Raw genomic sequence first — 66,891 nt, 5'->3', positions numbered from 1 at the left:
TCCTTTTCTTCTCAAAGTCTCTATAACCTTAGTTAGCATCGGCTTGTTAAACGAAGTATACCAGACCAAAAACCTACCACAACTATTTTCATACATTTTCAAACAAAGAACATTCTCACTGGAAACATGTTCATGCAAATGCCACAAAACAGAGCCACGTCTAAATATTACCATGTTCATGCAAATGCAACGAAGCCCACACATATATATCAAATTTTATATCATGCAAATAACACTATATATTGAAGGAAATCAGATAGATCGATGGTGGAACCAGGACCTGGCCGTGACGGTGAAGTGCGAAGATGACCCACGAAACACGGTCCGACCCACTTAACGCAGACCCACCCACGAAATGCCAACCCACGTCGCTGACCAGAAATACTGGCCCACGAATCTGACCCGACGTGATGGCCCACGGATCTGACCCAAACTCAGCCCACCCAACGCACACCGGCCCGAGCAAAACCCACCCAACGCACACCGGCCTGAAGCTAACCCACCCAACCCAGATGCCCAACCCAGCGACACACGATCTGCACCCATGAAAAGGACTGAACAATCGACCGACTAAATGAGAGCTTCAGTTCTTCTCTTCGTTCTCCGTCGCACACCAGAAGCGGGAAAAGGTTTTAATGGTTTTCTCGAATTTTACTTCGTTTCTGTCCCTTTTTTTTTTTTTTCGTGGCTGACGTGGCCTGACGCCACGTCAGCCGACTGCACCACGCTTACATTTCCCGACTGAGTGTAGAAGAACTGTTATATGAATATGGAACTTATCAGGAAGGAAGTTGAGAATGAAAGGTAAGTTAAAAGTGTTAGAAATTTAATAAAAATTAATTTAATTTAATATGATATATTAAATTATAAAATTATTTTTATTATAAAATAAATTTAATATATTATATAAAATTATATTAATTTATAAATTTATTTTTATGTGATCATTTTATAATTACAACATTTCTCCATTATAATATCATCATGGGAGGCCCTTAATAGAATCTACTAATGATGTCTTTTATATGAAATAATAATAACAACAATAACAATAATTTTTAACCTTCAAAGTAACACGCATTTTGTAACTTAGACGAAATTATGGAAATGGTTTATAAAATATTAAGTTATTCGCGTTTCACATATTTCTTTAAAACAAAATTAAAATAAATTTACAATATACATGAAAAATTAAGATTTTCATTGTGGGTCGGGTCCTACTCTATTCAAACGGAATATAGAAACTTACATATTTTAAAATTATATATATATATCTAATAATTAATATTATTCATGTGAGTAATACTAATAGAGTCATAGACTGTACAAGTGTCGGTATTCTTTTTTAAAAAGAGCGAAGTTTAATATTAAAAAATTAATTTTTTATGTGAATCTCATAATTATTTCTTTAAAAAATAATACGCGACACTTGTACATTCTATAACTTTTAATATCATTTATGTATATATATATATATATCATATTCCCAATTTTATATTTATCTCTTCATTGCCACCAAGACCTTATCCCAAATGAAACATATGTACTTTGTGTCACCTTAGCTACTCATGACAATATCTTTCTTTAGCAAATATTTAGCAAATAGTCTACCCTCTTACGTATATTCTTTCCTTTATTGAATTCAAGCTTTTCGGCGCTCGATTTGTTTATATAATTTTAATTCTCTATATATAAAAGAATAATCTTTCTAGTTTTTCTTTTGTCTCCTCATGCAACTCTTGATAGAGTCCTACGTAAAGGTTTCTCTATCATATGGTTAAATCATCTTTTTTTCTCTTACCCCTTTAATTTTCTTTCAAATACTTAGGATTAGGGTCTAAAGTAGCATAGTTGCAGTATATTATAATTCAAGGAGTAACGACATCATAGGGTGTATAAATTACGTGTATTTAATTTGAATATAAATGAAATTTATTATTAAAAAATATATATTTTTGAAGTAAGTCTAAATTTATCAACTTTATTTAATGGAAGTGCAAGAGACTTGTAGAAGTTGTCGGTGAAACTTAGTTGCTGCAATTACCTTTTATCGAGGATAATTTGCAGCGATTAATAAGGCCAGTAAATGCACGTTCCGATGTGGGTGTAAATCGCGGCAGCTGTTGAAAGGAATGAAGCTGTATTTAGTGGCAATAATAAATTGTTGGAAAAATTTATTTGCGACGACTAGTGAGCACAATCTGAAGCTGTATTTGTGACTTGAAATTTTGGATGAGAAAAAAATCTTATTTTTAGGCTATTACAAATGAAGCCGAGATAGCCCTTTTCGATCTCAAGAAGAGTGACGACGTTGCGGCAAGCAAAAATAGATGAAAATATGTATTAGCAGCGCTGTATATGCTTTTTACGGCAAACTTCTATTGACGGGAATATATGTTTTTCTTGTAATGACTATACTGTAATTATACAAATCATTTCTCTAATTCGAAATTATTAGAGGAAATAGGTACCTATCCTACTACGTGTACACATTCCTTGCTCCAAATGAATTGTCATAAAGGGAAAAAGATAAATTTGGATGCATGATTTTCTTAAAAAAATTAAAATTTGATATAAATTAAAAATTTGGGGAATATTGGGTTTTATATAAATGGTTTGATTCATTTGAACCTAAAGCAATTATCGTTCTTATAAAAATATGAACAATATTAATCATATGAATTTATATTATGAGAAAATTATATATATATATATATATATATGTGGAGCATTATGGAGATTTACATCATGAAAAATACTAGTATGCTTCCTGGAGCATACTGCTCCACTTGATCGATAATTTTTATTTTTTTATTTACTTAATGATTAAAAAAGTGATTTTAAATATATTTATATATTTTTTTTACTTAATAATTAAGAAAGTAATTAAAAAAATGTGAAAAAAATTAAAAAAAAAAAAAAGCTGGACAGCGCACCTAGCGATATGCTCCAGACAGTATAATAGCCACACCCTTCTAATCAATAACCGAATTGATTGAAAGCTACAAGGCATGCAATGTGTCAACTATGGATGGCTATTGTAATTGTCTAACCTATCTAACTACCTTTTATTGTTGATGAAATAACATTTTTATTTATTTATTTTACAAATTAGGCACCTCAAATCCTTTTTTATCCCTATTTGAAGCAGTTCCTGATCTTTGGATTAATAATTAAGATTTGTTATGAAATCATTGAAAAGAGAGAACCATAACGTATTATAAAACTTTTAAAAAGAGAGAGAAAGAGATTAGAGTTCAGATAGGTTATGAAACTTATGAATTTCTTAAAGGATTCAACGATATATATAGGAGTATAAAGGGGATTATGCTTTTGACGACTAGCACTATGCATTTGATGGCTAGTTCACTATGCTAGTACTATGCACTATGCATTTGACGGTTAGCTTACTATGCTAGTACTATGCACTATACATTTGACGGCTACCTCAAGGTGGTCATACAATTTATTTTACAATAATGTTATTTTACAACACTTCCTATTTGGATGACCACATATAAAGAATATGCCTCGTTAAAACCTTGCCAAGGAAAAACCCTGTGGGAAAAAAACCAATGGCGAAAGAAAAAGAGTACAATATTCATGTGTACTGTAAAATGCTTTAAGATTGCCTCATTAAAACCTTGCAAAGGAAAACCAAGTAGAATAAAACCTTAGCGAAGGAAAAAGAGTACAATCAGCATAAGTCTTCAAGACATTACTCCCCCTGAAAAGTGCATAATAAAAAGGTCTTCAAATCTCCGCATTCCAATAAACTGCACAATCTTCTTAAATGTTGTAGTTGGTAATGCTTTTGTGAATAAATATGTCAGATTATCACTTGATCGTATCTGCTTGACTTTAATTTCACATTTCTCTTGAAATTCATGAGTATAAAAGAATTTAGGTGAAATATGTTTGGTTCTATCGCCTTTGATATATTCTCCTCTAATTTAGTAATACAAGCAGCATTATCTTCGTATAAAGTTGTTGGACTATCATTAATTACTGGAAGACCACATTTTTCCTGAATATGTTGGATCGTTGATCTTAGCCAAATGCATTCTCGACTTGCTTCATGAATTGCAATGATCTCTGAGTGATTTGAAGAGGTAGCAGATAGTATTTGTTTGACAGATCTCCATGATATAGCAGAATTTCCATAAGTAAATACATATCCAGTTTGAGATCTACTTCTGTGTGGATCTGAAAGATAACCTGTATCTGCATATCCAACTAATTGTGGACTTGAACCATGTTGATAAAATAATCACAACTGGATCTTTCTGCTCATCACTACTCTTCTGGAGTTGTACTCTTCTGGAGTTCTTGTAAATAACACAGTTAGTGGAGAATTCATCAACATTAAACTGTTAACCTCATTTTTTAATAAAAACGGTGGTCAGCCTTTTAAGATCAGACAAGCATCGCAGATTTTCAACTCCTCTGTAGGTGTCAGGCGTGCTGTCAGGCGCCGCAGCTGTCAGGCGCTGTAGAGCTATGAAGCTATATTTCATCTCTTTTCTCTTGTTTCAAGAGAGATGTTGTATCATAATTTTCTCTATAAAAGAGATATTCAGCTCATCTTCATTCGCATATCATCTTCTTCACTTTTTTGTAATCATACTGCATTTTTACTCTGTAATTTCTCTCTGCATTCTTATCCTATAATGGTTCAGCGATATTCTCATGGCCAATATATGAGGTACTCTGCACCTCGTTCATCAGCTGTTCCTGCTTCTACCACAGGTGCTATCATGCAATATAATGATCTGACTCATAGGTCAGATAATGAAGCTATCTATGAGCTTGTGAGTCTCGGTACCCGATACTCATCATCCATTGTCGCATTTTCTCAGTGACTGCAATCCAGAACTTGTGGAGTTGACAATCTCCACGAGAATATTGTTATACTTCAACGACTTCTTCTGGAGTCCAACATGAAGATAGAATTAATAAAGCAAGAGAATAAGAATTTAAAATCCTTACTTAAATATTCTTTTCGATTACACACCCCTTTAGATAGGGATGCCATGCAGATTCTTGAAGAACAAGAGCGTTTGAAGAATGAGGCAAAATGCCTCAAATTTCTGTAATTCTTGCTTCAAGATAATAAAATAATATTTCACAAATATATTTGTGTTTCTATCTTTTGATAGATGTTCTGTGTGCTCCCTTTTATTTCTTCTTTAATAATACACACTTCATATCAAACCCATAATATGAATCTGAAATACTAATTGTATTAAAAGATGGTATTTCATAACTAATAATATCATCCATCTTCCCCTTGAAGCCGCAAGGGTTTCAGATTTATATTTCAAATATGTGCAGTTTTCATGAGCTCTTCTAGAGCCTCAATGATATTTAAATCATATATATAAACTGCAATAATAGCTTGTTTCTATTTGTGTTTGGATTGTTTTAGATCATATAAGGATCTTTGAAATTTGATAGAATACATATTTCCAGATGTATTCATATTAGAAGTTTCAGACATTTTCTATCCTTCAGGGATTTTCATATATATATCATGATCCAATGATCCATATAAATATGTAGTTAATCATGCATATCCAAACTCTCGGTAACTTTCAAGCTAATAAAAATCTCAATATGATTTCAACCACTTTAAAATCATATCAATATTGTTTTTTCGAGAAACTAACTTGTGATTTCTATATCACATTTTCATATTAAAAATTTCAGACTTTATATATCATGTATATAAATATCTATTGATATTTAACAAAAATAACTTTTTTAGGTGTTTGGACTTCAAATCCATATTTATCACATTTTACTTAGTGATATCAATTCTGTAAGAATTGAGAAACTGACTCGTGATTTATATATCACATTTTATTTCCTTTCCATAAATACCCACTGACATTCAACAAGTATCACCTCTTTAGGTGTTTGGACTATAAGTCCCGATGCATCATATTTTACTAGTGAATCAATTCTGCAGGAATTGTTTCTTTCAAATTTGGCAAATATTTTACATCGTATTCTTCGACGATTCTTGATTCACTTTCATCATTACTTTTGATAATGTCAATTTCCATCTCATATGAAAATACGTTATCGACAACGATTTTATTTCTATACATAATTACTCCATTATTCATGACATGTAACGAGATCTCGTTATTTTCAGGTACCTGTCCCTCTTCAAGGGAAGACATTTTCATGAAAAACCTTTTCAGGAGATTTATATAGGAGAATTTTATACAAAAAATTTGGATGGACTTTATTACTTGTTTTGTGGATATGGCTTCTTCAGGAGCACCAAATTATTTGTGCCTTTCTCTTTTGAGATGTTCTATCTTTTGTATCAATAAGTCTCACATACTTTTAGACATATCTTTAGTCTGCTGAATTTCTTAATTATCCTACAGGGACTTCAATCCTTGCTGGGATTTTAGTAGTTAGAATATGAGACATTTTTATCTTATTGCATCCATAAACTAATTATCATCTGAACTTCTGGTTCACAAATGACAATCAAGATAACGTCAAATAATTTCATCTTATTTGCTTCAAACAAATTTTTCTTTCCACTTCTGATGGTAAGACTTTATAGTAAAAGAATATTCTGGTTCTTTTATAGACGTCCATATGAAAATCATTCGACTTATCGTAATTGATTTTGGATGATCAAGATAATCATGAAAAGATACATATATTTTGAATCATATCATCTTTTGATGCATCATAATATTTGATTAAATAATTGTATAATATCATCTCAAAGAGAAAGTTTATAACTTTTCTAATACGAGCTTCTGGCCCGAAATCATATCACGTCTAATCTCTTAGTTTCTTTAAATAAAACGCATCATTCTTTTCACTTCAGGGAATAGAATGATATAAATTTATTATCATTCATTTCAGGGAATAATGTAGATCTTAGTAAGACTTGACTAATGATTCTTATCAAAAACTCATTATTTTGCTCAGTCACTGAAAGACCAGATATAAATTTAGAATATATTATGAACGTTTGCATTTCATATTGCTATTTCAAGAGCATACTCGATATTGCTACTTCAGGAGCATATTCGAGACGTTCATTCAAATATATATTCTTTCAACAATTTCAATTATGCAACTTTAGGTGCATAAATCATAATGAGTTTTTGGTACAAGTATCAATCATTTAAACTATGAGATACTCAAAAGCTATTATTGATTTAGGGCGATCCTTAAGGGATGCTCCATTTTCGTTCTCAGATAAATCATATCATCAATAATTTATAACAAGTATAAAAGAATAAATAAAACTTGTATCTAAACTATGTAAATAAACATAGAATTTATCAAATAATAATAATGAATATAACCATAAATATTCACCTCAGCAATTGTAAATAATATATTAAAAACTTACTTGAAGTTGAAGATTACTAACTTCAAAATCATCAGAAATTTGAAGTAGAAGATCATTTAATCTTATTGTGATACCTTTCACAGTATTGTTTGAGCGTGAGAAATATATACTGTTTCAATAGGCCTTCGACGCACATCTTTTCTTTTATACCTGTGATCTCGGTCTTCAAATCTCGTCTCGCATAGCTGTTGACTTTAATCCTCCAACTTAACCAAATGCTTTACTCCTCCCACCTGCTTTCTATTCCTCGCAAGTTGTTTGAATAAAAAAAAAAAAACAAAACAAAAATAGTAAGGGTCCCATGTGTTTCTAAAAGTAAATCCATACAAAATGAAAAAGAAAGAAAAAAAACTTTGCTTTTTGATTTGAAAAACTCTAAATATTTTTTCTTCAGGATCACGTGAATATGTCTCCCATGGTGCCAAGCCCATCCTCGAGCTTTTATTATATTAGCCAAATCATTGGCCGCATTGACCAAGTCATGAAGTGGTTCTAGGCCTTCTATCTCAGCTAATCTCCCATGATTTCTTAAATCCACAAGCACCCCCCACGCTGATTCTGTCTTTCCCTTCTAGGAAAATCCAACGGATCTGAACATCGACAACGTAGCTTATAACCACGCTTGACTATTTTTCCTAGAAGCAAGCTTGAGTAATCCGAGTCTGAAGAATTCTCTTCATCTGCGTGCTGTCGGATCTGAAATCCGGAGCTGCTGCGGGTTCAAGACGGTGGCTATGCTTCTGCATTAGGCTGTTGACCTCTCCGGCTCGAACAACGACATCTTTTTTGCAGAGAGAGAGAGAGGAAAGAGAAGAGGGAGTAAGATAGAGACGAAGAGTAATCGTGCTGATAACGTGTTATAAAATCATTGAAAAGAAAGAGACATAACGTGTTATAAAACTTTCAAAAGGAGAGAGAAAGAGACAGAGTTCAGAGAGGTTATGAAACTTATGAATTTCTTAAAGGATTCAACGATATATATAGAAGTACAAAGGGGACTATGCTTTTGACGACTAGTACTATACATTTGACGGCTAGCTCATTATGCTAGTACTATGCACTATGCATTTGACGGCTAACTCAAAGTGGTCATACAATTTATTTTATAACAATATTATTTTACAACAAGATTTCATTTAATGTTTTATCAAGATTTGGAATATTACATTTTTAATTTGCCATAAAGAAATTAGTAATATGGCATAGATGGCTTATCCCCACCTTCTATCTATTATATTTATCATCCCTTAAATTCCACTCCATGTTTTTTAATGCTATTGACTTCTTCGGCTTTTCTCCATGTACTTTAATTGGTACAACCCCCCTTTTTCCGAATATAGAAATACGTGGAAGATGGGTCGTTATAAATGTACAAAGGGTCATGCTAGGCTACTGCCCGACGATGTCTGCGGGCGTGACAATTAGCATAATTTGATTTTGATTTTGATTTTTTTAATATATTTAAATATTTTTAAAAAATAAAAAAATATATCAATACATTAAAAATAATTTTTATAATTATTAAATAAAAAAATTAAATTGATGAGTAGTATAATAGAGCGACACACTATCAGTTTCCATGTATAACTTGTTTTTATTTTTTATTTTTTTCTTAATAAATATATAAAGATAATAAACAGAAAAATAAAAATAGTGTGATTCATTTGAAATATCAAAATTAAGCGAATAATTGTCAAATGGTTGTCCCTGCAGTTGGATCGTTGAATCCGAATATTGATGGGACCAAACATCCTTGGAATTACACGGATTTATGTGGTTGGATCTTTTCGAAAAGGGATATTTTTTTTTTCCCCTTGATAGAACAGATTTTACCAACTTTTAGGCATTAGCTCTTTGGGCAGTGTCGGGGAAATCGAGAGTGGGTCCAACACTGACCGCTGAGAAAATTATGAATAATATTATATATAATTATTTTATATAATTTTTATATATTTTATTGATATTATTAATTATATTAATTTTTTTAATATATAATTAATTATATCAGTAGAATATATAAAAGAATATCTAAAAGTGATTGTACATAAAATTTTTATAAAATTATTTTTTTAACTACTTTTTCATGTATTTTTTAATTTTCTTAAACATTTTTAAAAAAAGAAAAAAATTTACAATATCATTTAAAAATACTTACTCAATTATTAAATAAAAAAACTTCAAATGACACCAAACTTTTGTAAAGTCACCAGCATAACACCTAATAGAATTTTCTTACACAGGAATACTATGGACAATTTAATGGGATTTTTTTTCCTTCAACTATTCAAAGCTACAAGGCAATATGTCAACAATGAAGTGGGTGCTGCAATTTTCTAACTGAAGACAAATAGCAATGTGCTATGATTCTATATTGACTCTTGATATTTATTTAGTTATTTACAAAGGTACCTTAAAGCCTTTGTAAATAATTATATTGAATCTTGTGCAAGTGATATGCATATATGTATTTAGTGTGCAAATTTCATGCATTTCGTTTTAAAAAATGGGACACATCATAAAAAAAATTAATTTTTGCATATGTATTTTAGATTTACCTATTTTGTTAGCGTCCGGGATTTGCATATCATAAAATTGTACAAATCACTTTTCATGTATTTTTAATCTACCTTGTACAATGTTATTTTATGAATATATAGCATACAATTTGAACTCTTTGATCTTGGGACTACTAATTAAAATGTAATGTAATGTTTTTATCAAGATTTGATTTTTTATTTTTATTTTTGGTGATAAAGAAGATAATAGGGATAGTGGGTTGAAAAATCTCACCCTCTATTATCATCCTTATTGGATTAGGTATATAGCTAAAGTCAAAGTTGAGCTAATATGTTACTTTTTGATTTTTAGCTAATCATTCAAAATTTAAACTCCACATTTGTTTAGACATGGTACTCTCTACTATAATAAAATACTTATTTTTAATGCAATTTTTTATTTATTTAAATACTTTTTTATTTTTATTTTCATAATTTTCGACTATCATTTTCATAATTCAACAATCTATACATTTAACATATTTAGTTTTTTCTTCTTTTTTAACATATTAGCATATCTAGTCGAGCAACAAACTGTGTTACTTTCTACTTGCACACTCAGATTCGTTTGGATGGTAAAAGTATTTTATCTCTTCTCATTAATAAAACTTTTTCTAAATTCTCACACAAAATATAATAAACAATTTAACTTTTTCAAATTTTAAAATAATAATAATATTTCAATTAATTTTTAATTTTTATATAAAACTATTTCATCTCATTTTACCATTCAGACTGCACCTCCATGCTCTGTTCAGACTCATACAATTCAGCAACTGCCATCGGTCCATACTCATATAATAGCATGACTATAACAACATATAACAGCACATTCACAAGATTCCAGCTTATACAATCCCATGTACGCCGTCCCACCATCAACATATATGCAATCCCAAATTTCACCCAACACAATACATTGCTCAAGGTAGAGTAAAAATGGCAAGAGAGCTTCTTAAAGCCAATTTTCATTTCCTACAAGCATTTCATAATGCTAAACAAACATGTCTCCCATTATTTTTAGTACTATTGACTTCTTTGTCTTTTTCTCCCTACTTAGCAACAACGTGTTTTTCCAACAAAGAAATACGTGAAGAAACGTGGTAGACATTGGTACAAGAGATTAGGCCACAACACTTTGATCATGATCACTCTCCAAAAGATGTATGTGCACAATACACAAATGTAAAGCAATTTGTTTTTAAAAGTAAAGTGAGAGTCACGTTCATAATAGTTTCCTAGAATTACATTCGGGTCATTTGAACTATTTTGGCTCTTTCAGTTCTTAAATCTGGCAGATTTCTTTTAGGCTCAGTACCAAATTCTTGTTCTTTTGCCTTGCAAACCAAAACACACTGCTTTGTTTTTCCAGGAATGATAGATATCACAGATGGGGATAGGAAAGCTTTGGTGGGCAAAAGAAATTGAGAGGATACGAAGCAAAATCTGGACAAAATAGCATGCACGTGTCCAAGACAGTGAGGGAATACAGTATTGCCCTCGTTGGCGAGAATAACCATGCAAGAGCGGTGCTACTCTGCCTCTCAGAGTGCACCGCTCATTTTTTTACCGCATGTAGACTTTAATTTTTTTTAAATATTTTTAAAAAATAAAAAATTATCAAAATACTTAAAATTATTTTTTTAATTATTAAGTAAAAAATAATTATTTTTTTATCAGTAATCACTTTGAGAATCATGGAGAGAGGGCAGATAAGCATTTTCCAACCGTGCAAACCATGGAAGTAACATGTTCTTTCATACAGGGAAGAGAATATTAAAAAACTAATCTTGTTTGGTGTGTTTAGAGAGACGCTATTGCCAGTTCTCTATTCTTTCAAACAAAAAAAAAAAAAAAAAAATTATAAAAAAAGTTTCTGTGATAAAGTAGAGGGCCTAGAGGCTGTCCACTTCTGGGTGCCCATGCTTCAACCTAATGAAAGGTCAAGATAATGATGATATCTAATCTTAATTTATTCACTTTCTTTTATTTTAAGTCATTTCTATCCAATTATCAAGGATGCTATGGCACCTTAAAGTCATGATCACATCTCAAACGCAGATAGCGAGTTCCTGTGAGGACGTGCTCACTCTCCATCTTAAGGCAACGGGGAACTCTGTTTTGTCATAAAAAGAAAGAGAACCACTTCCGAGATAATTTCTGTGGCCATGGCTGCTCGCAGGCTCTCCGTGCTTCTGTCTCGCTCTCTGTCTGTTTCTGGGTCTGCTTCTCTGCTTTTGTCTCGAGGTGACGACTCATACCATGCTCTTCTTGATAGGGGTTTCTTCTCTTCTTTTTCACTGCTGATGAAGATGGAGATTATGTGTTTACTATGGTTTTTTTTTTTTTTTTTTTTCTCTGTCTCTCTCTCTGTTTCATTTGGTTTTACTTGCACGAGTGATACCATCTTTTCGTCTTCATGATTTGTGTTTGGAGTCAAGATTTTTGTTTATTCTTCAAAAAGTCTTGCTTTGAATTTTGACAGTTACAGCTTTACTGTATATACTCTATATACTGTGTCAGTGTGAAAATACAGGCATAAAAGAATAATATACAGATTTTGAATCAGATGCTCCTGTTTGCCCTTTTGAACTCCTTTTCATTTTTTAAGGGCTGAGAGAAACAGATTTACAACTGTGACCTGGCATAAATATCTGTTGTAGTTGGGGTGATGATGATGAAGGAAGATCCATGGAGGAGTAGACTCGAAAGGCCTGATGATGTTAGCGATGAGGTCCTTATTTGGAGGTTATTTAGAATCATTGAAGAAACCCAATTACCATTCAACTGGTAAAATGCGCCATCTAGAAGCAGGAAAAGATTTAAGGAAATATGCAGCTTCGTGCTGACTTGAAATAATTACATTCAACTTGCCCAAAAGAAGAAATAATCAGATTCCATAATTTTAGGCCAAACTGTGAAATGATCCTGTTCCATGCTATTTCTTTTTATTGCCTGTATTTTAGTTTCATTTCTTACGTCTCTTACGAAACGTAGATGATGAAGTTATTTTGTAAATATGATCTCCAGGAGCAACTTCTTGCCTTGGGAGAAGCATCAGCAGGTTTAGCACTGCTTCAGCCGCCGAGGAATTAATCACTCCCCCTGTTCAAATAACTTATACCCAGAATCTGATTAATGGGCAATTTGTTGATGCTGCATCAGGTAACATTTTCTCCATCAAATAAGACCAATAGATTTCTCTCCCCATGTCTCTCTCATGGAGCACCTTGACCAATTGATACCTTTCAATATTTCTGTTATTGATGATGTATATAATGGAGTTTACCGAACTTTCTGTTGGTCTCAGGAAAAAGCTTTCCAACATATGACCCTCGTACTGGGGAAGTGATTGCCCATGTTGCTGAAGGTGATGCTGAAGATATCAACCGTGCTGTAGCTGCTGCCCGGAAGGCATTTGATGAGGGACCGTGGCCAAAGATGACAGCTTATGTAAAAAGAATTTTCCTTCTCCTGCTTTGCTGTTTCTACTCAATTAGTGTGTGCACAATCGGAATACAGACGAATTCTATCAAATTTTGACACCTTTGCACACATATGTTGTTTTCAGGAAAGATCACGGATATTGTTGCGATTTGCTGATTTGGTTGAGAAAAACACTGAAGAGCTTGCAGCTCTAGAGACATGGAACAATGGGAAGCCTTATGAACAGGCTGCACAAGCTGAATTGCCAATGCTTGCTCGTCTATTTCGCTACTATGCTGGTGAGACTACTAAAGTTAATTGAATGCTATCTACTGTTTGTGGTGTAGCATGCATGGTGTTGTTCTAATGCTTTGCTGTACAAATTATTCAGGCTGGGCAGATAAAATCCATGGACTAACAGTTCCGGCTGATGGAGATTATCATGTGCAAACATTGCATGAACCAATTGGAGTTGCAGGACAAATCATTCCCTGGAACTTTCCTCTTCTCATGTTTGCTTGGAAAGTTGGGCCTGCTCTAGCATGCGGTAATACTATAGTCCTGAAGACAGCAGAGCAAACACCTTTGACTGCTCTCTATGCGGCAAATCTGTTCCATGAGGCATGTTGATTGAGATCAAATGCATTTCGTTTCATTGCATTTCCTTGGTAATAAGCGTGGTATTTATTATGCATCCGTTGTGACAGGCCGGTCTTCCTCCAGGCGTATTAAATATTGTTTCTGGCTTTGGTCCAACTGCTGGTGCAGCTCTTGCCAGCCATATGGATGTGGACAAGGTAAATTGGGAGCAACAGTGTTCTACATGTTATAACTCACAGCGAGATCAATTTATATCTGATGAATCAATTATATTGAGAGTAGACTCTCCTGTTCTTTGGAATCATTTTTTTATTCCTGCTGTCATCCATATTAGGGGTTTGGGTGTTGAGAAGTGTTGACGTATGTTGTGAACAGTAGTGAAAAAGGAGGTGAAAAGTAATAATAGAATATTGAATAGTAGTAAAAAGTAATAAATAGTAGTAAAAAGTAGGTGAAAAGTAATAATAAAGTAATGAATAGTAGTAGAGTATGTTGAGAAGTGTTGAGGTACTTTCAATACCCAAACATCTAATAAGCTAGCCTGCATGTCTTTTACTACTTGTCATGGTCTTAAATTCTGCTGATTTGGCAATACTAAGGACTTGTTTGGACACTAGAGTATCTTAGAATTTTGTGAATAGCAGTTAAATAGACTGTGACTAGTAGTGAAATGGTTCGAATTAAGATGTTTTATTGGATTTTGGGAAATGAGAGAGAAAAAGTTGAATAAAAATATTATAAAATTCAAAAGTTGTTTGAATATAAGTTTTTAATATTATTTTTGTTTTGAAATTTGAAAATATTGTATTAATTTTTGAGTTTTGTTTGGAAGTTTGGAAAATTTATATTACCTATAAAAAAAAAAAGTTTGGAAAAGTTGTATTGTTTTTTGTGTTTGGATAATGATTAGGTAACGATTAGATGAAAAAGTTGAAGATTAGAAATTGAAAAGCATTTTGTGTTTGAGTGATGTTTGGGAAGGAAATTATGATAAGTATTGAGAATTTCTCATCTTATCTCATCTCATTATCCAAACATGCCATAAACCATTAATCTTGCCTTGTACGTGTCCACCACTTGAAACCATTAACAATGCTTTTGCAGCTAGCTTTCACGGGATCAACTGATACTGGAAAAGTTGTACTTGAATTGGCTGCAAGAAGCAATCTTAAGCCTGTAACACTAGAGCTGGGAGGGAAGTCACCTTTCATAGTATGCGAGGATGCTGATATCGATAGGGCTGTGGAGATTGCACACTTTGCTCTTTTCTTTAATCAGGTCTGTTCAAGCAATTTTCCCAGAGTTGGATTTGTTGACTGTGAACATTTTAATTAATAGATAAATGCTATATTGTTTCCAGGGGCAATGTTGCTGTGCTGGTTCTCGTACATATGTACATGAACGAATCTATGATGAGTTCATTGAGAAATCAAAGGCACGTGCTACAAGACGTGTTGTAGGTGATCCCTTCAAGAAGGGTGTGGAACAAGGTCCTCAGGTACTGAGACATAAGGATCAACTCCAACAGATTCTGGTTTATCCATCTTAAACTGTCTTTGACAGTTTAAAGTAAGACTAGTAAATTTTTTAAGCACATTATTTATAGTTCAATTTGGTTTACAATATAAGTACAACAGAACTAGGGTGGAGAGGGGAGCATTTTTTAGGGTATCACTTAAAATTCCTGAAAACAAAAGTAACATAGAACTTATAGAATTAAATAAGACTAGTAAACTTCTTAAGCGCCTTATTTGTAGTTCAATATGCATGGTTTACAGTATAAGTACAACAGAGCTAGGGTGGAGAGGGGAGTAAATTTTAGAGTATCACTTTAACATTTTCCAGAAGTCACATAGAACTCAGAATTAAATATATCTCTGGCTTTCCAATGAGATGCCCGATTTTTTTTCCTACCAATTTTCTTTCAGCTTTTGAGATTTTGCACATGACAGAACTTGAAGGACTTATGAAACTGGTGGATTATGAATCCATGTGACTAACATTTTTGTAATTGGATTTAAGACCATGATCAATTTCATCTTGCTCGTAATGCCTAAAAAATATTTTCATGTGAAATATATTTTGTTGGCAAATTTTGATGACAAAACTTAGTTCATTTGAGTTGTAATTATGTTGAATTAAGTTTGGTTCAAAGTTGGATTAAAATTTTTAGAACAAGAGATTTCACTACACTCTTATGTGCCACACGGTCGAGTAAAGCTTGTATGGAGATCTCGCTAGACAACTTATGAGATGTTTGGTTGAGAAAAGGCTACATTTTGTTGTTCGCTAGACATGTATAGGCTGCATGGTCAAGCAAACATCCATGAGACAGTTTGCTAGATGCTCGTGAGATGTCCTAATTGAGCGAACTTACCTGGGTTTGGATTCTAAAAGGTTTTTGAGTCATGATTCACCTCCGATTGGAACCATATCAATATAAAGAGTTCTGACACAATTTTGGAGGGTGAGAGTATTTTTTCAGAAATTCATATTTGCTTTATGTGAGAGAGAGCACTTTGTGAGATATAGAGCCTTAAATCTAAAATATTTATCTTTTCTTTATACAAACTACCACCCTGTTATTGTTTGATCATTGTGTTCTTGGAGATTGCCGGTGAGTTTATGCTGGAGTTCTGGTGGTGCATACAAGTTCGTTTGTGTAGTGGTGCTGCAGAAAAAATTTAGAGTTCTGCATCTGCTGTGGGCAAAGATTGAGTGGGTCACTCGCTGGGATTAGTTTGGTCATTGAGTTTACAAAGGTCTTTTGAGAACTTAGAGTGATTTGTCATCTCTTTCTTCAATAAATAATGGTTTTATACGTGATGGTTGAGCACCTGGGGTGGTATTTCTTTTGATGAACTCTTCAAAAGTTTTCTTTTTATCTTTAAAGTTTTGGTGTTCTTTACTTTTCAGGTTTATTACTTTTGATCCTTGTTGATTTGTGGTTGCTTAGATATTTAGATCTGTTGATTATCAAAGTTATTATTTTGTTGTGTTTTGTTCAAACACCTATCAAGTAGCCCCACTAGGTGTGTATTTGGGACCTGTTCCACTGATTTTCAAACTCAAGTAATGCTGTTTCTGGATCTTGTGAAATTCACAGATTGATGCGGAGCAATTTGATAAAGTCCTTAGGTACATAAGATCTGGACTCCAAAGCAATGCCACTCTTGAATGTGGAGGTGACAGATTAGGCTCCAAAGGCTACTTTATTCAGCCCACTGTCTTCTCCAATGTTCAGGTACCAACAATTCGACTCCAGTAAGGACACTAACAATTATATGTGAAGTATTATACGGTGTAACATGAATTTGATATTTCCATCCTTCAGGATGATATGTTGATAGCAAAGGATGAGATCTTTGGCCCAGTTCAATCCATCTTGAAATTCAAGTGAGTTAAACCTTTTTTCGATTTAAGCACTTCCATTTTCCCGAAATTATTTTATCCTATTTTAATGGATGCTTTTGAAGAAAGATATGTCCAACTGCTAGTGCTACATAATTACATTTTGATCACCATACAAAAGAAGACCAAAAACCAGTCGGTTCATGGGCATAGCAACTGAAAAGAATAACTGTCTTTATTTGGGCTCGTACTTGAAAGTGTCCTCAATGTTTTGGGTTCTAAACCAGGGATATCGATGATGTAATACGAAGGGCAAATACAACGCGCTATGGTCTAGCTGCAGGAGTTTTTACAAGAAGCTTGGACACTGCTAACACCTTGACCCGAGCACTAAGAGCTGGTACGGTATGGGTTAATTGCTTTGATGTGTTTGATGCTGCAATTCCTTTTGGTGGGTACAAGATGAGTGGCATAGGCAGGGAGAAGGGAATCTACAGCCTTCACAACTACCTGCAAGTCAAGGCTGTTGTTACTCCTTTGAAGAAGGCAGCATGGTTGTAAGTAGTGTCTCTGTTCCACCATATTTCTGGTCTCACTTTTCGTGTTCTAAATAAGGACAGCATACAAGGTAGGCTTGTGGTTTAAGATGCAGAGAGTAATAGCTTCCTCAAGAAAGATTCTTGGTACTTAACTGCCCCAAGGTTACCTTTGCATCTTAGTCAAATCTTACTGATACCTTTGTAGTGCTGCATTACAGTTTGAGTAATGATGTATTTTATTCTGTACATGGTGTTGCACCTGTTTTCCGAATGAAATTTAAGAAAAGGTAAGAACCTTTACCACGGCGGCCATTGAATTGTGGCTATCAGCCATCTTCAAGGCAATTTAGCTCTCTAAAATGGATTCCATTTGTCACTTCTGTGCTGTTTTATTGTGTGGACTGCTTAACGAGGAAAAGACATGCCCGCTCTTTTTTAACCTTGCCGTTGGCATGGCTGCAAAAGCTAGAGTTAATGATACCAAATTTCCCTTGCTCGCCTAAAGATCTGCTCGAATGAGCTGGATAAGAGGGCCTGTTGCGCAAGATATAAGAAACGCCAAAGGCCTTTAGGATGAATGTCCACAATCGTAAGAACGAGAAGCATCTAACAAATACCTAAGACATTCAAATCAGAACTTCCAAACATTTGAAATTTTTATAAGAAACAAGGGGGAAAAGAGATTCATATCCATTGGCTCAAACTCTACGTCACTTCTCATTTTCTGATAGGCTATGGATAAAGTGAGAACCTCATCTCAATTTGCAACCACACAAAGACATGGTGAGAATCTTCTTTTGCTCATCATGTCTAAAAAGAAGAGAAATTGCAAAGCCCTTTCTGTTTTTTTCTTCCAAACGGTGATACCTTCATTACTAAAATAAGAGGTCATTACAAGCCAACAAGTAGAAAAGTAACGCAGAAGATACAAACATAAAAAAACAAGAACTGTTACAAAGAACAAAAGAAAAACTTAGGGTGGGTCTTTCCCACTATGGAACTCAAACATGCAGTCCAGGAGTTTGATGAGAGGTATATCTCCAAAGAAGTTGTTAGAAGATGCCCATTGTGTCTAGGTAGGCATGCACCTATTTTGAGTCCAGTGTAGTTTGACAACCTCCCATTTATCAAAACTGTTGAGCATTATTCTAACATCCCTTATCCTTCATTCTATAGTTTAATTTGAGACTTGTTGGGCATTATTAAGAGTTGAGATTACCACCTGTGAGTCTCCTTCAATGATAACATTCTTTCATTGTCTTCCTGTTGCCATAGTGAGACCAATAAATGCTGCAAGAGCTTCTCCACCATTTGTATTATAGATAGAAGAGAATTCAGTAATGCAACTCAAAATGTTACCTAAGTGATATCTACAAACAGCTGCAGCTATGCTACCATTCTTTCTCATAGCTACATCAAGGATTATGGAAATTTGTCCTACCACAGGAGGCTTCCGAATGAGGTTTACTTGAGAGAGTTTGGAGACCCAGGCAAACCTATGTTTTTGGTGGAGTTTCAGAGTCCTAGTTACAAAATAGTCTAAAGGAATTGGCCGCGATCCATGAGTTATTTGATTCCTATAAAACCATACAAAGTCCAAAGCTAGGATCACAAATAATTGAAAACTTTGAACTTCTTACGATTGAAGGTTTAGTTTAATAGCCGGTTCCAGAATAACCTTAATTTATTTAGTGATATCATTACTAGCTATAGCTTCAATGTTTAAGGGCCAAGAGGATTGCCCGTAGAGAATTCTTGAAAAGGAACAATTGAGAAAAAAATTGGAAGTTGTTTCCTCTGCTGATTGACAAATAGGGCAGAGGGCCTGATCATCACTAAAAGAAAAGACACTGTTTTAGTAAGGATCTTGTGGGGAGGATGTTGTTCAAAATTTTCCAGGTAACTGCGTTTGGGTACTGAGAGTACCTTAGGTACTCTCAACATTTCTCACTACTATTCTACTTTATTATTACTTTTCATCTACTTTTACTACTATTCATTACTTTTCACATACTTTTTTATTACTATTAATTACTTTATTATTACTTTTTACTACTATTTACAACTTTTCTCAACACTTCTCAACACCTAAACCCACCTGTGGTCTTGAACCTGAAGAGACCAAAACTTTTTCCAAGTATGAGGAGATAGCTCATTTGACTAGCTATGGGAGTAAGAGACAATAGCAACATAAGCTGATTTTGACAGAGAAATTACTAGGAGAGTGATGGAGTTATTTGAGATTGTCTTTCAAATTATAGAGGTTAGAAAGCATAAGAGGGATTTTGGAAATCTCTCTTACCATAGAGTCAGAGAAAAGGGCTTGAAGAAGAAGGATATTCCAACTCCTTGGTTCCTCTAAAGTAAGCTCAGAAACTTTTATATCAAGATCTTGAAAAATGTCAAGAGATAAGGGAATTGGGAGTATAGGGAGGATGGAGGAAATCAAAAAATCTTTCCACAAAAAGGTATTAATCACATTATTAATATAATGGCAGAAGCTGTTAGCAAGGAAATCCATTTGCTTAGCCAGATCTTTTCAAAACCTAGAATCATTCTTCTTGATAAGGACATTTAACCAAGAATGTGTTTTCAAATAGGTGCTAGAAAGAACCATTTTCAAGTGACTAGAATCATTTTGGAGAAGGGACCAACCTAACTTGCTTAAGAGTGCTTTGTTAAAATTCGAGGTAAGTTTCAATCCCAGCACTATCATGGATTTTGGCTTATAAATGGAATTTCAAGGTTTTGGAGTGAAGTTGTGTGTCTTTCTAGGGTCAAAGTCTCACCAAAATCTCATAATAGATTTTATCTATATTGCTTGCAATGTACGTAGGAATGAGAATGCTAGACATCATGTAAGCAGGAATGGAGCTAGCTACAGATCTTATCAAGGTTGTTCTACCAGATTGGGATAAAAGTTTGGCTTTCCAACTAGATAATTTCTCTTGAATTTTTTCTTTGACCTCTTCGAAGAATGATCTATTGCTTCCATATGGATTAGAGGGAGACCTAGGTACTTGAGATTTCTTGAATGAGAACCAAACCCTAGGATAGATCGAATGTCTCTGATGGAGGTGGGAGGATTTTTTGAACTGAAGTGAATAGAGGATTTGTTTTTGTTAATCCTTTGGCCCAACCAATCATAGTATTTTCCAAGGCACCTAATAAAAGAATGGGCAGTCCTAACAGAGGCCGAGCCAAATAAAATGAGGTCATCTGCAAATAGAAGATGGGTTATTAGAGGCTCCCCTGCCCATTTTGATTCCTCTTATTTTACCAAGACTTTCCTCCCTATTGATCAACCTTGAAAGAACCTCACTACCAATGATAAAGAGGAAATGAGAAAGATGGTCACCTTGCCTTAGTCCCCTATCGGGTAAGAGGTATCCACAAGCCTTTACATTTCTCAATACAGAGAAAGAGACCGAGGTGATACAAGATCTTATCCAACTAATCCATTTATCATGAAATTCTAAGCAACTAAGAACTTTAAGAAGAAACTCCCATTCCACAAAATCAAAGGCTTTCTCCATATTGATTTTTATGGCCATTAAACTTTTTCTTCTTCTGGCTTTTTTCATGAAATAAAATATTTCTTGGGCAACTATTATATTCTCTTGAATTACTTTACCAGGGATGAAGGAATATTGATTGGGCGAGATGAAGGTATTAATAACCTTTTTGAGTCTATTTGTGAGAATTTTTGTAATGATTTTGTAGCACATATTGGAAAGACTAATGAGCCTAAACTAATGAATAGTGTTAGAGGAGTCAATTTTTGGAATTAAGGCAATGTGTGTGTGATTTAGCTCTTGCAAGAAATGCCCATTTATAAAAAAAAAAAAATGCTTGATAACCCTATTAGGCCATCTTTTACTATTTCTCATAATTGCTTAGAGAAGAAGTCCATAAAATTGTAAGGGCCAGGGTATTTAGAAGAGGGAAGTTGCTTGATGGTCTTCAAGATTTCCTCATTAGTGGGGATCTTACAAAAATTTTCATTTTCCTCAGAAGATATTTTCTTGGAAAACAAATTCTTAAGGTCATGCGGAAAGATTGGATGAGTAGAACATTGTTTTGATAACATGGGGGTCATTAATCCATTAATTTTTAGAATTTTTAAAATGGGAAATGTTGTTTTTTCTCCTACGCATTGTGGAGGTCATATAGAAGAATTTCGTATTAAGATCAGTAGTAGTCAATCATTGGAGCCTTGATTTTTGCCTCCATAAAATTTCTTCCCTTTTCAACTACTCTGAAAGACAAAATTTCAAATGATCCTCTAGTTGAATGGAATAATTAGAGGAATCTCCAACTTGGGTTTGAGATAATTGGTGATTCAAATCTTTAATAAAAGTTTGTATATGGCCGAAATCGAATCTATTCCAGACTTTGGGAGCTTTTCTAACAACTTTAAGCTTTTAAGAGAGAATGAAAGATGGGGAGCTTGTAACTCTAGTTTCTCAACTGCTCTTAATGACTTGAAAGCAACTCGGATCCTGAACCTAAAATTCCTCAAATTCAAAAGAATGACAAGCTTTTTTTGAAGCTACTGTATCTAGGAGAGCATGATTAGAGGTAGGAATAGGCAAGTGCAAGATCTTTGTGTTTGAGAATAAACGGGTCTAGTTAGAGTTTTCTACTCCTCTATCTAACCTTTCACGAATATGACCAAAACCAATTCTGTTGTTAGTCCAAGTAAATTTGGAACCTTTATACCCTAAGTCTCCTAGACCATAGTGGTTCATGAAAAGCTTAAGACCAATTGGATTTGAGGGAGATGCAAAGGATCTACCATCAAGTTTTTTAGATTGGGTAATAACAAAGTTAAAGTCACCTAAACCTAAAATAGGACCAGGATAAGCTATAACTATTGAGTTAATAAGAGTCTAGAAACTCTGTTTTTTTATGCAATTGAGCAAGACAATCGACTAATAAAAGCAACCAGGGCATATACACAGGATTCGAATACACGAACAAAGCCATACTATTACTCTTAACATAAATAGGTTCTACATCAACTCCAAGACGTCACCTACATAAAAAACCTTCCCATTTCCTCGGGGGAGAGATATGCAAATACAAGTGAAAATTAAGCCTATTTACAACATTAGCAGTATTATTATTCGAAAGAAGAGTTTTTGAAAGGAAAATTAAATTAGGGTGGTAAGACCTAATTTATGCCCCTCAGACTATGCATTGCAGTTGGTCGAGTAATGCCTCTATAATTCCAGGCTAAAAGTCTCATATATGGGGTGGTGGCATGTTTGGGGGTGCCACCTTAGCCACTCTGATATTAGTCAAAGCATTTTGTGAAGAGGGATTTTCGTTACCATTCTTAAGATGCCGATCTCTACTGATGGTTCTCTTTTTCTGCTCCAGAGTCTCCTTTTTGATCACTTTTTGAATCCCATGTCCTTTCACCATCGCTATGAGCATCTTTCTCACATCCTCAATATCAGTCGGTTTGAAATGGGGGGTAGGATACAATAGGGTGCTAAACTGTTGCTCTCTTCTTTGGGGGAAACTCAGCTTCTGTGTGGATCAAGTTCCTCTTGTTATTTCTTAGTTGCATTTCTACTAAGTGTTTGGATTGAATGAGATTCCGGATTAGTTCCAAATGGCATGGGGAGGTTGTTAGTGGTTTCAAGGGGATATTTAAGTTAAATGGTTTCGAAGAAATTAAGTCTAGGGTTCTGAAATCACCTTCTTTACTTGAAGATTTCATATTTGGGTTCTAATCGGGAGGGGCGATTTCTTCAGCTTCTGCTTCTATGGGCTCCTTTGGGTCAACAGCTTTGTACAAAGGTGATAATGGATATGAGACTAGGCCGAGAGGCACTTTTGAATCAAGCTTTTGTGGTTCTTGCGAAACATGGGCCAAAGGGATATTGGTATTATGGTTGGAATAGGCTTGCTTTGTAAATTAGCCAAAAAGCCTGACCATCTCTATCATCAAACAGTGACTACCTCAACCCATTTCCCATTCATATTGACTCCAAGCAATGATATTTATAGGTCAAATTATTGTGATGAAGCCACTATCTATTTGTCATCAAATGGTTGGTCCATGTTAGAAAAGGCCTTCCATTTGGTACTCAAAGTCATCCTTTGTCACATTATTATTATTATTACAAAAATTTTATGTGCAGTTATTTTTGCATACTCTTTTAAATATTTTAGTAATATGATTGATTACATATTAAAAAATAATTAATACAGCTAATTATATCAGTGGTGTATGTAAAGAATACGCAAAAGTGATTATATATAACATTATTATTATTATTATGTGTGAGTGTGAATGAAAAAGTTAGAATAAAAATGAGTATTAGTGTAAATTTTTATAAAGTGTGGAAAGGGAGGACATGATTTGCGATAGGTTTGAATGAAAATAAAGTTTAACTCTTTCTAATGTGAAAAATTCTTCTTACAAGTAGGTTTGGCATCAAATCGCGCACCAATTCTAATATGTAAGCCATCTATTTAATGAAATGGTACAAATTGAAGATAAAAATAATTTTTATGAAATAAAAGACATTTTCTTCTCTCAATTTTATTTTTTTACTTTTTTTCAATAAAAAAATCGGTAGTAGGCAATTTAGTGCACCAAAATACTTTGTACATGGGCCGTATTGGGCCTACTATTCATTACATAAATTCGTGCTTTCAGAATGATTTTGGGGGACCGACTTGCCTTTAAACGAGTCAACGACATCCAGCGCCCAGTCGATTCAAATCCAACGGTGTAAAACGAAACTGCTTTCTCTCTCCCAAAACGACGCCGTCTCCCCGACTTAGTCCTGTTTAAATTCCTTGCTCTCTACGTTGGCTCTGGTGCTCTGCTCTCTCTCTGTCTCTCTCGATTCGAAATATTAGGGCTTTTCTCAGGTTTCTCCTTAACTCACTCGGAATTGCGGCAAATTTCTGATTTCTTTTTTGTTTTGTGTAAACCTGTATATGTGTAAACATTTATTTTTTATTTTTTATTTTTTGGGAAACTGGTTTTTGCCGCAGGCACTAGTGTGGGATTTTTGCAATGGCGACGGAGCCCAAGGCAGCAACTGAGGACGCGAAGATGGATTTGTTCGAGGACGATGATGAGTTCGAAGAGTTCGAGATCAATGAAGGTAAAATAACAAGCAAAAGAGTTTAATACCTTTTTTCCCACTAAAACGATCAGTGATCCTCGCGATCTAAATATCTGATGCTAGTTATCTTTTAATTCTGGATGTGTTCATATATGATGCTTATTAAAACCATTAATTCTGTTGGATGCTTGATGTTTTGGTCAAATAGGCATCAAGGGCGGAGAAGTGGATTGTTCTTTGATTTTTCTGCGGTCTGTTGAATTGATTTTTGGTTAGCAATTGATAGAAAGTATAAGATATAAAAGAAGCTGAGATAGAAAAGAGAGGAGGATAATGAGGGAGAGAGACTCTGAGGGAAACATACATCTTTACTATTCAGAATGGTAATTGAATAGAAAGCATATGTAAATGTAAATTTTCTGATTTTCAAAATGATCTGAACTTTTGCCTTACTTCATGTCTATGTAATTTCCCCGCCTCACCCACCCATGGGTAGCCCCCAAGTGGTAAGTTCAAACTTTTGTGTATGTGCCCTATGCCATAGGTTTGATTCCCTTGGGATCAAACTGCGATTTAAGTGGGAGGCCATGGCAGTGGGTTGTTGTGCTAGTCTCCCGGGAGATTTAGGTTCCATGGGCTAGTCCTAAGGGCTCTGCCATGGGAGTGGTTCCCCCATCATAAAAAACAAAATAGGGACATACGCTTTGTATTCAATCATAACTGAGAATAGTAAAGATGTAGTCCTTAAAGGTTCTTTTCCTCATTCTCCTTCTCTCTTCTCTATCTCAATTTATGTTGTATTTTATATTTTCAATCATGGTATCATAGTCCTTGGCTAACGCCAAACTATATTTTGTAGAATATTTCACTTTTTGTTCAGTCCTTCCACTACCTTTACCTCTTTCATCGCCATTCAACCATATGTTTTTTTTTTTTTTTTCTTTCTATCCTTTTTTTTTTTTTTTTTTTTTTTTTTTTTTTTTTTTTCAAATTGACGCTTTAGAGCATATCTATTAGCTATGGGCCTTTAACATTGGGTTCTTTGTTAGTCTAATTATTCTTTAAGGTCTGTTGTGACCATTGTTTGAAGCCCTCGACCATTTTGGTCTTTTGTTTTTGGTCCTATAGTTGAACAAGGCTATCTTTAGCCCATTGTTGGCTCAGTCAATCAGCTTAGTGTTAGCCCTTTGTTGGCCTTGGCCAATTATCAAAATATTATCGGTCACAACTCCATATTTAATGTTCCAGCTGCGGTCACTTCATCACCATCACCACGTTCTTCAACGATCAATCAACATATGTGAAAGCTACACTCAATTTTTAAAGTCAAGATTTCAAAATTCTTGACCTTGAGTTTGAGGGCGATGTTAGAGATAATATCATATTATCCTAATAAAGTGATTTTATTTTCATAATATCAACTTATGTGATTTGATTTTAGTAATTATCAAATCAAGGGATATGGTTTTCAGAATGATCAGAATATTTATCTTATTTGATCTCCATGTAATTTCGTTAGAAATAGGGACTTACATTTTGTATTCAATCACAATTGAGAGTAGGAAATATGTAGCCCTCAAAGTTTCTCTCCCTCATTGTCTTCTCTTATCTATTTCAATTTATGTTATATTTTATATTTTATATCATATCAAATCAAGTTCTTGATTTGATATTATCTCCAACATCCCCGCAAACTCTAGGTTTAGAACATTGAAATTTTGTACTTGAAATTTGAGTGTAGCCTTTGTATCTATTGATTAGTCACTGATGAGACGCTAAAAGTGGTGGCGGTGATGAAGTGACTGGCAGTTGAAATATCAAAAGTTGTGGCTGATAATGAATTGCTAATGGCCCAAAGTCAACAAATGACTAACAGTAGGCTGAAAGATTGAGCCAACAATGGGCTAAAGATGACCTTGATCAACTATAGGACTAAAAATAAAATGCCTAAAGTGGGTCTGGAGCTTCAAACAATGCTCAAAGCAGACTTTAAAGAACAAAAGGCTCAAAGCTAATAAAGATACTCTAAAGGTGTTGTTTTGTGACAAAATATGGTTGAACGAGGATGAAGATTTTATGAAAGAGATAAAACTAGCGGAATGATTGAATAAAAAATGAAATATTCCACAGGATTGAGCCTAATATTAGCTAATGGTGCTGATTCCATGATTGAAAATATAATAGAAAATGAGGGGAGAACGAGGAGGAGAAACTTTGAGGGCTATATCTTTACTAATATGAATTGTAATTGAATACAAAATGTAGGTCCTTATTTATAGGGAAATTCCGTGGAGATGAGATAAGTTAAATATTTTGATCTTTATGGAACTCAAGCCTCTTGATTTGATAATTATGAAAATCAAATCACTTGATTAGGATAATATCAAATCAAATTCTCTTTTTATTAGTAATATAAAATCAAATTCTTGATTTGATATTATCTCTAACAGCAATGAGATTACCATTTGTGACTGTGTAATGGGTTATTGTATTAATTAGTTGATAACTTATGAGGATGGATTAGGAGAGATATTGTTATCCTGACTAAGTTAATTACAACGGTGTTGTGTTTTGCTCCTCTGGAATTTCCATTGAATGCCAACATCTAGAGTCTTTGTAACACCCCTATCTTGTGTTGGAAATATGAATAACCCAATTAGATTAAGTAAATGTGGTCATGGGTGCTAATCCTAAATTAGCTACTTACTAGGTAAACTTAGGTATTATAGATTCTACAGAAGTTTCAAATTGACTAGGGGCTATGGCATAGGTGTGGATAACCTTATTCTATAATAATTACATCTGCTATCAAAACTAGGTTGTAAGGCCAGCCATGACATGATACTGGAACACTGCATGACATGAAAGTCAACCTTACATAATGCCCCCTGAGTTGTAAAAAAGTTGTAGGCGTATCATTACTATTAAAGGTAGTTATAGGTGCTAAGTCTTATATTGACTACATACTGGGTGAAAGTACTAGGGCTTATAAATGATTTTAGGGAAGCTTCGCAATCAACTGGTCTTAGTAACAATCCAATGGAAGCTCGAGAGAAATTTGGGCATTCACTCCAAAAGGACTAGTTAAGGATGCAATTTGATCCCCTTTGAATTATTATAAAGAGCAGTAAATCTTCTCTCCCATGTAATATGAGATCTCATTCACCACCTTTTTGTACTAAATTTGCGCATTACAACCTCCCCTTGAATCCGTGATGTCCTTGTCAGGAAATTCCATTTTAGGTGGCATGGGTCCAGTCCATTTTGATTGGACTGGTGCTGATACTATTTGTAACTATCCAAGGAAAGCTCAAGCCACATTTGGGCTTACACTCCAAAAGACTTTTTAAGGTTACAATTGGAGCCCCTTGGAATCATTATAAAGAGTGGGAATTTTGCCCTCAACTAATGTGGGATCCCATTTACTACCTTATACCAGTGTTGCTAAAAGCGCTAGGCATACTTAAGCACACAAGCCACCTAGAGCCTAGGCGCAAAGCAAGCGCGAGCTTGAGCAAACTAAAGCGCACATAATATAAAAATGATAAAATACAATAAAAATGGTTTTAGAACAGCAATATAATAATATATTTAGCATATTAACTCTTTTTTTTTAGAGTATGATGCAACATAACAAAAATTTATCAACTAATTATATAAAATTCAAACATAAAAGTTTATATAATTCTCTTGTGGCTTACAAATATACCATGATCTTTGATAGCCATAACCAAAATAAAGTGTATAGTTGAATTAAAAACTCAAAATACATCTAAAGGCAATGCCCAAAGCAACACAAAAAATGTTGGAGCATACTAAAATATACTTCAATACAATGAAATCCTAGAGTATATAATCTTCTGGTTCATTTTATAACGCATGTGTTATATATTTATTACTTTTGGTGCTTGGCTATAGAGTCACGTGTTCAAGGACTGAAAGAAACTATTTTTTTTCAATTATTAAAATGTGACAAAGCATGATTTTTGTGCTTAAAGCTCACCACTAAAATCACAAAAAGCGCACTTAAATTGTGTTTTTCGGAATGTGTGCTTAAAACACTTGGCACTTTGTGCTTAAGCTCGCTTTTGACAACATTGCCACATACTCAATAAAGTAACAAAGCAAGCTGTTACATTTGTGGGCTTGATCTCTTAGAGCTAAGATTCTACTCTATTTTTTTTTTTGAATGACGTGGAGCCTGTTGGGACTTGAGAGTTTAACAACATCTGTAAACTAGTACAGTTAGAATTGTGATTTCATTGTAATCTTTACATAATGTTCAGCCCACCACTAGATAAAAGAAAATAATATATTAGAATCTCATCTGTCAGTTTTTAAGTTATGAAGGAGAGGAAAATATGTCAATGTTCCGCTTGGATTCCCTGGAAGTTCCTACTTTTGTTCACAAATTTGTGTTCTGTTTAGTTCACTGCTGGAGTGATGCATATGCTACATGTCTCTTGACACCCACAAGAATAGGAGAGTGAGAGATCTTGGGTTGGTTTTTGTGGGTGACAAACAGAACTCACCACAACAGATGCATTTTTGGGTAACCTCGCAAACTTTGTGAGAAAGAGGATATGGGCATTTGACGGTCGGTACTTATTTCAGGGATAAGAGGGTACCAAACTACAATTTTAAGCAGTTTGATGATTTGCAAAACTTGGTGTACATAGGTGCAATAAGCGGCTGTCTTAATATAATTTAGATTATGGTTTTTGGTAGATACAGATGGATACACTCCTTTTCAAAATTTTGCTTGGATTGCTGACAAAGCACAAATAACAATGCTCGAAATGACTTTCATTATCTTATATGAACATCTTGGTAACATTTTTCTCTTCTCACGTGTTGTATGTTGTTACAAAGAACAGGACTGTAGCTGGGTTAAGAGGGCCCAAGACCACCCTAGATATAACATATGGTAGTGCCTTTTGGAGTTTCCTTGTTCTTCGTTGGTTCAGTTGATGGAGTGGTTTTTGTTGATAAAATTTAGGGACCTGAGATTATGATTATTGGTGAAAAGTGAAAAATCCGGGCTTTGTGACGAATTATCTGTTATATGCACCGGAGTAGCAGATTATTGCATCTGCCAATTCTGCCCCCTCGCCAGGGTCCAGCCCAGTCTCGCCCCTGATTGCTAGACTTTGACAATGCTCTAATTCTTTTGTTCTGCTACTTAAAATTTGCAAGAGTTGTGTTGACTTTACCATAGGCACCAGTTTTAGAGCCCACAAAACTTTTCCTAAAGACAGATCTTTAGATCTCGTACAATCATTGAATTTTGTGGTGCATATTTTGTTGTCAATATATTCATTCTGGATTTTCCTTGTCCTTGTATTCTATATGGATCATTGCGTTCATCGTCCTGTGTACCACCAGCAGATGATAATATTATTTTGATGAGTACAAGCAGATGAGAACTTGTCAGTTTGTGAAAATTAAAGAAAATTATTATTATTATTTTTTCCTTCTGCTGTGACACTTCTTTTCCGTTTTTTGATTTTTTTTTTCTCCGGTCATTACTATCATATAAAATTTTTTAGTGTGTTTAGTTGCCTACTTAACATAAAAATGTAATGATCTTCGGTAACCTAAAATAGGAGCAAAAGGTTTGCCTCCTGACTTACCTTTTCTTGGTTTTTTCTCTCCCAACTACCATGACACATAACAGAGTGGGAAGACAAGGAGGAAGGGAAAGACGTGACACAGCAGTGGGAAGATGATTGGGATGATGATGATGTCAATGATGACTTCTCTCTGCAGCTGAGGAGGGAACTGGAGAACAATACGGAGAAGAAGAACTAAGCTAAATAAATGTTTAGATTCATCATTTTCTTGTCTGAATTTTCCGCTCTGGCGCTTTCGCGTTTTTAAGAGCTCTACATGCTGTATGAAGTTTAATCAGTGACATGAAAACAAAGGGCCCTTTGCGGTGAACTTTTTTGTATGAGATCGGTTGCTTTGATATAAATAGGGATTTTAATTCTCCCAAGGTCCAAGCAATATCCATGCGAGTTGTAGAGCATGCAGAAACCGTGCAGAGTCTTAACCATAATTACAAGAATAGAGATTCTCTGCAATTATTTTATTAAATTGGATGATCTAATTCTGGAAAAAAAAAAAATTTAGAGTTTTACAATATTTTCTATTTTTAATATTCACGTTTAGGATTTAAAAGAAGAGTCTTTTTATATGCAAGCACGCTGCGGACGAAAATGCAGACTATTGGTGGCATGGTAAGTAAAAAAAAAAAAAAACAGTAAAAAGAGAGAAAACATGAGCTTCAGATGAGTCCGCTGTAGCCTCTGCGAGTTCTTCTCTTCCGGATAGACGACGCCTTGTATTAAAGTTCTATGGTTTTCCCTTCCGTCCGCTGTAATAGTAAGAGTTCTTCTCTCTCGTCCGTCCGCTGTAGCCACTGCGAGCACCTTTGCGAGCACGTCCTCCGCATTTTCATCATGGCCGTCGATCTTTCTGATGAGTTCGCCTACGCTGTCCGTTGGGCCGTCCACCACTACATCTGTCCAACAAAAACTAACTCATTTAATACTCATGGCCACAGCTAACTAACCACCAAACCAACCCAATATGTAGCCACCTCCACGGTTAGCTCCACACCTTGAGCATCCTCCATGCTGCCACCACCTTGTACTGTGAAGCCCCTGTTTTTCTCTAGTCTCTACACCAAAATAGAGCAATGCCAAAGGTCCTATCCTCCGCGCCAAAACTCCTCCCTGTTTCTCTCTTCCAAAACAGAGCAATGCCAACTCCTCCCTACAACCACCACCGACGCTAAATGGAAACCATCGTTTCTTTCCTAATAGCAGAAGCCAATCTGTCACTGTCGAACCAGCTCATGCTGCCATCGACAATGCCATAGCCTAGCCCCACCTCACGATCACTCGAAGCATCCCTCCGTGGCAGCAACTGGAACCGCGTTACTCCTCGTTCGAAGTCCACCACCACGCACAGAGGAAGCCGACCAGAAATCGTCGCGATCTCCTCTAGCTCGAAGTTTCTCAGTCACTTGCAAGAGAGGGGTGACTTTCGGAAAAGTATGAAATGAAGAAAGGAGAAAGAAAAAGTTAAGTGTTGAAACCATTCAGAAAACGAAGAGGAAAGAATTCCCACTTTGTACAAAACGCGGCGTTTTCATTTACAATGAAGAGGAAACAGACTAAGGGAAATATCCAACCAAAACGTCCTGTTTCATTAATACACGTCAGCAGCTGGTGCGTAAATTCGTTCGCATCATGCCTGCAATAAGCATTTTCCTTAAAAGAAAGACACTGCATAGGATAAAAGGAATGGTAATGATCGATGGACCATTATCGATGGTGACTAAATTGATTTTATCTGTGGTTTCCACCACATGCATTGGAATAAGTTTAGATGGGGAAGGGGGCTTTTGCAAGTGGTTTCGGTATATTCAAAGATATGGATTTTCTTTAAAACAATCTATTCATAATTTATTTTTTCATCATATCATAATGTGGTGTTAAATAATGTGAGACTATTTATCTGAAATAACATCGTAAAATGATAAGTAACATTATTCATTTTTTTATAAACAAGCTTCTATTTAAATCAACTAGACATCAATCTAGAATTTGTGCACTCACGAAATTGGTCAAAATCTTGTCGATAATCGGCACAGATAAAAAAAGAAAATCATCTAGAAATCAGAACTAGAACAGTAAAAAAGTTGGAAAAAATTGATAGGGACTCAAGTTTTGTCCAAGTTCTGTGATGATTGTTGCTTTTTGGAGACTATCAGCAACGTGTTTTGAAGTCTATGATGGCTTAAAGCGCGTTTCTAGAGCCCTTCACGTTACTTCCGCTTCTCTTCAAACAGGTCTTAGTATCTTACGCGTTTCACGCGGTATCGCCAAGTTTCTCTACTGTTGCCAGTTTGGATTCTAAATTTATTTTAATTTATTTTATCTAATTATTATAATTTTTTTAAATTTTAATAAAAAATATAATAACCAATTTAACCTTTTCAAATTTTAAAATAATAATAATATTAAAAAAATAATATTCTAATAATATTTTATTCAATTTTCAAATTTCATTTCAACTCAACTCAGTTCAATATTGAAACGTAGCCACAAACATTTTTTTTTTTTAAATTAACTCTGATATGTCACTTTTTTGTGATAGCGAAATGTATTAAGAATTTAATACTGATATGTCATCCATTTTGTACTAATTTTCAATTCTCATTTATTGTTTTCAAATTGATATTTCTACTCTTTTTAATATTAGGGTTTTCGGTTCTTAAGCTAACTTAACATGAATCCAATACCAAATTAGCGAGCTAGGATTGAGAGTCTGATTCGTTTAGTTTAACATATCGTCGTTTTAGGTTCATTTCTATAAGACTTGAACTTGACTCGATCTAAAACTAATTCAATATGTTTAGAGATATGATTTTTATCACTAGCCATGAACTTAACATGAATTGTTAAATAAGAGTTGAGAGGTTTGATCTATTGAATTACAATTGAGTCATATACAACTTGAATCTAACTTAACATGATCCAAACTCAATACAACAACACAAATTGTCATCCTTTTTTTTAAAAAAATATGCTAAATATGGTAGACATTAAAATAAATATAGATTTGGTAGAAATAATATAGGATTATATAATAAAATCTCAAAGGTTTATTTGAAAAGCAGGGCTTGAGATTGAAGAATATAACGAGGACTCTAGTGAGTAGATCCTAGTCCAAGTTGGAAGAAAAATATAAGATAAGTAGAAGTTGTCTCATCCTAGAATACCATACTCTTTATTACAGTTTAATACTTTACAACCTCTAATGGAGTCCTAATTCTGCTCAATAATGTGATAAATCTAGAGACTAGTGTTCAAGTGTACGGATGAACAACCATCAAAGTCCAAGGCATCAATCACTCCACGTAAAAAATGACTTTTTCTTACTGAAAGTCTGAAAGAAAAATAAATCAAATAAAATGAAAGGGTCAATGAAGTGAAAGCATTGAGGAATCAGAACTCATGCGTCTCATTTCTGATGAGCATTTTCTTAAAAGAAAAAGAAAAAACCAGATTCCATTTGAAAGTGAAGTTGGTCTTGATTAAAAGGAAAGAAGAGAAGAGCAGGGAGCTAAGTAGACCGCACTTGTTCTATGTATTCTGTTTGAATGGGAAAATATAAACAATAATCCCACTTTCAAGGATTTTGAAACATGGTTCCCAGTATCTGATACAAAGCTAAAAAGATTGGACAGGAAAATTAGTAGCTGCAGAAGTAGATAGGCGCACTTGAGTTGTACAATGGGCCTTGCATATGTTTTCTTTAAACAAAAAACCTTTCTTCTATGTCAATTCAACTCGAGATGCTGCTCTCCTCCTCTCTTCAAACCACTTCAATCTTCAGACTAGGATTGGCACAAGTTCGACAGATTGGACAGACTGGTGTCTTCAACACCCATGAATCTATGCACTGAACATGGAAACTGTGTTTACAATTTGGCAGTAATCTGCACTTATCACCCATCATGAAGTTCTCCAGGCACACAGCACAATCAACTGAGCTAGCATTCTCTTTTTCTGTTACCTTGTACTCAAAGCAAGGAAGCCTTTTCATATCATCTTTGGACATTGTTTTCTTCTCATTGCTGATTGTAACCATATTATGATTATGGTCATGATCACCTTGATTATTCCTTCTCCTATGAACTATCCCAGCTATACAAACGTGTATTACTATCAATACAGCAATACCAGCAAACAATAGAATCACATAGATGAATATCTCCATTACCTTTAATATCTTTCCACAGAAGCAAAACTAGTTTGATTCTTCTCAGAACAGTTTAGTTAGACGTCTAGCTCTCATGCCAAACACTTCCAAGTTCCCAATACCATATTGGATTCTGGACTTTTCACTTTTCAAACACAGGGACCCAGAAACAGAGACTTGTCATGCATCAAAAAACACTGTTTCAATTGCGGCCCGGCTAGTGTAATCTGCTTCACTTATTATGAGAAAAGATGGTAACAGATATTTTGGGGGTAAAATAAGCAGACACCGAAGTGGCATTTGGCAACAGGAAATGAGCAGATGGCTCCTTTCTTTCTTGGCTTTTAAACTTTAGAGAGAATATGGTGTCTAATCAACAATTCTGAACTCTTTTTAAGGGAAGTGCATAAAAAGTTTTAGGGATTTGACTGGGAAAGTTACTGGATGTTTGGCCCCAATACTGACTTTTTGCTGGATCATCCCTTTGTTGGAATGAAAAGCTGACAAGCAATAGTGTGATGGATGTCCAATATGATATCAACAAGTCATGGATGATATTATTTTCTCTTCATATAATACTCACATACTAATGCTTTATATAATTGTAGAATGCATAAGTGTCGTACAATCATTATAAAAAATAATAAAGTTCACTATTACTATAAAATAGTAGAGTTTACTATTAAAAATATATATTTTTATGTGGATCCATATATATTTACTTTTTTTAAAGTAATTACATGTCGTTTGCGCATTCACGACTACAATTATTATTTCTCTATTATAAAATATGAAAATAAAAAATAAAAATAAAAAAGGATTGCATCATAACCAATGAAATACAGTTGATTCGCCAAAAATCAAAGAGTTCAATTCATTACATGCCTCTTCTTTTAGTAATTTAGGTCAACCACAAAAAGCCCTAATGTTGTATCTATCAGCCTACCTTTCAATATACCTAAAAATTGGTTTCTTACCAATATAAGTAAATTATTTAGATGGCAGTACTACTTTACTATTTTCTTTTCATTTGATGGAAATTACTATTTTTTCAATTATATATATATATATATAATTAAAGAAGAGAGATGATATATATACTATATTCCTATTTCACTTTCATCATATTTTTTTTAAATGTGACACTTTTTTTTTTTTTTGGATCATTTTTTTTAAAACAACTCAAAGATTAGTAAATAGTGCAACCTCATCGTGATAAAATAAAATGGAATGATAGCTCAGCATGTAGAATTTGTAATGTGTCAAGCTGTGACTTGAGTTGGGCAATTGGTACCAGAAAAGTTGGTAAGCGTCAATCTCAGTAGTCATGAATATGTTTGAAAATACAGGTCTCATAGCCTTAAACATTCATTTGGGTCACTCTTTCACATTATGCATTTTCCTTTTAAAAAATTAATATTTACATTACATAAGTGTCGTATAATTATTTTTTTTAAAAATAAATAAATACGAGACTTGTGTGAAAAAGATCTAAATTTTTAATAAAAAACCTTATTCATTTTTAAAATAATCATATAATACTTATGCAGTCTACAACTTTTCTTAGTGTCACTCATTTCCTTTTACTAATATGACAATTAATAATGTCTGCTTAAAACTCTAATTACTTTACCTTTTATCTCAAGATAAGGTCCAACCCATTCATTCCTTGGCCCAATAGATCCTACTTATGAGTGGGAATTCAATTCAACGGGACATTTAAGTTTGGAGGATGTAAATTATAATTAATTTTTTTAAAATATTATTATTCTCAATCACATCAACTAAGATGATAGATTTTAACTTTTTAAGTAATAATTTAATTATTTAAAAAATCCGCTTATAATATTAGTGGGATAAAAAATGATATAGCCACCGAATGTTGGGTCTCGATAATTTTTTTTATTTAATGATTAAAAAAGTATTTTTTAATGATGTTGTGAATTTATTTTAAAAAATATATAAAAATATTAAAAAAAGAATAAAAAAATAAAAAAGATACTTTATTCTTCTTAGGATAGGTCTCGGTGGATGTAGCACGGCTCTAGTGTGATTTAAGGATGAAATTCAAGACAAAGAATAATATTTTTCAATCACCAAAAAATAAAAAAAAATAAAAATAAAAATAAAAATCTTGGCGAACTATTCCTAATCGATTAGAACAACCCCATGGGTTTATGGCTAATGTGAAGTGCCAAACCAAATGTTATTTTACATTTATTGCTTTTGGATACTAAACTTATTTTAATTCATCTCATTTAATTATTATAATTTTATCAAATTTCAATACAAAATATAATAAACAATTCAATTTTTTCAAATTTAAAAATAATATTTTAGTCAATTTTTAATTTTTATTTCAACTCATCTCAACTCGACTCATTATCCAAACTAAATTGATTCCATATAATAAATTAGGACTAGTTTGGTAATTCAGTGGGTTTTTTTGTCATCTCTATGAAAATACAGGGACTGTTATGAAACTAGAAAAGAAATAATATTGCAAGAGAAAGCGTCGTTATTCAATACAAAACTTCTTCATATACAAGTGAATGATACCCATATATATTGGAGTATAAAAGAGTTTAGGTATAACTTAAGTCTTAATTGACGGTTAAGGGCGGTCAATTATGATGGTTAAGAGCGATCATAATTGACGGCTAAGGACGGTCAATTATGACTGTTAAGGACGGTCATAATTAATTAGCCGTCATAATTGACGATAAAAGATGATCTTAAAAATAAAAGGAATAATTATATTAGTTCATTTTCCTTTATATTTAAAAACTCTCATTTTTTATCTGACATTGTTAATCTTATTTAAAAAGACAAGTGTCTCTCATGATGTGCTTAAAGACACACAACAATTAATTCCTTTAATCCAATTTGGAAGAAATTAACTTGCATTATAAATTATAAACACAAGATTTTAAACTCATAAAAAAGAAAAAAAAGGGTTAATTTCTAAATATTAATAATTAATTCTAACTAGTTCTGAGAAATATCAGAGAATAAATTCAAGGATAAATCGAAAATAAAGGATCAAGTTACAAGTGTACTGGAAATAGAGTGGCTCTACTAATTCAAGCACGCAGACACAGCAATGGATGACACATTTTTGTTCACTAATTACTAATTAGTACTATACTTTATGCTGCTATTTTCTTAATAAATTCGTTTTCTTGTTCAAAGTATCTCGTCTTTTTCCTGGAAAATATTGCAGCAAGTATGGTTGACACTGAGACAACTAGAACCATTGTGGGTGTCCTCGGTTAGTGCTTCAAACCTTCTTCATGTTTTGATCAGAGCATTTTGTTGTGTAAATGTCAATCGCAAAATTTGAGGTAATTTAATGAAATTACCTGAGAAAATTTAAGGGATGTTAGCTTTCATTTTATCAAAGGATTTTCTTTTTCTTATCTTTGATGACATATAACGATCAAATTAAAATAATTAGAGGAATTTCCAGTTTTTCTGGATATATAAGAATCTCAATGTGGAACATCAAGCTGAATAGAATGATAGCTAGCTACCCATTTATTACTTCATTTGTGTTACTCATGTATCATTGCTACATGTCTTTCTTGGCCATGGCCATTTTTCTGGGTAAGCAAAGTATAAAAGCATTGATAATTGAGGATGCAGATGGAAGATAATCTATAATAATCCAATACAGAAAGCTAAGCCACATGATATTTAATTTAAGTGAAATACTCTAATCACATAAAGATTATATAAAAATAATTTCACATGAAACTGACGTGGCTTAATGTAGTTCGTCAGATTGTAAAATTACTTTTATTGTAAATAAATCTAATAGATCAAATGAACCTATATTAATTTATGATATTATTTTTGTATAATTCTTTTATAGATATAGCAGTACTCTTAATTTAATACTCCTCAACTTTCTCGTTTCTGTTTGCAGGGAATATTCTCGCTCTTGGCTTGTTTGCCTCTCCAATGTAATCTCTCTCTCTAACTCAAATATGCACGAAAAACGATTTCTTCAGGTTCAATTTAAGGGTCTCAAGTGGGATAGAGGCAGACACATTAATTAAGCCATACAATATTTATGACTGTCACATCAAATTCTCGATAAATATTAAAGAGCTCACTTCATGTCTCTTAATTTCCTGCTTAAGCCACCTGAACTTGAGGGGAATTTGATTCCAAACATGCACTATAAATTTTTACATATACTTGCCCGTAGGCTTATTTTTATATACTCCTAATAGTTCATAGTAAATGGTGAATAAAAATGGCAGCCCAACATTCATAAAAATATACCAGGCAAAATCAGTGGAAGACTTCAAGCCTGATCCATACTTAGCAACAGTACTCAACTGCGCATTGTGGTGCATCTACGGTCTTCCCTTTGTGCATCCAGACAGTTATCTTGTCATCTCAATCAATAGCGCTGGCCTTGTAATCGAGCTCATCTATCTCATCATCTTCTTCATATATTCTCCCTTCTCTAAGCGTGTAAGTAAATCAAACCACATAAACATCTATATATATATATATATATATATTTATATATATATTTTATATATAATATATCTGTAGGTTGGTCTGCTGCATGTTCTTCATTATCTTAACATGTATTTAGTTTTGTTATATTTGTCTTTCAGCGGAAGATCATCATTGCTCTTGTGATTGAAACCATCTTCATTATCTGCGTAGTTGTCATCGCCCTGCAAGTTTTCCATACCACCAAAGACAGATCCATGATAGTTGGGATATTATGTATTATCTTCAATATCGTGATGTATGCTTCACCCTTGACAGTCATGGTATGTATGTATTATGTATGTATGTATGTATGTATGTCTCCTCCGATGCCATGTATCCACAGGAAATTTATATCCTACTTTTAGTATTTTACTTTAACTTGGATCTGCATTTTTTTTTCTCTCTTTGTAATGGCAGCGCATGGTCATTAGGACAAAGAGTGTGAAGTACATGCCATTCACTCTCTCACTGGCAAACTTCTGCGATACTGTTGTTTGGATGATTTATTCGCTCCTAAAGTTCGATGTCTACATCTTGGTAACTCCATGGATTGTTTTATTGTTTTCCTGCTATTCAACTTAAGGCCTAGGGCTAGTATATGCCTCGTAATAGAAAAATTATATTTACAAGTTGTACGGATAACACGTTCTCCACATCTCTAACATGGCAAGATTGAAATTGTAAAATAATTTAATTTTAAACTTATCTTGTAAATCAAATTGTGTTATCTCGGCAGTATGAAAGGTGTGGCTTGCAACTAAAAAAACTCTAGTGGCAAATTACATTCTTTTGTCCGTCGAGTCGATTACTTTGTGCGGACACAAAACTAGTTTTGTTTTGTTTTCAATTCAAATTAGGGGATTTAAGATACAATTAACGTGCCAAAGGTACTTTGGTGGCTTCGAGGATTAGTAGGCAAACTTAACATGTTCTTAATTGTTTTGATTTGGTGCTAGATTCCCAATGTTTTGGGAGCGTTTTCTGGTTTGGTGCAGCTCATTCTGTATGCCATTTACTACAGGCCGACTCAATGGGACACAACAGCTCGTGAGACCCAACTCTTTTATGCATAAGAATCTTAATGCTATTCCCAGTTCAATTTTGTAGTCGTATTCACTTATTTCATGTGCCTGCATAAGGTTTTACACTTCTTTAAAACACAGAACAGTTCCCACATACCAAAGTAGAAGAGAGATAAAGTGATTTGATTAGAATTGTCAAGTAATGTATCATGAAATTACTGTACATGGATCAGCAAGCAAGTCGTCTTCTTCTTCTTTTTCATTGCAGATTTTGTAACAAACGACAGGCATGACTTCATCAGGCCATGCTTGTCATCATCTGGCAGATTTTAAAAACTGGGGCTGGTGAACAATACCCTTGATTTTGGCATATTCTTCCTTAAATTAAAAGTAAAAGAGAAAAGGTGGTAAAATGTGCTGGAGAGACATTACAGGTAATTTAAGCTTATTTCATTACACTTATCCAATTATAATCTAAGCTGTCAAGCTTGCCATTGAACTGTTAATGGAGCAAGCTCGAGGTGATTTGAGATAAAGAACACCTCAGAAATGACTCGGTTTTTTCTAGAGATAAAGAGACAAGTTTGGGAAGATTTGAAACTTTTTCCCTTTTTTTTTTTTTTTTTTTTTTTTTTTTTTTTTTTTTTAATATTTATTTATGTCGGGGAACTTCTCCAAAGTAAGGCCCTTCAAACCCATCCATGCAGAGTAAATCGTTGCCTTGCACACCACACCCGTAGAAGTTTCTTTATATGAAACTGGTTAAATCGCTGAATTTTCACCAGGGAGTGATCCCAAAGGATTGTTTACACCCATAAGGTGTTGAACCTTGGACCTTAAAGGGAGTGTGATATTTCAAGACTAAGGCCTTCACCACTTGGGCCAACCGCTTGGGTTTGAAGATTTGGAACTATAACAACAATTGATTTCACTCCATCGTCCCATAAGAGTGGATTCAAATATCAGTGAGTAATTGATCAAACTATATTAATGGGACATCCATCTTACAGTCCAACAACCAGAGTAAAATACACATATTGGGGAAATTCAAAACTTATTTTGACAAAAGAAATATACATCTTGAAAGGGAAGCAAAAACTTTGCATCATCCAACAAAGTGAGATGTAGCACAGCTCCGCCCATCACCTTCTGTTTTCTCGCATCAAGATATCCCAAGTTTTGTTATCTTCTGTGTAATTACAGTTGGATCTCTCCAGTCTTTGAAATAATTACATGAAGTTGTTTATGAAGACCAAAGAATTTAAGGTCCACGATACTTGCGGAAGCAAAGACAACCTTGGGACTGATCGAGTGGGATCATACCTCCGCCTTTAGATGTATCAATGGCCTCTATCATGGAAACTACCTCTTCCATCTCTGGCCGCTTGTCAGGATTGGCATCCCAGCAGCGCTTCATTACATTTGCCAAGGAACTTGGGCAGCATCTTGGTATCTCTGGCCTCAGATTCTGGGATTTCATTATGAGAACATCGCTCAAGAAAATAATTAACCATAATGAATTAGACTTCCTTAAAAAAAGAAACAAGAAAAAAGAAAAAAGGACTCCTGCAGAAAGACTCGACACTTATAGGGTAGAATGATTTCCGATAGGAGCTGATGACTTACCTGCCGAACCACAGCTGAAGTCACTTCTGCGAAACTAAGGTCAGGATACGGCATGTCACAGCAATATATCTCCCACAAACAGATGCCAAAACTGTACACATCACATTTCCTGTTATATGGATTGCCATTGAGAACCTGTAAACCGCATACAAGTAAATGATTAGCTCTAAGTTACCTAGAACACAGATCATTGTGGTACGCAGAAAAAAATGGGAATGTGGTGTGCTCCTTAGTTCTTATAATGAGGTAATTCACCTCGATAGTTTCATGAGTTAAAGGTGACAGGTAATCTTGAGACAAATCATTAACTGTATCTTGGTTTTGCTGGAAAATTTTATTATGTCAGATCTACCATTTCTTCTAAGTCATCCTTCAAAAGATGATAAATAAAGAAGAAAATTTTATCCCTGCAATTAGAGGATTAAATAAAAATAAGCTGTGTGTTTTGGATCAAACAATCCCAAAGCTGCTCGCTAAGGTAATAGTAGCTTGGTTTTGGTGAAAAGCTTATTATGTATGATCTAGTATTTCTTTAAGCCATCCTTCAAAACATAATAAATAAAGAAGAAATCTTTATCTCTGAAATTATTGCATTTGAAAATAAAATTCCCCGTGTTTTGGATCAAACAACCCCCAAGCTGCTCGCAATGTAATAGTGATTTAAGGTAATTCTGAGTAAGCTCTTAGCTAAAACAATAGGGCCAGTAATTCAACACCTCCATTGTACTTACAGTGGTGGAACCAGGAGTTTATGTTCTACAATGTAGAAAAATATGATAAAAAATTTAAAATATAAATAATGCACTTTTAATACAATTTATGTATCTTAAAAAGCGTACACATTAAAGTTCACCAATACGTGTCTTAATGTGTCAAGAATGATATATCATTGAGATAACATTTACTTACCCATTAGCCATACAAAAGGAAAAAGAAGAAGAAGATTCAAAGTACCTAAAATAGAAGTTTAAGGTCTTTTACAGAAATAAAATCCTCAAGCATTAAATCTAAATCAAACTTCTTAGCAATTTGGGGTTTACTTAGAACAAGTGTTTTTATTAATTATTCAGCCACGAAAATATCTGAAAAGCGAAGGTTGCTTTTAGCATAATTTGTTTTTAAAGGAGACTGTTTTTTCCATAAAAAAAATTGAGTAGCAAAGCAGCTCAATTGTTTGATAATCAAGATAGAAAACATGCCAATTGCTTAATAAAGCCAGAAAAAAAAAAAGAAGAAAAAAAAAGAAACCTTTTGTTTGTTTCTTTTGTAGGGTAGGTGAAAAGTTGTGTGATTCGTGCCATTTTCTCTTTTTGATGTAATCTGATTGTTGTTTCCATAACCTTTTGGGACAAGTGATTTCACATGGCATCAAAGCAAAGGTCCTGAGTTCGAACCCTAACTCTACACTCCATCTCATTTAATTAAATATTCAAGTGTTGGCCCCACTTATTAAAGAGAAGTTTGGCCCACATGTGATTGAGAGTGTTAAGAATATAATACAAATAATTAAGTCTACATTTTCCTATCAACTTAAACTTTTGGACTTCATAGTTGGTCTGGATCTTTTTAGTGATTTGGGCCAATAAATGATCGGATGACTTAGTAGAAAGTAAAAAGGAGGTGCCATTATTCTTTTTCTTTGGGGAGGGGAGGTGCATGGCCGCCCCCAGTCCAAACGTGGGTCTGCAACTGTGTACTTATAAAAATAACCATCATTGTGCTAACTGCTATTGGAAGAACTCCTCTTTGCAGAGACAACATAGAGCCATCCACTTCTTTTAAAATTACATAAAACTGAGATTGATAACTTTGGCCTAAGAGAGGCATCCACTTCGTTGTTATGGATCTATATGCTCTCTATTTGTTCCCTAAGCACAAGTAGACGAGTAAAAATCCCAGAAGAATCAACTAGAAGTTGTTTGCATAGTTTTGAAGTCTTAATTTGAAAATTAGCACTTAAATAAATAGACTATACCTCGGGAGCCATATAACCAAGTGTCCCCGTCTCCCCAGTCATGTCATTAGGATTTGAAGCCTCAACACGAGCAACTCCAAAGTCAGCAATTTTTACCGTACGTGTCTTATCCAATAGCATGTTCTCTGTCTTTACATCTCTGTGAACAATTTTCTGCGAGTGAAGGTAACTCAACCTACGAGATATAGTGCATATTAAGCTTTCAAGTGCCTCATTAGAAAAAATTACAAGTCGTGTCATTTTTTAACTGGAAACCACAGTATTATGAAGAACAAAAGAATTGCAAACACTGAGCAAGATACAAATGGTGGGTACCCCCTAGCAAGATCTAGTGCAAGCTGGATGACGACCTTAAAAGCTAGCTTCCTTCTCCTGTTTTTTATGAGGTAAGATTTCAGAGCACCCCCAGGCAGATATTCCACAACAACACAACAGATATTACTTGGCATGCCAATTTGACCATTATCAGTTTGTATTTGTAGTTCTGATGAGCCCATTGTTGCCCCTATAAACTGGATATTAAAAGACCATAATGTCAAATAAGACAGAAACTACAATGAAGGATGACAGAAATGTTAATAATTTCGTCCATTTTCCACGAAAACAGGAGAAAAAAAAAAAAAAAACAATTGAGAAAGGGGGGGAAAAAAAGAATCAACCTGAACTGCATGTACTGCACTGTCATAATAGCTTAAACATCCAAATGCACCAACTCTTTTTAATCGTAAGACAGCAATAGTACTTGAATTGCTACTATGACATCGGGATATGAGAAAGGCAGCCCAGAATATCAAATTAAAGAAAATGAAATTCAAAAGGGAAAAAACATGCTTTGAGGATTCCTTAGTCGAAAACATTAGCAGCCCTATACCCAGCCTTTTCTTTGTCCCCCAAGGAGCATGGCTTCCCTCCATGGTCAAAACTTCAAGGTTTGTGCTATTAGATCAAAATATTATATAAAGGAAACACAAAGGGAACTCTGGATCACGAGGATTATATAAATACACATAAGGCAGTGCCTCTCCTATAACTAGACATGGACTCCCAAGTTCCATGTATTAGAATGTCAACAGACATTTTCAACAATAATTGAAATTCGTTTTCTTCCCTTAATTGTTATTTTAGCAATGGTAGTGGTTACGTTCTTGGGAACCATTTCTCAATATGTGTTAGCTTCAGATGCTGACTCCAACATGCCTTTCCATGTCTCTCACTTCCATGGAGATCAATACAAGGAGAAAGGTAGCTTAAACACGTTCTTGGGAACCATTTCTCAATATGTGTTAGCTTCAGATGCTGACTCCAACATGCCTTTCCATGTCTCTCACTTCCATGGAGATCAATACAAGGAGAAAGGTAGCTTAAACACGTTAACCACTTTTTCCAGCACTTTTTTTAGCTTTGAATGAGTAAATTACAACAATTTTAAAGAAATTGAGCAGCATTTTCGACTGTAGCTTCCATGTTTGATACAGATATTTGGAATAGGCAGCAATACTTGGGTTTGTTTGATTCAATTCAAGTTGGTCTAATTCACTTAACAGTTTCAAAATGAAATCACTATAGGAGATTGCTCATAAAAAGGCAAAGGTGCCTCCCATCTATCTGAAAAGATCTATTATGCAAAAAGATTAGCTATCCATAAAGCCCGTACTCCTCAGTTCCATGTCCAGAGTGGTTTATCTGGAGAAACAGGGATCCTCCCAAAGTGGCTTTCTCCACGGGGACAGCAGCACCAGAGAAAATCCTGACCTCGAACAACGTGAGGAGATGTGGCATCATGGTGGTATACCAGTATTGCAGGTGTAGGAAAAGTAAGGAAAGGTAGACCATCTACTTTTACATTGTGAGACAGCTAGCACCCTTGTGTTTCCCTTGTGTTGTTGAGTGGGTTCATCCATACTTCCTGTGTACCGGGAGAACATCCGTCTCCCTCATTAATAAAATCTTATCTTACTCATCGAAAAAAAAGTTCCATGCTGACCTAAAGTCCTCAAACATCTCGATCTAGTCATATCAAGAGAAGAAAGCATCCTTGGTCCCACATGGTATTTATACAACAACACAGAGTCGGCTGATTGGTTTCATGTATCACTCAACAATGCTTAAGAGTTGCACGACATTTTGCCATGATGCATACCAAATCCGAAATTAGATTAACCTTTTTGAAGAGTTCATCATGAAACATCCAATAGTTTGATTTGTTCCAAGTGACATTGAGTGTATATAACAAAAAAACCAGCCTACTTGAGATGTATCATGATGACATGAACCACAAGGAAAACAAAACTTTTGTGAATGAAGAGGCTCATAATCCTGGAAAACAATCACTCCAATGCAATTTTTTTTTTAATAAGTAAAAGAGATTTTATTAATCCGTGTAATTAGGCAAAGCTTGAGTACACATGGAGTATACAAGAAAGAGCCTAATTACAAACTACGCGCTACGGAAAGTAGCATAAAAGTCATTAAAACTTGTTCCATTCAATACAATAGAAGAAGCCCAAAGCAATTCCTAAAACCATCCAGAGTGTGTTCCCTATTGGCCAAACAATGACCATTTCTTTTGTTGCAAGTGCACCACATTAAGCAAAGAGGCACCATCTTCCAAATAGCTGCAATGTGACGATTACCCCGAATCCCTCTCCAACAAGACAATAAGTCTATCACCCTCCTAGGCATTACCCAAGCAAGGCCGAGCCTAGTGAAGATTTCATCCCATAAAGCCTTGACTACTTCGCAACGAAGAAGTAGGTGATCTGCTGATTCACTGTTATGTTTGCAAATGGAGCACCAATCTGTTATATAGAGGCCCCACTTTCTTGTCAATAGTCAGTATTTTCCCATGGGCTGCCAACCAGCTGAAAAATGCAGCCTTGAGGGGAACATTGCTCCTCCAAATGCTCTTCCAAGGGAAGGCATTGAAGGAGTGAGTCGTTAATGCCTTGTAATATGAATGGACTGAAAATTTCTTGTTCCCTAAAGGTGTACAAAGTAATCTGTCCTCCCCTCCTGCCTGTTTTTTCAGTGCTTATAGCACAATGTAAAAGTTAGCAATGTCTCCCATCTCCCAATCTTGTACAACTCTAGTGAATCTCACGGACCATTACAGGGAATTAGTGGAGATGCTCATATTATCAGCCACAGAAGCATCTTTATCAGATGCAATCCTATAAAGAGAGGGGAAAGGGTTTTCAAAGCAAGATCACCACACCAAATATCGTGCCAAAATCTGATACGCATGCCCTTTCCTACCTCAAATCTGAAATTGAGTAAATCTTCCCATCCATTCCAAATGAATTTCCTTACTCCCACGCCATAACCTCTCTTCATTAGAGCACCAACCTCCCCATAAGCTCCCATATTTAACATCTATGATATTCCTCCAAAGAGCATTCCCTTCTTGATGATACCGCCATAACTATTTTCCAAGAAGGGCCTTGTTAAAAGATCTCAATTTTCTTACCTCCAACCCGCCACAAGACAAGGGGGTGCATACTTTATCCCATTTAATCATTTGGAACTTTTTTCTCATCCTATAACCCTCCCATGAAGAAGTCATGAAAAATGTTCTCTAGTCTATTCGCCACCCGTGCAGGCAAAGGAAATAAAGATAAGAAGTACGTTGGGAGATTAGATAACATACTCTTGATAAGTGTGATTCTTCCGCCTTTAGACAAATAAATTCTCTTCCAACCCGCCAATTAGCTTTCAATTTTCTTGACAATCCCATCCCACATAGCATTGGATTTATGAGGAGCCCCCAAGGGAGTCCAAGGTACTTTATAGGCAAGGATGACACCTTGCAGCCCAAGATAGTAGCCACTTCGCTTAAATTATCAACCAAACCAACTGAAACTATTTCAGACTTGGATAAATTCACTTCAAGACCAGAGACAGCTTCGAAACAAATTAGAAGGGCTCTCAATGAGCGAATCTGATCAGGGTCCGGGTTGCAAAAGATCAGCGTACCATTAGCAAAAGGAAGATGAGGTACTGTCAAGCTACCATGCGCAGAACTACCCATCGAGAAACCTGTGATAAAGCCCCTATCCACCACCCCCTCCACCATTTTACTCAACACATCCATCACGAAATGAATAAAAGTGGGGATAAAGGGTCCCCTTGTCTCAAGCCCCAATAACTGTTGAAAATGCCTTCGAGATTGCCATTGACCAGGATTGAGAATTTGATGGTTGTAATACAATGTTTTATCCATTGACACAATTTTTCCCCAAAACCATACCTACCAAGTATATATAACAAGAAATCCCAATTCACATGATCGAAAACCTTCTCCATATTCAATTTACATAAAATACCTAGGATGCCAACTCAGATTCTATTCTCCAAGCATTCGTTAGCAATGAGAGCCGAGTCAAGAATTTGCCTTCCTTTAACAAAGGCATTGTGACTTCAAGATGATCTTCCCTATAACTTCGCTCAGCTGCTTAGCAAGGACTTTTTAGATGATCTTGTAAACCCCACTCACCAAACTTATGGGATGGAAGTCTTGCGCCTCCACCGACCTCGCCCTTTTTTGGAATAAGGGCGATGAAAGAGGCACTAATGGTTTTCTCAAATTTAATTAAAGAGTGAAATTCAAGAAAAAACTTAATGAGATCCTCCTTGACAATGTCCCAACAAGTTTGAAAGAAAGCCATCGTGAAGCCATCTGGACCCGGTGCTTTGTCTTTGTCCAACCCTTTTAGTATGCTAAGCACCTCATTCTCTTTGAATGGCCTCTCCAACCAAGCCGCACTTGATTGGTCAATTGAATAGAACACTAGTCCATCTACTTTGGGCTTCCATTGGAATTGCTATGTCAAAAGCTCAGCATGATAGTGATCAATGTGATCCTTAATAGTGACTTTGTACAACACAACCTTGCCCTCCGAATGAAGAATCTCTATGGCTCTGTTTATTCGATGGGAGTTAGTTGCTCTATGGAAAAACTTTGTGCTTTTGTCCCATTCCTTCAACCAAAGAGCTCGAGATTTTTGTCTCCAGGAGATCTCCTCCATAAGGGTGATTTTTTCCAACTCAGCTACTATGGTCATTTTCCTTATCTTCAACTGAGAAAGCCCCATCCGCCTCTTTTTCATCTAATTGCTGCAGCTCTTGAAACAATTTGTTCCGCTAGTCATTAATGTTCCCCAAGACATCCATGTTCCATTTTCTTAGGTCATTTTTCAAAACTTTAAGTCTCCCGACTAGAACAAAGCTAGGAGTGCCGGTGAGTTGATATGAGGCCCACCACGCACTAACTTTCTTCGTAAACCTGTCCACCTTCAGCCATATGTTCTCAAATTTAAAGTATCTCTGTCCCTCACAAAGATCCCCACAATCTAATAAAAGGGGAAAGTGATCAGAGCAAAGTCTAGGGGGCCTTTTTTGGCAAAGGTTGGGAAAAAGGGCCTCCCAAGAAGGAGAGACAATGAATCTGTCCAACTTAGACCAGGCCCTCCGGTTTGATCAAGTGAAATCTCCCCCCACTAAAGGTAGATCCACCAAATCCAGCTTGAAAATTAAAGCTAAGAAGTCAGCCATGATTGAGCCCATGCTAGAATCCCCCGACCTTTCACTCGAAAACCGAGTGATGTTGAAATCTCCTCCGATACACCACAGGACATCCCACCAACTGCATAGGCCAGCGATCTCATCCTAAAGAAATTTTCTACTAGTGTCAACATTAGGCCTGTAAATTCCTACGAACCCCCAACCGAAACCATCTTTCACATTTGAGAAGGAACAAGCTACCGAGAATTCACCGACATATTTATCCACCAAATTAACTACTCGCTTGTCCCACATCACAATAATTCCCCTTGAAGCATCCTTTGAAGCAAAAGTGGTCCATCCCGCTTAAGAGCAATTCCACAAGCTTCTTATTGTGTATCTATCAATAAACTTCAGTTTACTCTCCTACAAACAAATCACATCTGCCCTCCATTCCCAAATTAAGTTCTTCACTCTTAGGCGCTTGCTTGGGTCATTCAATCCCCGAACATTCTATGAAAGAATCTTGGGTTTCATGGAACATCGAGATTCACCCTATCATTGTGTCTCCCCCTGCTCACGCTTCCTTCCCTAGCATCATAATTTATGGAGCAAGCAAGCATTTTAAGCTCCCTATCTTTTTTAGCATTAGATCTGGCAAGGAGAGGCTGTCCTGCCTCTATGGCGGTGAGTAGAGCTTTGAACTAGTCCTCACAACCTTTGTAGGAAATCCTGATGCAATGAAGAATTTTGTTTACCTTTTGTAGGACCCAATCTGATTGTAAGCCAGCCCATGAAGCCATTGGTGGCAATGAAAAGAGGGGAATAGACATGTCCCCGAAATCCCCTAGATCAATTAACGGAGTATCAACCCCAGACTCCTTGCATATTAGCTGTAAGTCGGACCCGGTTGAGAACTAGTCCCTGAGGGGCTAAAAATGAGCTGAGGATTGTCGGAGACTTCAAAACGAAGTAGCCTAGTTGAGGACAATGCCTCTTCACGATTGTTCCTCTCATTCAAGGCCAGGAACAAAGGGGGGTCATCGGAGGACGGTGGCCCTTTCTGTGTCAACGGCAAGTTCCCAGAGGCTTGGGGATAGAAGATGACCACCATCTCGAGCATCCTAGTTGATTCTGCCACCTTTGTGTGGTTGTGCTTCTCGAACGAGCCCTGAGGTTGCTTCCTACTTGTGGTCGTGGCTAGTGGTTCATTCTGAGTCGACGGCAAGGCGGCCGGATTGACCGTCGTGTCAATAGTAGCAGTCAGGCCCATGATAGAGGGCTCACCGGTCCGAGGAAAAGTTTTAGCCCACCATATAGAGTGAGTACAAAGAGCTCGTGGGCCCCCACATGCTCCAAAGACATGGGCCCCCTCTTGCTTAAGCCCAGCCCATCCATTTCAGCATTGCCTTCAGCCCTTACCAACGCATCCTTCCTCGTGGGCATGGGCTTTTCAAATGACTCACTGCCCAAACCCATCACCATACTTAAGCCCAAATCCACTTTATTCATCAATAAACTAACTTCCTCTGATACCCCTGACAGTTGAGCTCTGATAGCCCATAGGACACCTCCGACTTCCCCCACCTTCATATGTTCATCATAGGACCCCCCACTACCCACACGACGACAACCATCATCTCCTTCCCCGATTAGCACCTTGCCCATTGACTTCGACGCCGTGGCAAAGCTACATCTTGTCGGTAAAAGCAAAACCGAGATGCCATTGGAGGGGAGAAGCTTCCTTGTTTCCTCTGTTTGCACCTTGCCCATCCCAACCCCTCGAAGCCCATCCTTTGTTTGCACTCACTCAACGACAGCCACCTTTTTGAGGTGGTATGCAAACCCTTCCCAGCCACTGCCCTTCGTGCCTTCAAGGACCATCAGAGAGCCCCTCATCCTACCATTGCAAAACTCCTCCAAGTGTAGAAAGCTTCCTCTAGAGTTTATATGGTGCTGCAAAGTCAGGACCCCATTACCCACTCTCAGTTTCCTGAAAAACCCTTTGGGCCGGAGAGAGTCAAGGGCTTCCTCCACCATCTTTACCACCCATGAAGCTAACAAACTGTTTAAGAAGAGATACATTACCATTTGTCGATTCCTCTCAGTAATATGAAAGCTGTTACTGCCCACCAGTGAGAAAGTGAAAGTCTTTGATTCCACCGTAAAGTGCCTACCTCCCTCCATTTAAGAAGCTCTACAGCACGACGCAGGGATAGGAAGAAAAGAAAGAAAAAAAGAAAAGAAAATGAAACGGATATGTCGACGAGGATGGAGAGGTCAACTCCGGCGAGAAGCACCTGAGAAAGTATTACATGCGTGCATGAGAACAGAGCAGAGCATTGTACATAGAGAACTTCCTATCAGATAAATTCTAGATTACCGCAACTAGATTGAATTGCTGAAATCTAGTGTTTGTTTCTTGACTTGATAATAGCTTTGGAATACCACTAAGGAACATATGAACCTCATACTCTTAAATATTCATTTAAATTTGAAGATTGTGGGAAGACATTGGAAGAGCTTAAATCTCCTGTGCCAAAAATGCTTTATGTCCAGATTTTGGCTCAGTATAGTTACGGCTTCCCTAGTTATGGTGAGTTGACATCTTTTTGTGTTTCTTCTTCCCCCTAGATGGGTGTTTTCTCTTGTATACACCTTGTGTAATTGGGTTGATTGTGCCCATCTGAGCTCATAATAATTTTCTTACTAAGTAGCCCAAAAATGTGATAGAAGAGCCAACAAAGGAAAAAAGAATATGAGAATCATGAAAATGAATCATTCAGTGAACTAAAAGAGAGATAATGAAACCAAAAGAGACAACAGATTCATGGACCATAATTTTATAAAAAGGTAATATTAAAATTATATATATATATATATGCGGATACAGAAGACAGAAAAAGATGCAGAACTAGAGAGTAAACCTTAGTAACATTTGGATGATCTAGCTTATGCCAAACAGCAACTTCTTGCGTAAAAGCTGCCCGTAATGAAGCAATCTCAGCTTCTGTCCTATGACCCTCCTCACCCCAATCGAGCAATTTAACTAAACATCAAGAAAGAATACAGACCACAGAAAACCACTGTCAACAGCTCTGGTTACTACCGTTAATGATATATAACAAATGTAACCCACTCAGCATAACAAATTCAAAAGAGGCTAACATAATCTTACAAAGAAATTCAATAGCTTTACTAAATTGTGACGACAATGAGAGGAGAACCAATCGTAATATTTAGATACCACACTAGATTATTACTATTTTTCTTAGCTGATGAGACCATTTTTTCTAATAAGACCTTAATTATAGGCAGAGATCACATGAAAGTTCAGAAATACAACAGCATCAAACAAGTATATACTATCATCAGCAAATTCACTCTGAACCCGTGTATAAGTTACAGATTTCATAAGAGTACAGTTAAATCCACAATCTCTTCTAGCTTGTAATTAGGTTCATCTCCTGTATACTTCCTGTGTTGCCTGATTACGCGGTTTTAATAAATTCTTTTTACTTAAGAGCTAGTAATAAATTGGAACTTCGTCCTCCTTTAAAAATAAAAAATAAAAACTATTTTAAAATCTATCAAAAAAAAAGAATTCTTTTTACTTATAAAAAAAAATAAAAAAAATCCCCAATCCCTTCATAAGACTAAATCAAGTTTCTGTTATAAGGATTAAAAATTTTTAATAGTTCTTAAAAGGACAAAAAGTAGAAAAAGTACCAAGAGATTGTCCGCTTGCCTTAGTCAGAATGGTCCCCGACCAAATTAAAGTATTATATCAAAATCAACCAAATTGATCGAAGACAAGTGTATGCATGTATGCAAAACCAACTGGGTATCAATTGAATTGTCCAATCGTTAAGAAAAGATTAAATTAATCCAAAGAAAAAAACACAAATACTACAAGTAACAACTTTCCATACATAACAAGTTTTTTCAAGAAATGACAATTATGAAAACTATATTAACGGCAGCCCTAGCAACAAGAAGGGAAAAACTACAAGTAAAAAAGGAGAATGGGTTCTGAGGGAAACAAAAATGGGAACGTCGTGAATCGAGATTTCAAGCCAAAAACTAGGAACAAAATTAAAAAGAAACAACAAAATTTGTGTAAAATATAAAATTTGGCAGATTATAATCAACCGAAAAGAAGTAGATATAGAAGAAGAGAAAATAATAAAAAAACAAAAATTACTGAGGAAGGGAGACAGACCGGCGACATCCTGGCCGTCGTAGATGCCACGGTGAACGGTGCCGAAGGTGCCACGGGCAATGACGGCCTTGATGACGAGCTTGGAGGGATCTATCTCCCACTCCTGCCTCTCCTTCACAGTCCTGGAGGGGGTCCTGACGTCAATATGAATACTATTGCTACGAGTATGGTTAAAAGTGCCATCCTCCTTCTTGTTCTCCATGATCCAAGCCCTGTTGAGGTGCTCGTCCAAGCTCTTCAGATCAATCTGATCGGCCCTCACAAACCCATCGCTGCTCTTCTCCATCTCTTTGCTTTCTCTGAATCGGGTATGCTTAAAGATCAGAGAGAACAGTGACAGAGTGCTAAAGCTTGGGTTTTAACCACGTGGGTGTAGATATGGTTGATCGTCTTTCTCTGGGTTTCCACTAAATGTGTAGTTTTTGCTGTGGACGAGTGTTTCTTCCTTCGCCAATCATCACCCATGTGTGCACATGGAACTGCCTGTTCATAACGTGTGCTTCTGACCCACTCTGGTCTACCCCTCCCCTCGCCTACTCACCAGTACTGTTCTTCCTTTTCCCCTCCCTCTACTATCTAATCATTTTTCTTTTCATTTTTACTTGCCACCTTCTATTTAATTCCATCGATTAATTGCATCATTTATATTGCTGAATAGTGGTTATTCTAACGTTATCGGTAATCTTTATCTAACTAGAATAATTGTTTTTGTTTTTTGACTTTTTTTAGTTGGTGGTGTTGTAGCGAGAGCATATCTGAGGTTATATTCGGAAGGAAAATGAGAGGGGACCGAAAGTGGTGTTCCAAATTTGACGTTTCTGTATTTTTTTAAAGAGAAATGCTACACATCATCTCACACCACACACTTTATATATTAAAATAATATTTTTTATTTTTTATTTCATTTTATTTTTATTAAACTAATTAAATTATTCTATTTATCATTTACACACTATATATTTATTATAGAAAAAATGAAAAAAAAATTAAAATAAGTGTGGTGTGTGAAGTGTGAGGATGATAAGAAGAATTTTCCTTTTTTAAAATAGTAGTTTTTTTTTTTTTTCAAAAGAGGGCGAAGTTTTAATTTATTACTGGCTCTCACTTATGGCAACCAATATTGTGGTAACAAAATCCCGACTAATACTCATCATCATTTACAACGTAAATATGGAAGGCCACTTTATTAAGTTGCAACATTTCCTTAATTTTGCAAGGAAAGTCATGAATCTCTAAGATATCAGTTGATTGCGCTTGAGCTCCAATTTTTGCTAATGCATATGCCACCTGATTGACTTCACGATATGCATGATGTACTTAAATAACCATGTGGTTAGCAAAGGCCTTCGCTGGATCCCGTGTGTCCTCACTGTCCAGATAACTTCAAAATCGTTTTGCCACCATGAACAAATAAACTTGGAGTTAGATTTCACTTCCACCTCATAAAAAATTAGTTGCATGCAAAGTTTTAGACCATCTATTAGAACGAAAGTTTCTGCTTCTAAGTTGAACCGAGTCCCATAGTGCCTATAGAAAGCAGCAACAAACTTTCCATTCTTACCTCTGATAATCCCTCCTCCTCCACTAAGGCCTGGATTCCCACAACTACTCCCATCTTTGTTTAGCTTAACATAGCCTCTGGTGGGTCTTAGCCAATTCAGAATAAGATACTTTGGTCTTTTAATAGGAAGTGAAGTTTTCCTAATTGTTGCAATACATACAGATCAAATTGTTTTATGAAAGGCATATCATGCTTTGCCATCAATCGCTCAACTAGGAAGCTCTTAATCTTAAAGACAATAATCGCTCATGATTCCACCGTACTTTCAATGTATGCATTGAAACGCCTAATCCACAAGAACCAGCTAATAAGGGAAGGAAGAAGCCCAATCATTAAGCTGAATTGGGAGGCTAGGCTCGCCTTTCTAAACCACCAAGCAATCATCTCCACCCAACCCTCCCTTTCAATCCCTATGATACTTGCAAAGTAGTTCAACACATGAGTTGTCACCTCACTTTCAAGTAACACATGTTTCAAGTCTTCAAGAGCAGGGGCACAATAGCAGTCACATTTGGAAGCAAGAGCTATGTTCATCTTCTGGATATTGGAATCTATTGGCATATCTTTGTTCATATTTTTCCACATGAAAATATAAACCTTTTTTGGCAAAAGTTTATGCCAAATCCATTTTCCCCACCAGACAATTGCCCCCTTTCTTGGATCACCATCCAAGCTGATTTTGTATAGAAGAATCCATTAGCAGCAGGCCTCCAAATCAATTGATCTGGTCCAACTCTCCTTGTCAATGACTGCTCCAAAACTTGTTGACAGAGATCTGCCCCTAAGAGTTTCTTGAGGAGATTCTCATTCTACCCCTCAGAGTTAAACAAACCTGCCACCACACCCTCCTGCAGCCTCTCAATCTCTGTTACTTCTTTAAAAGCCCCTAAACCTATCCAATCCTCATTCCAAATTGAGATCCTTCATTCTTTAAATCTCCAACAAGTGTTTCTTTGAACAACATGGAGTAGAGCTTGAATGGCCTTCTTGAAGTGTGAGTGGCTAGTAGGCCTAGTGATCAGAGGTTGCTCTTGAAACAAGTACTTCTATCTGAAAAATCTAGTCCATAGTGAGTCGTCATGGAGAAACTTCCATGCAAACTTCATAAACAGTGCCGACTTCACCTCCTTCAAGTCTTTTAGCCTGAGACCTCTTTCTTTAATAGGTTTGCATGCTTACATCCAAGCCACCTATCTTCTTTTCCTCTTCCATCACTGCCCCTAGAAGAAATTTGCAAACAAATTGTCAAGCCTTTTGATGATCATATCTGGAACATTGCAAACTGACAATAAATGAATGGGAAGACTTGAAAGCACATGTTTAATCAATGTTAGCTTCCCTCCAGAGGATTATAAGCCTGCTTTCTGGCCCACCAACTTCTTTCTCACCTCCTACATAATGGTTCAAATAAGTTGCCCTTAATCTTACTTGAGTGAATAGGGGCTCCAAGGTAGGTGCATGGGAGCTTCGCCTCTAAAAAGCCTAGTGTGCGCAGCCCCACCTCTTTCCTAGTTGGAGATGCTTTGAAGGGAAAGACCAAAGCCAACTTTGAGTGATTAATCTTCTGGCCAGACGTTTCTTTGTAGTCCCTCAAAACTTTGGAACAGCCCATGATCGATGCTTTCAATCCATCTAGGAATATGACTAAATCGTCTACATATAGTAAATGGGATATTCTTGGGCACCCAGACCTAGTGAGGAAGGCACCAATTTTATGGTCCATAAAGGCTTTATTCAGCATTCTACTAAGAACTTCCTTAGCCAGAATAAAAAGATATGGGGAAAGATGATTTCCTTGTCTCAGACCTCTAAATGATTGGAAAAAGTCTTGAGTAGTCTCATTCAGCAGTGAATCAAGGCATGCTAGATTATTGGAAATAGGGACCAGATATGCAGCAACGAATCAAGGCATTCCATTGATCCAAGAATCCAAAGGCCTCCATAACTCATAGTAAGAAAGGCCATTCCAGCCTATCATAGGCTTTCGTCATTTCCACTTTGATCATCACATTACCTCTCCTCACCTTCTTTTTCAGACTTTGTAGTATCTCTTTAGCCAATGAGATGTTCTCATGGATACTCCTCCCTTGTATAAAGGACCCTTGCTCTTCTGAAATCAATCTAAGTAGGACAACAACCAATCTATTAACCAATATCTTGGAAAATATTTTATAGGCTACTAAATATAAACTAATAGGTCAAAACTTGGAAAGTTTATGGGGTTATTTTCCTTTGGGATTGTGATAATGAATGAGGCTGTATAGTAGGGTGGTAGTCTAGCCTCCCTAAAAAATTCAATAGTTGCTTCCAATAAATTGGATTTAACTATATTCCAGCACTCCTGAAAGAAACATAAGCTAAATCCATCCGGACCTGGGCTGCTGTCATTTGGGATATCCTTTAAGGCCTCCCAAACTTCATTCAAGAAGGGTGGAAGGCAAAACTTCGTATTCTCCTCTGTTGAAATACTGTGGGTGATTAAAGGTCTCAGGTCCCCTTTAGGTGTCACTCCATTAGAAGTCAAGGCCCTTTAAAAAAAATCCATAGAAGCATTGTGAATTGCCTCTGGGGTTGTCATTCACCATTTTCCATCACCATACTCTCCACCATGTTCCTACTTCTCTTTTGTTGTAATGTGTGATGAAAGAACTCTGTGTTAGAATCCCTTTCATTTAGTCACTTCACCCACAACTTTTGTTTTAATAGAATTTTTTTATGAAGTAAACATGTTTCCAAGTTTAGTTTCTTTTTAAGGAAATCATCCTCCACCACGTGGTTAGTGCCCATCCCAACTTCCATTTCAAGTAATTTATCCTCAAGTTTCTGTATATTCTTATCCACTTGGCCAAACACCTCTATGTTCCAATTCTTGAGAAGCTGTTTTAATCTTTTCAGTTCGGTTGCCAGTTTAATCAGCCCCTACTATGTACAGGTTGAGATCAACTTTATGATATGACTCTCTAAAAGTCCTGATGAGTGCTCCACGTCCTTAAGAACTTGAAAGGTGTAGGGCCATATGCTTTGAAAATTGGTTTCTTTGAAATAACCACGGACTGTGATCTAAAAACACCTTGGCCAAGTATTTTTGTTGTAATCCATTGCTCATGGAAACAGTGCTGGGGGAAACCAAAGTGCTATCTAATCTGACCCACACCCTTAAGTTATCTTTTCTACCATTACACCAAGAATACTTGGAGCCTTCAAAAGGGATATCCATAAGTTCACAGCTTTGGATACAATTACTGAAGTCCTCCATGAAAACTCTCGGTTTAGGAATACCTCCCAGCTTTTCAACATCACATTTAATTGTATTGAAGTCACCACTTACAACCCAATTTCTACCAGTTGAGAATAAATTAGTCAGCTCCTCTCATAGGCTTCTCCCATAATAGTCACGTTTTGCATACACTACTGATAGCACCACTTCAGTGTTATTGAATTTTAGTAGCCCCGTTAGCATTTGATTAGAGTTTTGAATAGGCTCAACGAACACATCCTCTTTTCAAAGTAACCAAATTTTTTCATTCATTTATTCATTCGAGACATAAGCTGCCATCCTTAATTTTCAAGCAATTTTGTGGGCCTTTCTAAAAGGTAAAAAAAGTTCAAACAAAGCAATAACCTTTGTATCATAGGACTTCACAATCTTCCTCAACTTTCCCAAAGATGTCACGTTTCCTAGTTTCCTACACCCTTAATGTTCCACACAAGAATTGGAGGGATCATGCTTTACAGTTTGTGGTTTTGCCACTTCTGCTAACATCTTCAGCTTTTTCTTTTTTGACTTGGTTCGCAGTGTAATTAAAGGCTGATCTGAATATGAAGCATAGCCTTTTCCAATGCTCAAGATAGCTTGGAGCAAGTTTTCCTCATGCTCCAAATCTTGAAGGGATCCAAAGGAGTTAAAAATTGGAGTCTTCCACCCCTCTTGACCTTCACATTCCTATTCCTCTTCCTCTGAACTAACAGAAACTGAGTCATGGTTAATTGTCTCCTTGGATTGAATGGAGCTCTTGACTACCTGGCTCAAGTTTCTACTAGCAGGGATTTCCTCTGGTTTGCCCCCGATCTCAATATTCAATGTAGAGATGTTCCTCTCCTCTACAGAGGGCATTAGAGACACCTCATCTACCATAGCTACTTCATCCTTCCAACCAATTGATAGCCATGTAGCTCCCTTATCCATGGGGCTCTTTCATCTTTAGTGGTTGAAGGCTCAAAAACCCCTTGACCCACACTATTCTCCTTGGCTCAATTTCCACTGGTACCTTTCACTACATACCACAGCTTTTAAGAATTACTTGCTTGCCCCTCTTCTATGATAGCTAGTTTCCTCTTATTGTCAATTCGACAAACACCTGGGGGTGCCCTTGATGTTTACATTTATGACAATAGTAGGGGACCTTTTTGTAGACCACCTTTTGCCAAAATCCATTGAGTTCTGAAACGCCGATCTAGAACTTCTCAACCAAAGGTTTAGAAAGATCTATCTCTACACAAAATTGGGCATAACTTGATGTGTAAAGGCTTTTGTGGCATTATCTACCCAACGACCCTAAAAGAATCTTCAAATAGTTTTCCTCAAAGAACTAAATAGGTAAGCTCAGCAGATTCACCCAGACTGAGGCCAGTGGTGGTTCATCACACCCGTTAGATTCTGGGGTCCATTTCTCTGGCTTCTCTAGCCCAAGAAAGTAGGAAGTCTGCCTCAGATTCCATTCGCACTATAATATTTCGCCGATTTAAAATACCGATGGTGGGAATCCGAGATAGTCCCCAGCGTTTTACTACATACACTTTTATGGCTTGTAGTGAAGGCCGCCCCTTTGGAAACTTCAAAACCAGCATAGGTTTAACATTTTGGATCACCATTGCCATCTTTCTTTGTGTAAAAAAGAAAGCTGGAGCTCAACTCAATTTCATGGGAGCTCTCATACTCACAATCGAATTGTTACCATGTTGTGATTTTGGGTCATTCAGAAAGTCCACAAAGCTCCTGAAAGGGCCAGCTGCTGTAATGTCTTACACGATCCCATTCTCTTGTGCTGAAAACACAAAAACCTAGAGAGAATTGTTTTTCACAAGCATGCCTCACTCTCGCCTTTCCTTCTGTAGTCATTTTTTTAATAGTTAAGAAAGTGATTAGTAGTAAATGTGTGTATTTTTTAAATGTTTAAAAAATATTTAAAAGAAAAAAAGTATAATTGCACTTATGGGTACAATGGGGCACCATTTTCGGCCCTCCTAACATTGTATTATTATGAAATTGCTACTCATCATCATACATACCACACAACATACTTATTTTTTTTTCATTTTTATTTGTTTGTTTTATTTTTACTAAAATAATTGAGTTTTTCTACTCATTATCTATATACCACACATTTGATAACGGAAAAAAATAAAAAATAAAAAATAATGTATGGTGTATGGTGTAGGAATGATGAGTAAAATTTTTCTTCTGAAAATAGTGGACACTTGTAAATAATATAATTAGAATTTTCTACAAATAATTATAAATTGTAAAAATAATTTCTTCCTCTTTGATAATGCAAGATATCATTCATAATCCTCCCATTCAATCCAAAGAAGTAATATAGTTAGTTATGATTTTGTATAAATATGATCTCTTAAGCATAACTGAAAGCTAGCTTTCTGGATTTATCTTGTGCAAAATATCACTAATTTAAAAAAAAAATAGTGTTCTTTTATTTATTTTAGGTTTTATAATCCAGTCACACAAATTGATCATGTACTATATTTTAAATAATTTTTTTTGGTTCAAATAGTAATCTGCTTAAACTGTGTCATATTTACGAGAGTAAATAGAATAACAAATCTGCATTACCTGCATTTAAAACGTCCTAACTTTAATTAATTTTCTTAAATTAACGAATGTATATATATATATATATATATTTTAATGATTGTAGACTCAAGAGGAGTACTTATATCTTCAACTCGATTAGGTTTCAAACGTACATTTAAAGCTTCAATTGAAGGGTGGAAAATAATAATCTATGTATCAATATATCTTCAAATCGGTTTTAATTAGATAGTGTTTTTATGTCCACAGTTTTCTTACACTCAAAATTGAGGAAAATCTACCCAAAACAAAGGAAATATCAAGTTATAAATGAGCCTGAGTTTGAAAGGAAAAACAAGAGAAAGCAAATTGGTTTGATAGTTTTTTGGTCATGTGTATAATTTATTTATTTTATAAGTTTAAATTGGAGTGAATTGAAGTGTTCAAGGTCAATGCACTTCTATTATAGTACAACCAAATCAATCTCTTTCAAGATCAGCAGTAGTACTCGTTGAAAGAAAAAACACAAAGAAGTAAAAGTGACCCCCCGGGGCCTTAATTTTTTGGACGGCTTCTCAACTAAACATGTTGAAAAACACACCATTTCATTGTACTATATATCTGTTAATTAACAATATATTTTACTTAATTTTCTTCAAATAATAGTACATCCATCCATCACAACTCCCATGAACTTGCCAAAGGAGGAGTACTTCTCGCTCTCATTTCCCTCATTTTTCTATTTATTTATCTTGTCTATCAAGGAAGTTCATTTTGTTTAGTTTTATTTTACTTCATTCAAGATCGAAAAAGATAAATCTAAAGTTTTCCGCTAACTCCCGATAGACACGCGCCGTACAAGTACACTTTCAAGCTGCAAATTATTTAGAAAAAAGTGGTAGGTTTGCGAAAATCACCATGTGGTCCTCGCTTGCCTCCCGCATCTGCACGTGGTCCTCACGCGTCATCCCTTATGGCAACTCTTTTGGCCACACTCACCAGATCACTAAACTTGTCACCACCACAAGATCTTTCAGATCTGACCTTTGTGGATAAAAAGAGAGAAGCGTCTTGCCTTCACACGCTATCACAATTTCTAAAGTTTATCAGAGTTGGTCTAAATTATAATCCATCATTTTTGACAAACTGTAATCTATCATTTTTCGCATCTATCTTACTAATTTCTTTTTTAGTTTCCTTATTGTTAATTAAATGAAAAAAAGAGTTCATCTATAAGATTTTTGTCTGTAGAGGTTGAGCCGCGTCATCTCTTTTTAAGAAGGGTGAGATTGAATATCTGTTTGGACAAAGAGTACTGTCTCTTGAATATTTGTCTGTAGAGAGTATCAACAGTAGTAAAGATTATCTGATCAATCGCAAAAGAAAATAGTATACTAGTGGATCTCCAAATGTATCATTTTGGTTTATGATGTCATGTTTGATATGAGGACATCTCAGAATGTATTTGATCATATATGTAATTTTTTAATAGATTAATTATGCGGTAGTTACACAATTCACAATTGCAAATATATTTTTTCCTATATGTATTATTCAAACATTCCTCTTAAAAATTCTCAAAACTTCAAAAATTTGGATCACCAACCGCGGTGAGCATAATTATTCAGATTTTAAGCGCTAAAAAGTTTCAACTTTTGTGTTTCAATTAAAGGTTGATGATCATGACGAGCACGTTTGATCATGAGGGCACAGGGGAATATTGGGATTCGGGGAAAAGACTACAAGTTGTGAGCCATGATGTAGGGTTAGCGTACAGTTTGAGTGTGATGGAAATAGGAAATTAATGTGAGTATGGTATAAGTGGACAGCATGGAAAGAAAGTGACCCAGTTTTGTGGATAAGAACTGAACGCAAAAGGTGGACAGAAATAGCAAGAACATGATGTTCTCCCAATATCCAGCATATTTTACATCATCAAATCCATCGCACATCGATCCGAAACAATGGCCGGCCGTCTGTTAAGCATGAATCCCATACATACATACACACACACACATATATATATATATATATAGAAATATGTATACTGTAATAATACCTAGAATTTTAGCAATACAACTAATATATAGCAATATTAACTTTTAGCAAAAATTTAATACGCTCTCATCACATAGAACTCCAATCAGGACCAGGTTTTCCTCACAAAGACAGCAAGTTCATAGTACAAGAAAAATAAATATTTCTAATGAGTTATTTACAACGAAAATAATTATTTATAATTAAAAAAATATATAGATCTCTTTAATAAATAATAGTTATTTTTGTAATAGATAAGCGACCAATACGTACAAATTATGTGGCAGTGCGCGTACGCGTAGGTATAAGTACTCCTGCATGCATTAGATGATGAGCTAAATTGCAGTTGAATGATGATTAATTAAGGTACGTAGGTACTTAGACACAAAATGAACCAAATCAGGCAATCCAAATTAATAAATATTCTTGTGGAATCTACTCATTTATTTTCCTGGGAATATAATCTTTGTTTCCTTGCAAACTACGTACGCATGAAGTGAATTCAAGTACTAACAACAAGAAATCTCATGTCCTTTTTTGCCGTAAAAGCATCATTTTTGCCGCAAAATATTTCACCCGACCGAATTCTTTCGTAGCAAATTGGTCGAGAATAACAAGTCTAGGTTGATCGATTGTGGTGGCCTTTGGATTTTGTTGGATAGAATTTGTTTTACTGCAAAGAAATTCCATTGGAAATAATAGTTTTCAACCGAGGTATAAATAGTTTTGCCGTGATATTAGTTCTCTGAAAATAATTATTTTTGGCAAGTAGTATTCGCCGCAAATAGCGATAAACATTTAAGAAAATATCTGCGTCGATTTGCCACAAAGAACAATTATCCCAAAAAATATATATAGATAAAAACATAGAACCGTATTCATCAAAATCCAAGCCAAGAAAATGAAAAGCACATACAACAATGTAATTGCTAGATCCAGGATTATACTTGACAGTTGACACAACATATATTTGCTTTCTTGTCAATGTTAAAAACGCTAGCTTCCTGCACTAAACTTTGACCTGCATTGTGTATACAAAAAATATACATCATAAGTTTAATCTAGTATGGAACTATTATGCTTACTTATAAGGAGTAGAGAAAAAAAAACCATAAAGTATGCAATATTCTCATCTAATCCAGAATATAGTGTTAAGAAACATAATGTAGAAAATATTTTCCTTGTCTATTCATTGATTTCATACATGTATATACAAACTTAAGTAGGGTGATGTATACATGGAAAGAAAAATAATTTACAAAGATTGTGTAACGGCTAACTAGCTAAAAATGTGGGATTGCTGAAATTGTGGAATCCTGCTGTGATGGAGGAATTTTGATTCGGTAATACTCCATCTCAAGTTGGCACATGGAGATTCGTAATGCCTAACTTGCGAGATAGATGATGAAAGAGATCACTATCCAAAGCTTTGGTGAAGATGTCGGCGAGTTGCTCAGAAAAGGGTAAGTGAGCGGTGGTGAGAAGGCCAAAGTGGAGTTTATCACAAACAATGCGGCAATTGATTTCTATATGTTTGGTGCATTCATGGAAGACAGAGTTGTGAGAAATGTATAGAGCAGATTGGTTGTTGCAGTAGAGAGTCATGGGAACTCTGTGTGAAATGCTGAGATCACGAAGAAGTTGTTGCAACCATACTAGTTCACGTGACAGCCATTTCACGGTATTCTGCTTCTGTAGAGGAGCGAGTAACTGTAGTCTGTTTCTTGGTACACCATAAAATAGGACTAGAGCCAAGAGTGATAAAAAAAAAAACCAATGGTAGAGCATCTGGTAGTGGGGCAATTGGTCCAATTAGAATCTGTGTAGGCACAAACATGAAGATTAGTTGAAGAGGAGAAAAAAATGCCTTTGTCTAGATTGCCTTTGATATAGCAGAGAACACGAGTGGCAGCTGTCATGTGAGAAATTCTAGGAGCATGCATGAATTGGCTAAGGACATTGACGTCAAAGATTATATTAGGTCGAATGATGGTGAGATAAATGAGTCATCCGGGAAAGGAAGCAGGGTGAGGGCTAGGTTGACCGCTATTGCCAAGGATATCTAGGGCATATTTTCTCTAATTGAGAAAAAATCCTGAAGGTGGTCGAGTGACTTTAAGACCAAGGAAATATTTGAGAGGTCTTGGTTTTGAAGTAAGTGGAAATAATAGTCTTGAAGAAAGTGATTTGAGAGAGATCATTATAGATAATCAACATATACCAAGATAATAGTGAGACTAGTAGCTGTAAGCAAGGTGAATAGAGAGTGATATGCCTCGGATTGAACAAAACCTACATTAAGAAGAACATATGTTAGTTTAAAAAACCAGTTTCGAGATGCTTGATTGAGGCCATAGAAGTATTTTCAGAGGCGATAGACATGCTTCTCCCCCTTAATACAATAGCTTAGTGGAGATTGCATGTAAACTTCCTCATCAAGTTCACTATGCAAAAAAGCCTTGCTAATGTCCATTTGGTGAATGATCCAATTCTTGGTGGTAGCAATAGCTAGAACACAGCGGACTGCTGTCATTTTGGCCACTGGAGCAAAAGTTTCATGATAGTCTATACCTTCCACCTGAGTGTAGCCTTTGGCTACAAGGCGGGCCTTGTAGCGCTCAATGGTACCGTCTATACGGAGTTAGTCTTGAAAACCCATTTACAACCGATGAGCTTTTTACCAGGAAGGAGAAGTGCAAGTGTCCAAGTGGAGTTTTCCTCAAGGGCATAGAGTTCATAGGCCATAGCTTCATGCCAATAAGAGTAGCGATTGGCTTTAGAGTAACAAGTAGGCTCAACAAATGCAATAAGAGCAGTTAAGAATGAATGATGAGCATGTGAAAAACAAGAGTACGAAAGGAAAGTAGATAAGGGATGAGAAGTACCTGAGGACTGTACAGCGGTTGAAGAAGCATTGGACTTTGTGGAAATGGTAGGACAAACATAATCAAGCAGGTAAGAGGGATGGGTGATAGTGCGGCTAGGGCGAGAGGGAATAGGAGAAGTGGGGTTCAAAGAGGAAAGATGAGAAGTGGGGTTCGGGTTTGTAGGTATGGCCAGTATAGGAGTAGAAGGGGGAATAGGTTCTGGAATAGGTAAATATGAAATTGTGGAATGGCTGGGATGTAAAGGGATGGAGTGCTGGAAAGGAAACTAGTTTTCATGAAAAGTGACATCACGCCAATAAACAATTGAGTCAGCGATAAGCTTGTATAATTTGTAAGCTTTACGGTTGCTAGGATAACCGATAAAGATACAACGAGATGCTCGAAAATAAAACTTGTCGCGATGAGCAATAAGGGTCCGAACATAACAAAGATAACAAAAAACATGTAGATGGGTGTATGTGGGTGCAGTATTGAGAAGAAGTTAATGAGTTTGATTTTGAAGAGACTGACTAGGTGTCCTATTGATGAGACAAACAGCAGTAAGAATACATTCTCCCCAAAATTTAAGAGGTAAATGTGCCCAAAAATGGAGACTCCGAGCAACATCCAGGAGGTGTAGATGTTTACACTCTACAACACCGTTTTGTTGAAGAATTTCAACATAAGTACATTCATGAATGATGCCATGAGCATGAAAGTATGTTTGAAGATTTTTTGGAAGAAATTCTTGACCATCGTCGGTGCAAATAATCTTAACCATGTAGTTGTATTGATTTTTTACAAGAGAAAATAAATGCATTAAATGACTAAAAGTTTCCTATTTAAAATACATTAAATAAATCTATGTGGTGCGAGAAAAATCGTCAACAATAGTCAAAAAATAATGAGCTCACAAATAGAGGCAGTAGGATAACCTTCCCAAATATCACAATATAGTTGATGAAAATGAATTAAACTTTTATTCACATGAATGAGGTATGCTTAGAACGAGCACAAGTATCAAAA

General features: G+C 35.6%; 5 protein-coding genes across 6 annotated transcripts; 3 read left to right on the top strand and 2 right to left on the bottom strand.

The window, feature by feature from the left end:
• Positions 1–11,955: 11,955 nt before the first annotated feature.
• LOC122281466 (aldehyde dehydrogenase family 2 member B4, mitochondrial-like) lies at positions 11,956–18,224 on the top strand. The gene is made up of 11 exons (XM_043092951.1): positions 11,956–12,195; positions 12,979–13,113; positions 13,259–13,401; positions 13,520–13,673; positions 13,766–13,995; positions 14,082–14,171; positions 15,079–15,252; positions 15,335–15,472; positions 17,081–17,218; positions 17,309–17,370; positions 17,613–18,224. The coding sequence occupies exons 1-11, from the start codon at positions 12,117–12,119 to the stop codon at positions 17,884–17,886; spliced, it is 1,617 nt and encodes a 538-aa protein (XP_042948885.1). The 5' UTR covers positions 11,956–12,116; the 3' UTR covers positions 17,887–18,224.
• Positions 18,225–24,599: 6,375 nt separating this feature from the next.
• Positions 24,600–30,956, top strand: LOC122282619 (protein DELETION OF SUV3 SUPPRESSOR 1(I)-like). Its single transcript, XM_043094562.1, has 3 exons — positions 24,600–24,758; positions 24,885–24,997; positions 30,636–30,956. Exons 2-3 carry the CDS (start codon positions 24,907–24,909, stop codon positions 30,767–30,769), a joined length of 225 nt encoding a protein of 74 aa, XP_042950496.1. The 5' UTR covers positions 24,600–24,758; positions 24,885–24,906; the 3' UTR covers positions 30,770–30,956.
• Positions 30,957–34,348: 3,392 nt separating this feature from the next.
• Positions 34,349–34,753, bottom strand: LOC122282139 (RING-H2 finger protein ATL40-like). The gene has a single exon (XM_043094098.1). The coding sequence runs from the start codon at positions 34,751–34,753 to the stop codon at positions 34,349–34,351; it is 405 nt and encodes a 134-aa protein (XP_042950032.1).
• A 3,122-nt stretch (positions 34,754–37,875) lies between these two features.
• Positions 37,876–40,526, top strand: LOC122281027 (bidirectional sugar transporter SWEET5). Its single transcript, XM_043092220.1, has 6 exons — positions 37,876–38,006; positions 38,664–38,700; positions 39,004–39,220; positions 39,370–39,531; positions 39,668–39,787; positions 40,207–40,526. The coding sequence occupies exons 1-6, from the start codon at positions 37,964–37,966 to the stop codon at positions 40,321–40,323; spliced, it is 696 nt and encodes a 231-aa protein (XP_042948154.1). The 5' UTR covers positions 37,876–37,963; the 3' UTR covers positions 40,324–40,526.
• Positions 40,527–41,232: 706 nt separating this feature from the next.
• LOC122281026 (serine/threonine-protein kinase STY13-like) lies at positions 41,233–54,153 on the bottom strand. 2 transcript variants are annotated; one of them, XM_043092218.1, is made up of 6 exons: positions 53,595–54,153; positions 52,300–52,421; positions 44,189–44,385; positions 43,874–44,048; positions 41,899–42,033; positions 41,233–41,740 (listed from the first exon to the last, which is right to left on the bottom strand). In XM_043092218.1, exons 1-6 carry the CDS (start codon positions 53,878–53,880, stop codon positions 41,534–41,536), a joined length of 1,122 nt encoding a protein of 373 aa, XP_042948152.1. In that variant the 5' UTR covers positions 53,881–54,153; the 3' UTR covers positions 41,233–41,533. The 2 variants fall into 2 exon arrangements, with proteins under 2 accessions (XP_042948152.1, XP_042948153.1); XM_043092219.1 differs by lacking the exon at positions 53,595–54,153 and adding an exon at positions 44,533–51,672.
• Between the last annotated feature and the right edge of the window lie 12,738 nt (positions 54,154–66,891).

This window comes from Carya illinoinensis, chromosome 11, assembly GCF_018687715.1.
Source record: "Carya illinoinensis cultivar Pawnee chromosome 11, C.illinoinensisPawnee_v1, whole genome shotgun sequence".
NCBI lineage: Eukaryota > Viridiplantae > Streptophyta > Magnoliopsida > Fagales > Juglandaceae > Carya > Carya illinoinensis.
Note: the sequence above shows the minus strand (reverse complement) of the source record. Positions and strands in the feature narration are given on the sequence as shown.

Coding starts and splice junctions, on each gene's coding strand:
- LOC122281027 (XM_043092220.1), top strand. CDS start 37,964: ATGGTTGACACTGAGACAACTAGAACCATTGTGGGTGTCCTCG. Junction 38,701..39,003: donor GGCTTGTTTGCCTCTCCAAT/GTAATCTCTCTC, acceptor TAAAAATGGCAG/CCCAACATTCATAAAAATAT. Junction 39,532..39,667: donor CTTCACCCTTGACAGTCATG/GTATGTATGTAT, acceptor TTGTAATGGCAG/CGCATGGTCATTAGGACAAA.
- LOC122281466 (XM_043092951.1), top strand. CDS start 12,117: ATGGCTGCTCGCAGGCTCTCCGTGCTTCTGTCTCGCTCTCTGTCTGTT. Junction 13,114..13,258: donor ATTTGTTGATGCTGCATCAG/GTAACATTTTCT, acceptor TGTTGGTCTCAG/GAAAAAGCTTTCCAACATAT. Junction 13,674..13,765: donor TCTATTTCGCTACTATGCTG/GTGAGACTACTA, acceptor CAAATTATTCAG/GCTGGGCAGATAAAATCCAT.
- LOC122282139 (XM_043094098.1), bottom strand. CDS start 34,753: ATGGAGATATTCATCTATGTGATTCTATTGTTTGCTGGTATTGCTGTA.
- LOC122281026 (XM_043092218.1), bottom strand. CDS start 53,880: ATGGAGAAGAGCAGCGATGGGTTTGTGAGGGCCGATCAGATTGATCTG. Junction 52,422..53,594: donor CGACGGCCAGGATGTCGCCG/GTCTGTCTCCCT, acceptor CTTGATGTTTAG/TTAAATTGCTCGATTGGGGT. Junction 41,741..41,898: donor CTTCAGCTGTGGTTCGGCAG/GTAAGTCATCAG, acceptor ATGAAATCCCAG/AATCTGAGGCCAGAGATACC.
- LOC122282619 (XM_043094562.1), top strand. CDS start 24,907: ATGGCGACGGAGCCCAAGGCAGCAACTGAGGACGCGAAGATGGATTTG. Junction 24,998..30,635: donor AGAGTTCGAGATCAATGAAG/GTAAAATAACAA, acceptor GACACATAACAG/AGTGGGAAGACAAGGAGGAA.